Consider the following 72,089-nt stretch of genomic DNA (forward strand, 5'->3'; position numbering starts at 1 on the left):
CAACACTGTTTTCAGCACAAATCCAAACCACAGCCCCATACTATAAAGAAAATTAACTCTATCCCAGACAAATCCAGCACAGCATGCCTGGTTTCTTCTTTTCTCACCAAAGAATATGCTTTATTTTTTTAAAGCATGATGGCATTATTGTTGCCCAGCTGCCATATTCATTCTTGGTCTCTCTCTAACAACCTTCACACCTCATTTTCCCCGACTAGAACACTCTTCACTGCAAAAGGCCAGTGTCACACCTCAGTAGGGACTAACTGGTCTTTGCTTTTATGCTCACTCCATCATATCTCTCCGTTCTGACTCTCATGTTGCAGTGTTACTTATTTCCTGCCATATGGACTCGATAATGCATGTAAGGGGTTGTAAAACGGGCTGGTGAGTGGATTCTAGACACGGGCCTGCAGGCAGATAGGCAGGAAGAGCACTAAGCCAGGTTTTGAATGCAAACAGATCCAGGGAAGCTGGCAGAATGGCAGGTTCATCGCTGGGGCAGAAAGCATGGAGGAACAGTGCACAGAGGGGCAGAAAGCCCAGCTAAGGCTCTGAGTGGCACTTCCAGACCTGCTTTTTCCTGCAATACATGGATCACACTAACATAGATTTCCCTTACTTCATTAAGCAAATTATTTCTAGAGAGGCCTTTTAACAAATTCTCTCTCGTTTCACCTATGCCTCTCCACATCACCACCCTGCCATCACTGGCCCTGAATTCTCAGCGTTACTCCTCATCCTCCGTAGTTTCTTGCTTCTCTTGGATACTTCTTTCCTCAGTCCCAGCTTCCCTGCTTGTATCTCTCAGGAATCATCCTGGTATCTGCACTGCAAACATAGCCTAGTATCCAGTACTTGTGAGGGCCAACTTTCATCCTCACTTCTTTTGTTGTGAGGAAGAGGTGATGAACAACTTTGGCAGGACAATTTTGTCATCACTTCTCTTGCCAGCTGGCATTCTGCTTCCCCCCTTTCAAACACAGCCAAGAGCAGCAGTAAACAACAGCTCGGGTTTTATGGGCATTCAGAACCTACAACAGGACTATATTTTTAAGCTTTAATGTAAATCATATTGGTGTTTGTCTTAAAACGCAGAGTCCTGAATTCATGTGATTGAGTGGGGTTGTCATTGCTTATTTTTAAAAAAGTCCATAGAGGAAGAAAGTCCAGTCTGTAGAGAAAAAGTTAACTCAATGCTCCATACAGGTGATAAAGCAAGCAGAATTCTTTCAAATTGGTCTTTAAAAGAAAATAATCCAACAAAACCAATGTCAGGAGCTGAAGGAGAAGCGCTGAGTGATGACTTTAGAACACCTGCTTTGGCAATAGTGGGTTGGGCAGTCAGGATTCAGCTGAAACTGCACTGGATTTAGCCGAAATCCAAACGATTTTGCCTCTGCCTGGCAGGATGCACACCTATTACTTCTCAAACATCCTTCTTCTTTCAGTAAAAAAATTTTTTTACTGAAAGAGTTGTGAGGGCCTGGAACAGGCTGCCCAGGGATGTGGTTGAGTCACCATCCCTGGATGTGTTCAAAAAAAGGGTAGATGAGGTACTTGGGGATATGGTTTAGCTGAGGATGGGAATGGTTGGACTTGATGATCTTCAACGGTCTTTTCCAGCCTTGTGATTCTCTGATTCTGTGATTCTTGCTCTTCAGAAGCATCACTTGGTGAAACCAACATAACCCTCTCTTTGGGGATGGCAAATGAATCCTTCAGACCCAGGTCAACAGTTTCCTCAGGCCCAGCATCCAGTCGGCACGATGCCCAGCTGGGACTTCTCTCCCTGACCAGGATGCTGTGCAGTTATCTGCATGCCAAGTCCCTGGGAGGGAAGGGGTGAGGCTGGATGGCACACTCAGGCTGTGTCTCCACAAGCAGACAGGCTGCCAGTCCTTGAGGAGAGGCAGTCATTGTGTCAGAGGAACCCCAAAGGAAACCTCGTGTGGGGAAAACAGATGTTTTCTGGGGTCCTGAGCTCCGCTTTTGCTCTGAAAGAGACATGGTGAGACAGGGGCCTGGCTGCTGGGTTTGTCAGGCCGGGTCACTGCCTCTGTCTGGGGCTGTTCTCCCAACCTCTTCCCAGAGACGCACTTTCCCGAGGTCCGAGCGAGTGGCGAGCCCAGGCTGGCCGCAGGGGCCCTGGGGAATCATAGAATATAGAATCATAGAATTGTAGGGGCTGGAAGGGACCTCGAGAGATCATTGGGTCCAACCCCTCTGCCAAAGCAGCTCCCTAGGACATATCACTCAGATAGGCGTCCAGATGGGTCTTGAATATCTCCAGAGAAGGAGACTTGACCACCTCCCTGGGCAGCCTGTCCCAGGGCTCTGTCACCCTCACTGTGAAAAAGTTTTTCCGCATGTTGGTGCGGAACTTCCTGTGCTCCAACTTGCAGCCATTGCCCCTTGTCCTATCCCCACAGACCACCAAAAATGGGCTGGCTGATTCCCCCTGCATCCCCTGCTTCAGATAATTATAGACTTTATTTAGGTCCCCCCTTAGTCTTCTCAAGGCTGACCAGTCCCAATTTACTCAGCCTTTCCTCATAGGGGAGATGCTCCAGGCCCTTAATCATCTTCGTAGCCCTTCTTTGGACTCTCTCCAGGAGATCCCGGTCCTTTTTATACCAGGGAGCCCAGAACTGGACACAATACTCCAGGTGGGGCCTGACCAGGGCAGAGTAGAGGGGGAGGATCACCTCCTTTGACCTGCTGGCCACACTCCTCCGGATGCACCCCAGGATCCCGAGGCACACTGCTGGCTCATGGCCAATCTGTCATCAGGTTGCAGCTTCCCCAGGGCCCGACCCAGGGCACCGGGCCCAGCCGCACCCCGGAGGGGAGGGGAGGGGAGCGGAGCAGCGGCGCCCCCGACGCGCCCCTTCCCGGAGTAGGAAACTTTCAGCTTTCTTTCACGTCTGGGACAATTCAAGGGGGCCGCGCACCCATCGCTGCGCCACCGGCCCGCCCCGCCAGGCCGGGCCCCGCCTCCCGGCCCGCCCCGCCAGGCCGGGCGCCGCCTCCCGGCCCGCCCCGCCAGGCCGGGCCCCGCCTCCCGGCCCGCCCCGCCGGCGGCACCTGGGTCCCTGCGGGCGCGTCAGGGCTCGCCCCGCCCCCGCCCCGCCCTCTCTCCCGCCCCTCGCATGCCGGGGCTCTCGCCGCTACCGCCTCCACTGGGGCTCGCGTAGCCGCTTGGGCCCCGGCCGCCGCCTGGCTTCGCAGCCGGGGCCGGAGGATGCGGCGGTTTGCGCGGGTGGCGCTGCTGTGCCTGGGCTGCGGCGTCTGCTCGCTGCTCTACGGCTTCAGCCAGCTGGCCCTCTCCCTGGAGCAGGAGCCCGGCGGCGGACGGGAGCGGCAGGCCCGAGACCCCGCCGCGCCCGGCGCCTGGCGGCAGTCGGGCGGCGGCCGGGCGGCGGGGAGCGTGGGCCGAGGCGAGGCGGGGGCTGGCAGGTACGGTGGCGCGGGGCCGGAGCCGGGCGGGGGAGCCGGGCGGGCGGCGGTTCGCTCCGCATTCCTGCGGGGAGGGCCGGGGAGGCGCGGGAGCGCGCTGGCCGCCCTCCCGCGGGCGGAGCGGGGCTTGGCGCCCGCCCTCGCCCCCCGATGGGGGGACGCGGGCGCCCCCGGCCGCTCCGCTGGCGCGGCGGGGCGGAGGTGAGGCTGCCGCCGCGGCGAGAGGCCGGGAAAGCACTTTGCGAGGGAACGGGGGGTTCGGGGAGGGGGTGGTGCTGCTGTGCCCTATCTCCCGAGCAGCTCCGCCACTTCACGGGCTGGTTACCGAGGAACGGAGGTTGAAAAAGCCTTAAAAACATCCCGAGGTTAAAGAAGCGGCGCTGCAGGCCGGCCAGTGGCCGAAGCCGGGCCCCCTGCGCGTCCCCGCCGCGGGAGAGGCGGTGCTGCCCCCAGGCCGTGCGCCGGCTGCTCAAGTGTCCGCGGCCGGGCGGGGAGTGCGGGGGCCTGGCCGCGGCCTCGGGAGCTGGGCTGCGACTTCGCCGTCGTCCCTGTGAGACTCGGACCCCCTTCCTCGTTGGGGCGGGGTAGGTGAAGCCGGGAGAGTGTGAGGCGGAGAAGCTCTCTGGGTGTTAGTTCTGAAACTTGATGGCTTTCCGATCGTAACTTTGTTTCAACAAAAATACTTCCTGTAGGATCCTTAGAGCCAGCCTTCTCGCAGGGAGCTGTGCCTTCAGCCCCGCGGTTCAGGAGGTGTACCTCGGAGCAGCTCACGCTCTGCACAGCCGCCGTGTGTTTCTCTTGCCTGCCTCCTGCCAGCACCAGTTTTCATGTGGGCAAGCAGTGCGTGAGGTGGTGGAATGAAAACAATACTAGTTTTCCTCTGGTTTAGTGTGACGAACCAGTTCAGCTGTGGCTGCCGGAATGCTAATGCCAAAAAAAGAAGAGGGACAACAAGCCTGCTACTAAAGGTGGAGGAGCAGTTAGGCCAGGCCTTTTTGGGCCAGCCTACCTCTCTACCTGTTTAGATTCCACAGCAGCATAAAGCAGTGTGAGTTTGATGATTTGGCAGCTGTACCCCCTTCCCAGTGCTGCTCATGCTCAAGCACCCCCCTTCCTTACACTGCTTGCACTCCTCTGATCCCACAAGTGAGTTCATTTGGTATGCCAGCCTGCCTGGAAACTACTTGTGGGGCTTTGGGTGGCTTAGTGTAGTGGCAGGTGTCCCTGCCCGTGGCAAGGGGGTTGGAACTAGATAATCTTTGAGGTCCCTTCCAACCCAAACCATTCTGTGATTTGATCTAAGGTTTGGCCAACTCAGCACCCTGAACTGGCTCATCGTGTAATTACAAAATTGTTGGTGCTGGTGCAAAGGCAGAATGGCAGAAACTGACTTAATTATCTTAAAATATCATGAAACAGCATTCTGAGTTGCTAGGGGTGGAGTCAGCTGAAATGTGAAACCCAGCTTTTGACTGGTGTAACTACTTCAGAGATGTGTTTTCCTGTGCTTTGGCTTTTATTTCATCTTTGTACAGCTTATGGTTTGGAAACAATGTGAGGGTGTTTGTTACTCACTTACAGTTTATGATTAAAAGCTCACCGAGAGGATTTGAAATCAAAAGAACATAAATGGAATAAAAGAGTTAAGTCTGAGTTTTATGTAAGATTTCGTTGGTCTAATAAATCAGTTTTAAATAGAAATGTGAGGAAGAAAATCATATATATGATACTTCTTTTACTACAGAAAATAAGCCATTTACGTGAAGAAAACTTTTGTATTAGTAAGCACTGAAATTACTTTCAGGTGTATCATGCTCCTGGTTAGCAAAAGAGCCTCCACATTTAACTTAATAGCTGTACAGTTTACTTTTTTAGTATATGTACTCAAGTGTAGGTTTAAAGTAAAAGATATTGATGGGGGAGAACCCCAACAATGTGCAAGAAGCTTCTTGTTTGCTGCAGTGAAGGGAACTGAGATATAAATCTACCCAGTGTTGCAATGTGGAAGCGCTTTGCAAACTGAGAAAGTCACTTTCCAAAGGTCTTAAGTGCTGCAAGTAATTCCTGTGTGTGCATTTTCATAGGAGCATACCTCCTTGCAGAATCAATGTCTGTTTGGTGCATCCCTGTAGACCCTGCTGCCCTGCAAGCCTAGTACACCTATAAATTCCTGTCAGACTGAAGGCTCAGGAGGAACATCATCCTGTTGTAGATTATTGAGGTTTATATTGCTGTTTGTGCAAATGGCATGTGCAAAACTCAGGTGTGAGCCAGTCCCTTGGAACAGTCTCTAAAAGGCTTTTGTTCAAGGGAAAATAATCTGTCCTGTGGCAGTTAAGAAATGCCCAGCTGAATGTTCCTTTTGATGTACATTTCAATTAATCTCAGATATGAAATTGCCTAATGTTCTTGTGTGCAACTGATACACACATATTGGTGAAGGTATTGGTGGTTTTCAGTTTGTTATACTACAGCTCTATCCTTAGTAGAGACTGAGCACGGCAGCCATGTGGCTGGCTCTACTCTGCCCTGGTCAGGCCCCACCTAGAGTACTGTGTCCAGCTCCCCGGTACAAAAAAGATGGGGATCTCCTGCAGAGAGTCCAGCAAAGGGCTACAAAGAGGATGAAAGGCCTGGAGCATCTCCCCTATGAGGAAAGGCTGAATGAACTGGGGCTGTTCAGCCTTCAGAAAAAGTGACTGAGAGGGATGTGATTAATGTTTATAAATATCTGAAATGTGGGACACAGGGGGAAATGGCCAGCCACTTTTCAGTGGTCTGTGGAGACAGGACAAGGGGCAATGGTTTCAAATTGGAGCATAGGAAGTTCCACACCAATGTGTGGAAGAACTTTTTCACAGTGAGGGTAACAGAGCTCTGGGACAGGATGTCCAGGGGGTTGTGGAGTCTCCTCCTCTGGAGATATTCAAGACTCATCTGGGCATCTACCTGTGTGACCTGTCCTAGGGAACCTGCTTTGGCAGGGGGGTTGGACTTGATTTCTTGAGGTCCCTTCCAACCTCTATGATTCTGTGATTCTGTGGCTGTTTTACACCCACTTCTTACTCTTTGGTGATTGTGTAATATCCTGAGGGGTTTGTAACCTTAGAGAGTAAGTTGTGTTCAGGTAACCTTCTGATCCTTCTTGAACTTTAGCATTCCATATACATTAATAGTAACTCTCAGTAATTGGTTGCTTTAGCTGTTTTCACAGATAACTTTAAAATACAGTTTAGCAAAGCAAATGAAACTGCCATCTGAAGGTGTTTATGGACTTGACAGTGATTTCCTCTGCTCTTTAGCAGAAGGGCTTTCTTTGTCTCTGGTACATGACATGAGGGCAGAAAGAGCTCAATCATACTCTCTGATGGAGGGTGGGCAGTTGAGATTTCTGGTAGTTTTCAGAAGCTTGTAAACATGAAAAGTGCAAGCTTTGAATAAAGCTTCAGAATACCACACCTGGGAGAATTTTGCAATAGTGATGAAGCTTTTAAGTAGAAAATGTTTAATTAAAAAGGAAGTCCCATATTGAAACTAGAATTACAGGTTGAGGCAAGAGCCTCCAATAAGCATAATAATTCGGAGAGGTTGTTGGGTAATCACTTTGCTACGGAGTTGTTTCAAAGGCTACAGTAGCCTGAGGAACTAGATGACTAAAAGCTGAAGAGTCCTATCTTGAAACTTGATAGAAACAGCTGAAAAACATTTCAAGAATGTATTAGTGAAGTTGTAAGGTTGGGTTTTAGCTGTGAAGAAAGATTACCTTGAAGGGGAGTTATCCTCCTGATTATTCATTCCAACAAGAAAGGTAGTAATGAATGGATGGTACAGTCATATATAAAAGCTAAATTAGCAATAGATCTGAACTTGAAAAAAAGAAAATACTGAGGTGCCTACTTCCAGAGGAAACAAAGTCAGTTGAAAGCCAACATATGTAGTTAGTCTTTTTGCCTTTGCTGGTATGGTTTAGGGCTGAGGAAGAAGGCTGTGGAAAAATGGACCCCCCCCCCTTGCCCCAGCCTTGGTAAATAAATAAATATTTACCACTAGTATGTCATTTGATAATACTATAATCTGCTGTCTGTGGAGTATACTTTTAAGTCTTTCTCCCTTATGAAAGGGAATCTTCAGTTAATTTTATCAATATTTCCACTTCAGTTAAGCAGATAATGTCATCTTTCTATTCAGGTCCAAAGAGAGTGCTATCTTAACGGCAAGTTTGTGAAGTAGAGCAGGAATCAGTCTGTTGTCAGTTCTGTGAATTCAGTGAGGTTGATGAATTTGACCCTATTAAAGTGAAACTTTTTTTCCCCATTTTTCTGTAGTTTAGCATTTTTCTGCAGCCAGGAATATACTTACTGGTTTGTTATATGCAACTCAATGATCCCTTGAGGTCCCTTCCAACCCCTACGATTCTGTGATTCTGTAACTCTCATACCTGACTGCATCTGTCTCTTGCTCTCTTGACTGTGCTGGTAAAGGAAATGCTTCTCAGCACTCTTGTGCCTGAGAAACTTGTCTAAACATTGCAAAATGTGAGTAAAACTTTTAAATGGATGAAGCACTGAAGCATTTCAAGTTGAAACTTCATTGGAAAAAATTGTCTCATCTGAAACTTTTACTCCTGTGATTCTGAGCAGGAAGGAACTAAAGACATGCATCCTTCCTGCCTTGCTGCACGTTGTCCTGCAGGAGAGATACAGGTCAGGCTCCATGACTTGATTCTTGCTGTTGATTAGGCTGGGGTGGTTAGTGCAGTGCTGACAGAACGGCTGTAGCCCTGGCTCATGCTGGTTGACTGCAGCCCTGATGGTTTGGACATAGTGATATATTGGCTGTGAAGTTACAGTGGTATGAAAGGTGCCACGTGGATGGAAAGTACCCCTGAAAGCTGTGAACTCCATTTAACAGTAAGCCTTTTTAATAAAAGGAGGGTTTTTTTCAGTCTGACTGTTTGGAGATTTGTTAAACTTTACTTGCCTGAGCACAGGGCCTCAGTCGTCATGAACTCAACTTGTGTACTGCTATGTGTTTTGCAAACAAATCTAAAATGGTCCTTAAATTCTGAAAATAATTCTTTCCAGGTCATAATGTAGACACCTTTGCTATGTCTGCAAGACTAAAATTTTTACTCTCCAGTGGTATTGAAGCTAAATTACCTGATAAGGGTAGTTATAAAATGTCTGGTTGCCTAAGGAGAGATACCTTAAATTGGCAAACAGATCTTTGAGAATTCTTGTCTATGATAATAATGATTTTGAAAAGTTTGTATTTCTTTGGTTTTGTTTTTTGTTGGTGGTTGGTGTTAGGAGTTGGCTTCTCTGGTGGGTGGCTTGGACCTTCTGGTCCTTCCAGTAGCCATCCTTCAGACCCTAGTCTTGAGAAAACTTCTTTGAGTAGCTCAGCCACTCATATCTCTGTGGAGTTTAGCTCAGTTTTATGGCCTGTCTGATACTTAGCTTCCAAGCCTCTTGTTCTGTTTGTGGCGTAGTCTGGTTTGATACTTGGCTACTGATGGTGTGTGCCAACATGCACACCCACACACTACATGCACTCATGTCTCTTCAGTTTCTGGCACTGGGCCTCTATGAGCTGTGGCCACCTTTTTGTTTACTGGCACTTGGACCACTGTGCATACACATGGAATGGGCACCCCTGCCTCACCCTCCCCCCCTTTACCCAGGAAAATAAAAATGGAGTTTAATAAGGCAGCTGCTGACTAGTCACACAGTATGGCTAGTCCTGTTTACATGTGACTGAACCCTCTTACCTTCTCTCCGTTTTTGCATTCTCATTCATCCCTAGTCCACTGTGATCCCTCAGTGAGCCCCACACCCCTGTGGTAACCTGTGTAAGGTGATCTGGAGAGCCTCTCCTGTTGTCTTGTTTGGTGTATCTTCTGCTGTGCCCATGGGCTGACTGCTGCTCTCCTGCATCAGGACTGGGCCAGGGTGCTCCATGGGCTGAGGTTAGACTGCTGGGCTGCCTTCACCTGATGTTGTGTTCTGCTTTCTATTTGTGGAGACTGGCCTTTAATCACGTAACCTATAATAGATGTGAGCAAAATATCCCTCCCTAATGCTGAAGGTGACTATTCCGGTCTGACTGGTAACCTTGCTTGGGTAACGATGACTGTGCCTGTTTGATGAACACATACATCTCCCTAGTTTTGTAAAGTACTTATGGCACTTACTTGTAGTCTAAGCTTTCCTCTTGTTTTATTTCAAATTAAAAAAAAAAAATAATGAGTAGTATTTTGAATGACCAGAAGAAAATGCTGCCCCGTGATTCTAGTCACTTAATCTGTTGTGTGCGAAAGCTTTATGGAATGTGGTAGGATATGGCCAGTTGAGAGAGACTTCTGTGGGCAGGAAAAAAACTTAGTCTGACATTAGGTAAATTACATACATATGTACCCTCATAGCATTTTTGTTGCAAACATGAAATTTATGAATCAAATTCAAGGCTGACAACCTTACTGTCATGCTGAATGGGATGTTGAAAGGTTTAATGTGTCAGGGAAATGACTTAGGCATTAATTCAAGCTTGCCTCTCTTGCCTTGATAGTCTGGATAGGATAGTAGCTCAAAGCAGTTAAGAAAAGTGCGGCTCTTGACAGCTGAAAAAGGAATCCCCTGTAATAAGAAGATAATAATCTTCTAAACCAGAAAACTGATTTTAAGGTATAGTCTATTAATTTATCTTAGAGGTAATGAGAGACAGTTATTCAAAAAGGTACGCAGTGGAGACCTTAAAGATTGTTCAGATAAGTGCAAAGTCTTCATGTGCCTTGAGGTTTTACAGAAACTTCAAAAGCCACAAAGATTAATGTAAGAGAGAATCTGGCAGAGAGAACTTGTGGTTTTATACCATTTACTTTCCCCAGAGCAGTGCAGATATCCCAGTCATAGTCTACATTATCCCTTTTGTACCTGGATATTTATTTGTGCAGACCATTCTTAAGTCATGAGATAGAATCACTTGAATAATTCTTGCAGACACATGTATTTACAGGATATGAAAGATTTCCTGCCATCTCTACTGAAGAACTTCTCCACACCCCCACCAACACATAATGAGGCTTTGTGAAACAATGTGTTTATGAAGTCATTTATCTCAAGTGTTGAAAAAAGACATTATACAGCTTGTTATTTTTGATGCTACATTAAACTATTAAGTCTGGTATTTGCAATACGTTGGCCTTTACAGATGCCAGATAACCATACCAAGATGAAGCTGATTCATTTAGAACTTGAAAAGGCAGCCTCCACTAGAGTTCTGAGCTGTAGTGCTTAAATATCTTTTAATCATCAAGCTTTTGTGTCGGTTTTCTTCTTGCACGTGTCTTTTATTCACAGATACCAACCTTCAAAGGAGAACAAAACACTACTGGCGTTGTGTCACCAGGGCAGGAAAAGGGAACATAGGAAGTGACTCAAGAGCATAGGCCCTGCTTGGCGATGTTCTACTTGCTTGTTTAAGATTTTAAATCTTGATGTTGATTTCTTCACCACAGCCTTTGAAAATGCACTTATATTGCCCTTCTAAAATGTTTCCTGTATTATTGTTGCATAAAATTTAGTGGTGGACTAGTAAAACCTGCTTTTCTGTTAGTTTGGCACGAGTCAATAAATTATTAGTTTTGCCATTAGTAAGACAAAGGAAGACTTGCCAGGTGTGGTGGTTATTTCTGGGTTACATTAACCTTTTGTTATGAAATAATGGAATTTGTTGCTACTGAAAAGCCCTGTTTTGGTTAAAAATCAGGTTTGTATGGAATAGTCCTGGGTGAGTGGGGATTGTGTTTAAATGGGCGATATAGCTCTGAATATGCAATGTTCTTGCTCTTCGGCTTGAAGTAGTCAAAGGTATTGCAAAGATGTGAGTTCTTTCCTGCTGTGAGTATTGTCATTTACTCTGTTACCTCTGGATTTATGCTAAGCTGAGACCATGGGATGACCCTCAAAAATCCCAACCCCTCTGTTTTTCTTACTCTGAAAATACATGCAGAGGAAAAGCTAAAGGATGGGGACTGTTTTTCCTTATGAAGAATCCTGGTTGGCACCTAATACCTCCTCTTTTGTATTATTCAAGCTCTGTCATGTAGGTCGTCTTCTACCTGCTAATTAACAATTCAAGTTACGTTTGAGCTAGAAATTAATCCATGTAACTGCCATAAAATCAGTAACATTTATATAGGTTATTTTTGTCTTATCCTGTTAGGTGTAAGAGTTTGTCTGTATCTTTCTGGAATTCCTATTGGATGCTGCCCTCTGATGTTTGTGGAATGAACTGCTTTTGGGAAGCTGCTTTTAGGTAGGATTTATTATTAAATAGTACTATATTATTTGATTGCAGACAGGTGTAGCTGGGTATTTTTTGCTCTTTAGCAAGGTGAAAAAGCAAAATATTTTATTTGCTTCTCATGCATTTCACCTGGCTATGTTATGGTTACCTTTAGCTGGGCTTTCTCCTGTTCTGTTTTTAAAATTGTAGACTCAAATGACTAGACTTTTTTCACTTGTGTTACTGCTTTAAAATACTTGCTAAATTGGTAATAAGTCTGTCTGAACATGTTCTGCAAAGTTACTGATGATTTTTTTTTTTGATAAATATAACTTTGTGCACAGTAAAAACTGATAGATACACTTAGTAGTTACATTTGGAGCTTTTTTGTTACATGTTTTATAGAATTAGAGGATAGTACTTCATCCAAAAGTCCTGAAACACTTTAGCATGTGCTTTGATACAGTATGTTACAGCACAGTCCGTGTCCTTAAAGCTTCATCTTTAACAATAAGTCTCAGTATTTTGAGGCGGTTGTTCAGATGTTTCAGATCATCAGATTATAGAAGTAGCTTAAAAAGAAATGGATGAAGGATTAAGCAAATTGGCATATATGGTCTCTAACCTGCACAGTTCTTTTCAGTATACAACTGAAGCTGTAAGTTATTTTTTTCTAATATTTAAAATTTGATTGATCATCCTTTGATATAGTTATATCTTCCTCTTAGTCTGAAACTTGAATATTTCTAGGGAAGCAAAGGGAAAGAAAAGTTTAGCTTCACAAAACCTAATATATTTTTATAATCATCATTTTGGGAAAGACTATAAATCTGTCCCCCATTCCTCTCTCTGTGCTTTTAAAGCTCATCTGTTGCCAGGGGGTTACTTGAAGCATTGGCTTAGATCAATTTTAGTTTTTTGGCAAACTACACCTGTAATTTGGGGCTTTTGCATCTTTCTCCTTGCCCTTGGTAGTCAGTGTGTTCTTTATGCACAAGGGTTCATCTGACTTTCTCTTTGACAGGTTTTTAGCTTTCTGATTAGACTCATTTTTTTAAAAATATATTTTCCCTTAGAGGCTAGCTTTTGGGAGTTTAGGTCTATGAAGTTAAGAACATGAGGGTAAACCAAGTGTCAGTGCTGTTAGGGAGGGCATAAGGGCTTAGCCTGTGCTTAGTGGAGAGACAGGCTATTGATTTAAGCTTCACTCATCCGTGGAGGTCTAGGCCAGTCGACAGGTACATAGTGCTGAAAGAGGAGAGGGTCTTTTTCTGACCCTGTTGCCTGTGATGGTGTCCACGAAGTCTCCACAATGCAATGTGTTGCAGTAAAAATAGCAGAAAAATTCCTTTCTGGACTTTCTGCTGGGCACAAGACAAGTAGAAAGTTGGAACCAGAAGTGGAGAAACCCCAAGAAGATCCTTTGTCCAGACCTTAACATGTAACGTGAATTATTCTGTTAAGAACACAGGCTGTGGCTGTGAAGACAAGTCTGTTGAATTGTGTATTGATTGTGGCATTACTGGGCAAGTGCAGTTTCTTTCTTGGTGAAACAGCATACTCTGCTCTTGTAAAAACCTGGATTACTACGTCCAGCTCTAGGGTCCCCAGTAGAAGAAAGACATGGAGCTGTTGGAGCAAGTCCAGAGGAAGACGATGAAAATGGTGAGAGGGCTGGAGCATCTTGCAGATGAGAGCAGGCTGAGAGAGGTGGGCTTGTTCAGCCTGCAGAAAGGAAAGCACTGGGGAGACCTTATAGTAGCCTCCCAGTACCTAAAGGGGCCTGCAAGAAAGGTGGAGAGGGGCTGTTTATCAGGGAGTGTAGTGAGAGGACCAGGGATAATGGCTTTAAACTGAAAGAGAGTAGATTTAGATTAGCTGTTAAGAAGAGATTCTTTCCAGTGAGGGTCATGAGGCCCTGGCACAGGTTGCCCAAAGAAGCTGTGTCTGACCCCTCCCTGGCAGTGTTCAAGGCCAGGTCAGATGGGGCTTTGGGCAACCTGGTCTAGTGGGGGGTGTCCCTGCCCATGGCAGGGGGTTGGAATTAGATGATCTTTAAAGTCCTTTTTAACCCAAAATATTCTGCGATTCTGTGAAATAATTGCCATGGTGAACTCCTGATATTTGCAAAATTTCACGTTTATACATTTTGAAACTGGAAGAAGAAAAGCTGCTTATGTGTAAAGGGAATGTGGTGGTCATATCAGTAACTTCAGGTTGAGTTTATTTTATCAATATACTACTATTAAATGAATTCTCATTTGTTTTGCTGACTGCGGTGCTTGTTGAATTTCTCAGTGAGCTTCTCTAACGTCAGAGGGGTCCTCTTGCCTTCCCCAAATGTTATCTTTTGCTCTCTTTAGTTCTGTTGGTTTCAGAGAAGAGAGGTGGGGAACACGGCAGAGGAGAAAGGGCACCCTCTTCAGATGGCAGCAAGCAATTACAATGGCTCAGCATCTGAACCTGCTGTGTAAGCCTCACTTCCTTGTCTGAGCTGGAATAACACAGTTGTAGCTTGGTTTCAGCTTTGGCTATGAGTTATTTTGTTTAATTCTCAAATATGTGCCTTGAAGGGTCTTTACCTTTGATGTCATCTTATGTTTCAAACTTGATACTTAGTAGTTCTGAATTTTGCAGTCAGATTTTTGAAGGAAGAAGAATGAACTTAATTCCATGCAAGTTTATTAACCACAGCAAATGAAGTCTGGCATTCTTGTTCTCTGAGATTCTGTGTGTTGGGACAGTTCGATATTCTTCATGAAGATAAGTCCTCTTGAAACCTTTTTCTGTAAAGAGGCAACATTGTGGTTCTAAATTGGGTATCTTTAGAATTAGGAAGGTGTGAGACTTCTACCATAGTGTCTCATTCCAGATGTGATCCTGGGTTGACTAAGACTTTGTCGTCTTGTTCAGTGCAGCTGTTGTAGTGAGGTGGAGAATAAAGCTGGACTCTGAAGAGACTGGAATAGGGAGAGGGATATGAGAAAAACCTAAGTTACATATCTGATTGATTGAAATCTTAGGATAGGTAACCTCACTGCTTGTTGACACGTCACAAAATAGTGGGGATTCCAATGAGCTTGCTTTTAATAAAATGGCAGTGTCTGGTCATAGAACTGCACTGTCATTTACCTTGAATCTTCTATTTGGCCTGGTTTAATCCATAAAAAGAGAAAACACTGTTTATCCAGATGATAGATCAGTTTTGAATGGAGATTCTAGTGTCCTATTCTGATGTTTTCAGTAAGCCTAACCAAATGAGTTTTTTCAGAAGAGCAGATCATGTGGCCAGAATTTCATTGCCATTAGTAGATTCATAAAATTTATCTTAATGACTCCCTTTACCAATGAAGTTTTCCAAACATTGAAAGGTAGACCTTCAGCTTTTGGATTTTGAAATCTTTTCTTAGAAAAAACTTCAGCTTATTTTCTCTCTGGTTTTAACTTAAATTTCCCATTGGTTTTTTTTCCTCCTGAATATCAGAACTGCAGGAATTTGTTTATCCATAAAAGAAAATAATTTGGCATGGATGTTTTTGAAATGCAGCTTGCTATGTCATTTTCTCTGAGTAGCTCTAAGTGTGCAAAGTGTGCAGTGGCAACTGATGTTCTGGGGATTTGTAAGACTCAGAATGATAGAAGTGTTGAAGACCTATAGAGGAATCTTTACTTTATTTAGGAGAGGTGTGTGTATATATAGACTTCAGTATGACTCATGGTTTAGCTAATTCAGCATCATTTGAAATTGATGAACCCTGAGCAATTGCTGATTCTAATAATGGATAATAAGGATGTTGTCTGTTAAGGTTAATCAGCGTAAGATCAATTGCTGATGTTGGAAGGATTTTGGAGCTGTTCTGCCCCCACGTTTCTTATAACTGTTCTGATTATCAGCATTACTGAGACAGAATATCTTTGGTTGTGCTTTTGGTGCAGAATTATTTGTAAGCTTTTGCATTGAGGAGAAGCATGAGATCATTTTTACAAACGGTAAAAACGAGTTTTTACAAACAAATAAGAAATGCTGATAAAAATAATGAGGCTCTGGTTTCACATGCTCCAGATGATATGTGTTTTTTTTTGAGTACACCTTTCAAGATTTTTGGTGTCATCTAGTTGGTGTTGGTTCTTATTTTTTACTGAGAGTGAATGAGAAGAAATTCTTAGGGTTCATTACTTGGCTGTCTGACCTGCCTGATTTCAGTCATTGGATATTCCTTCTAAATGCATTTTAACTCATGTTGCCTCTTAAAAAATAAATGTCACTATTTTTTGTATATATTGAGGTCCTGGTAGTGTTTGGTATATTGAGATGAATTGTGACAGTCCAGAAAAATAGGATTTTTCCAATAAACTATCTGATTGGAAGATTGGGCTTAGGACTTCTATAGCAAATGTTTGAATAACTAGCATATTCTAACTACTAGCTGAGTTTGTAGTTGAATAGATGGCATTTGGACATCTGCACTTGTACCATTAGCATGCTTCTACAAAATAAGCTCTGATTATGACCTATTTTAAATTCAGTGCAGTAGTAAAAAGCAGAGTAAAAACTAGAATTTTCATCACTTTCAAATCCAGATAATTTTCTGTAGCTACCTTGATCTTACTTCCAGTAAGTGTGGGAACGATTTAACGGTTGCATTTTAATCAGTGTAGGCTTTTTTGCCTTCTCAACTCTTCCTGTTTGCTTTCTCTGGTGATTAAAGGCTGCTTGGTTAGGCTCCTTAATGATCGATTGATTTAGATCAAACACAAAGCATTAAAAGAAAAAAAGGATGTGATAAGTAAGCCATCTGTATTGTATTTGCATATCTACCATTCCTGAGGCACATAGTGGGGCTGGGTTTCAAATAATACGTGCTGGTTATATGGAAAATATTCTCCCTCCACATTTTAATGAATGTACCTTTCATTTTCCAAGCTAATTGTCAAAAAACCTTACCTTGTATGAGTAAAATATTTGCACTGATCATGTGGTTAGCTTTTCACACTGAAGAAGAAAACACATTTGCAGCAGGCTTCTGGTTGTTCTTTTTGTAAGTGTAAACAACTTCAACACCGCTGAGCCTGGCAACCTAGTCCATTTGATTATAATATCAAGGAAAGTTGGTTTAATGATGTTATGGAAGGACTGAGAGACTTTATTAAGCAGCCTTGTTGAGGAAGCTGAATATTGAATGCCTTGTGTGTGTTACAGGCCGTATGGAGAAAAGATCAAAGAAGAGCAAGGCTGTAGCTCTACCACAACCAGCGTGGGAAGACTTGTTTTGATATGGAATAATTTTAAAAATGTTTTTTTGTAACCTACAAAATAATTCTTATATCCTGGTATTACCATTATATAATATGGTGGTGGCTGTGCTTAAAAACTACTAGTGTTAGTTAGGAGGGTGGCAGCTTTCTCAGATGATGACAAACATGGTTCAAAATTCACACAGTTGCATTAAAAATGGTAACTTCTCGATGGGCTTTAGTAAAGTTTGAAAGGACAAATGAGATGTATTTATTGCTTTAGTACCTAGATGCTGATCTTTCAAGCATTCCTTGGCTTCCCAGGCATGCTAAAGGAATAAGAGAGGACAACTTGGTTGCTGGGGAAGTTGGGCAGGGAGTGTCCTAATAGTGTAGTAGTATGTCCTGGAGAGAGCCCAAAGAAGGGCTACAAAGATGATTAAGGGCCTGGAGCATCTCCCCTGTGAGGAAAGGCTGAGTAAGTTGGGACTGTTCAGCCTTGAGAAGAGAAGACTAACGGAGGACCTAATTAAAGTCTATAATTATCTGAAGCAGGGGATGCAGGGGGAATCAGCCAGCCCCTTTTCAGTGGTCTGTGGGGACAGGACAAGGGGCAATGGCTGCAAGTTGGAGCACAGGAAGTTCCGCACCAACATGCGGAAGAACTTTTTCACAGTGAGGGTGACAGAGCCCTGGGACAGGCTGCCCAGGGAGGTGGTGGAGTCTCCTTCTCTGGAGAGATTCAAGACCCGTCTGGACGCCTATCTGAGTGATATGTCCTAGGGAGATGCTTTGGCAGGGGGGTTGGACCCGATGATCTCCTGAGGTCCCTTCCAACACCTACAGTTCTATGATTCTCTGTCATTGGGGGGTTTAAAAAGAACTCTGGCGCACACAGATTGTAACACAGAGTAAGGCTGACTGTGGTTCCTTCATGGCTTTCTCTGTGAAGTGCTGCCATACTTGAACGTGGCTTAAAAAAAAAAGAGAAAACTAAAATTTCCTTTTGTCACACTGATAACTCCTTGAGTGGTACACAGGTCATGCTCGATGCTGCAGCATGTCAGCTGCTCTGGAAGGTTTGGGGCTTTGAAGGTTGTTCTTTGTACTGTGTGCTGTTGTGCAGTGACCTCAGAAAAACAGGCTAGAGTTGGGACAGTCTTAATGATCACAAATTAGATGGAGTTCTGTATATAGGATTCCTTATGTCTGTCTGGGTGTTCCCAAGGGTTTGGTATTCTCTCACCTGTGCTCATAATGTGTTGGGTAAGATGAAAAATAGGAGAACCCTACCTTACAGGTGTGCAGGAGTACCTTGTGCCAAGTCCAGGGGGCAGAACTAAGATTTTCATGGAGCCGGTGAATTTTTAGCAATGACACAATTAGGGCTTTGGGATTTTTTTCCCAAGAAGTTCAGCAGGGGCACAGTGAAGATTCTAGAAGAGGACAACCCATCAAAACTTACCTCTGTAGCCTACTAGCAAATTAGTACTTCATATTTTTAATTGACCTAGAAATGCTAATTTAACATATAATGTGTCATGGTGTACATCTTTAAGCACATCTCTAAACATAAGGCAGTGTCTTGACAGACAGGTTTTGGAAAGTCTTCTTGTGGCAGATTCATTGAGCATATCCAACTATGTTCCTCTGTCAGAGGTTATTAACCCCACAGCAGAATTAATCAGACAGAATGAAGGTCTACACCAGCACAGAAATACTTGAGGGCAAGGCTGGTGTCTAGCTTTATGCTGCTGGTGTGCTGCATGTTTTAAATTACATGGGGTTTGGTCTCATAGTGTCAAAGTGGATTGTTATTTAATGTGTTTTCTAAACTCATGGGAGTATGTGTGGTGCTCTCTCAAGTGATTTATTTATTTTTACTGTCCCTACCACTCATAAGTAATTAGTGTCCTCAGACAAATGAAGTTTTCTTATTTGTTCTAAATACTCAAATCCTGTCTTTGTTTCCTGGTCAGTATCATCTGTGGGACTGCAGGTGCATTCTTTACTCTTCCTTTTTAATTACCAGAGGGGTTTTTTTCCCTACAGGAGCTAGGACTTGCACATTATTGGAGATTTTCTTTTTTTCTTTAGAAATAGGGCTCTCAAGTTTTCACAGAATCACAGAATGTTAGGGGTTGGAAGGGACTTTGAAAGATCACCTAGTCCAACCCCCCTGCCAGAGCAGGATCACCTAGATTATGTCACACAAGAACACATTGAGGTGGGTTTTGAATGAGAAAGAGACTCCACAACCTCTGGGCAGTGTGTTCCAGTGCTATGTCACACTGCAGCGCAGCTGGAGAAGCCAGTGCAAACTGTCGCCATTCACAGTAGGTCTCCCTCCAACCCTGGCAGAGTAGCAGTATTAAAACACCAGCCAAGCAAGCTGGTAGCAGTGTCTTGTGGATTTTTTTTTTTCTATAATTGGTTGGAAGCAGCAGTGCTGAGGTACTGACAGACTGACTCCTGTTCTTACCTCTGCCCTCAGAGTGGTTCCAAAGAACGTTTATCAATATGGTGATAGGTGCTTTATATATATATATTTATTGTCTATCCCTGAGAAGAGTTGGGCTCCATCCTTCTGACACTCACTTTTTAGATCTTTATAGACATTAATAAGGTCACCCCTCAGTCTCCTCTTCTCCAGGCTAAGGAAACCCAGCTCCCTCAGCCGGTCCTCATAAGGAAGATCCACTCAGTCATCTTTGTGGCCCTGCGCTGGACTCTTTCAAGTAGTTTCCTGTCTTCCTTGAACTGAAGTGCCCAGAACTGGACACAATGTTCCAGATGCAGTATCACCAGGCAGAGCAGAGGGGGGAGGAGAACCTCTCTTAACCTACTAACTACACCCCTTCTTACACACCCCAGGATGCCATCAGCCTTCTTGGCCACAATGGTACATTGTTGGCTCGTAGCCATCCTGCTGTCCACCAGGATCCCCAGGTCCCTTTCCTCTGTGCTGCTCTCCAACAGATCTGTCCCCAGCCTATACTGGTACCTGGGGTTGTTCTTCCCCAGATGCAAGACTCTACACTTGCCCATGCTGTATTTCATTAAACTTCTCCTTGCCCAACTCTCCAGCCTGTCCAGCCCTCACTGGATGGCGGCACAGCCTTCTGGTGTGTCAGCCACTCCTCCCAGTTTTGTCATTGGTAAAGTTGCTGGCAGTGCACTCTGTTCCCTCATCCAGGGCACTGATGAATGTATTGAATAGTCCCTGTTAGTCTGTCCAAAAGCCTTAGTAAAGTACTCTGTCTTTCACTCTATTACTCCTTTTCCCAGTGTCGTGCACCAAAAGATCAGGCTACTAGTAATTAGACATACACATATACAAATATACATTTATATTCATGTTTTCCATGTTTCATCTGAACATTTATTTCAAAGTGTCTCCTCAGTTTTTTAAAAGCGTCCTCTAACACTTTCAGAACCTGGATTTGAGGTTCAATAAGGGTATATTGCTCTTGTACCAGAGCTGTGATATGCTGATACCAAGCATAATAAGGTTCAGACAAGTTACAGTTCTTGTAAAATACATTTTATTTTGCTCATGGTCATCTCTGTTACAGAACTGTCATTAAGTCGTGCCTAAGCTAGGGCTGTCTAAATAAGCAAGGTTTTCCTTTCCATCTCTTCTAGTGAGGTAGTTGCATGACTAACTCCAGTGGAGAATACGTGTGTGTGTGTGTGTGTGTGTGTGTGTGTGTGTGTGTGTGTAAATGTGTTTACAGAGACTGGAAAATTCGGGAAGGACAACTTGAGAAGGGAACAGTTGAGGGCAGATAATTTTGAAAGGAATTAGGGGAAGGACCAAAGTCATGTAGACATAATATTGAAGAAGGGAGTGAGACAAGTCATGATATGATAACTGGCTGTGTGGGGGACATGTGCTCTGCAGTCTCACCTTCAATATTAACAGCTTCTAATTAATGCTGCTTGTAGTGGGAGGAGGAGGAAAAAGTGATGAAAGATGCTGGCAGCGGAGGATTAGCACAAGTGGTGTAAGTAGTTAGTGTCCCTGGATGAAGGTGGGACAATAATTTCTCTGGGAGTGAGAGATGTAGGGAGAGGAACAGTGCTGAGGTGTGATTATTAAGGAGGAGGCTGTGTTTGCCGGTGTTCTGTATGCAGGGAAGTCAAATACAGCCTATGATCAATAAAGGATGTCTCTTCAGGGAGTCTGGAGTAAGAAGCACAGTTCTGTAGTCTCACAACTTCTACTGCCATAATATGTCTCTGAGACCAAATATGTCTCATCCCCTCCTTAGTGGATAGTCCCCAGGGGGAATGGTGGCCTGTTCTTTCTAGTGGCTTCTTGCTCCATCTGCTTCAGGGATAAAGCTTTGTGCTGTGGATTTACGGATCTCAGTCCAGCTGTTCCCCATATTGTGCAAGCTGAAATTCAGTTGTGTGTCGCTTTTTCTAAATATTTTCTCTGCCTTTTAAACCCCCCTATTTTTAAGCACAGATTAAAAAAAAATGAACCTATGAAATCAGAAACTCAGAGAACAGAGCTTGTGTGAACAAAGTGACTGTAAAAGCATCGTAATGTGATCCCTGGTGTTTGCTGTGTGGCTTGAAATGTTTTTATTCACGGATGTCACTAGATGTAGCAATAATAAAACAGCCTTTGAATCTCCGGGTGTTTTGGAGTTGCTTTGGCATAATTTTGGTCATACCTTATTAATGGAAATCTGTTTGTTATGTGTGGTTCAGGAACTTGGCTTTCAGCTATGCAGTTTGTGTAGGCAGTGCCCTTATTTATCACATGACCTTGCAATATCACTGTAGGCTCTCATGACTTCAGGGTTTAATTATTGTAATTCCCTTTTCAGTGGATTAGTGATGAGGCTAATCTGCTGCTTGCAGCTTGTTCAGGCTGCAGCGGGGTACTTATTTCTGAGTTTCAGCTATCCCTCATCGCATTCAGCTTGCTTTGTGTTTTTTACATTAGCTACATACTACATGGTGTAATGTTTTAGCTTAGCTTTATGTATAAAGGTCTGAATGGGCATGCCTTGGTTGCCTTGAAAGATTATGGTTTATATTTTTTTCCTGTTAACCTGAACTAATTTTTTAGCCTTTGCTGCAAGATTCACAGAAGGTTTCAGTCTGTGAATACAGACATCTGCATATAGGTGTCTGTCACGCAGGTTTTAAGCAGTCGTTAAAATTGAAAGAGCATAGCATGTGATCCAGGTGACTAGCCATGAAGTTGCTGAGAAGTAAAATGGTTGGTGTTAATTGAGAAGTGCTTGGGTGTCCTAGATGTCTGTCTGTCTTTGGACTTTGAGAAATCCAGTCATTTTGGACTGGTATCTGGAGGTTCAGGTGGGATCCCCCCACATGGTGTGGGTTACTGGTGACCGGTCACAAGTGGTTTCCCCCAGAGTTTAGTATTGGGGCCCTTCTTTTTTAATATCTTTATTGATGATTTGGATGAGGGAATTGAGTGCACCCTCAGTAAGATTGCAGACAACACCAAGTTGGGGACAAATGTCGATCTACTGGAGAGTAGGAAGACGGGCCAGAGGGACCTGGACAGGTTGGATCGATGGGCAGAGGCCCGTGGGATGAAGTTCAACATGGCGAAGTGACAGGTCCTGCACTTTGGTCATAGCTACAGGCTTGGAGCAGAGTGGCTGGAAATCTGTACAGAGGAAAAGGATCTGGGGGTGTTGGTTGACACTCACCTGAACATGAGCCAGTAGCGTGCCCAGGTAGTGAAGGTGGCCAACAGCATCCCTGCTTGCATCAGGAATAGTGTAGCCTGTAGGACCAGGGGAATGATTATTCCCCTGTGCTCAGCTCTGGTGAGGCTGCACCTTGAGTACTGTGTTCAGTTTTGGGCCCCTCTCTACAAGAAAGACATTGAGGATTTCCTAGAACCACTGGGAGAACCAGGACATCCCACACAACTGTTTGACCTGTTAGTTTCCCCCCCTCTTACAAAGCAAGTTGTACTCCTGTGGGATGAGAGGAGAGGAGAAAGCTTTTTGTGTTTTGCCAGTGTGTAGGAAGAAGCCTCTGAAGCCTGGGTTTGACAAAAGGATTTACTGGAGCAGGTAATAGACAAAAACCCTAGATCACTCAAAAAGGTCCTTAACAGAATTTCTTAAAAGTAGGGTTTTCTCACTTTTGTTGATGAGTTTAACTCTGCTGTATTTATCATGTTTGCCCGTCTCTGTACTGAGTCCAGGGAAAAAGGAGAAAATGAACCCATGCTTAGACTTCCTGTGCTGCCAGCCTTTCTCATTGCAGTGTAACTTCATGTGATTTGAGCATACAAACAGGAGGGGAATCAACTTTTTAAAAGGGTAGACGATGGCAGGACCAATGGATTAAAGGTAAAGGAGGGAAGGTTTAAATTGGATATTAGAGGGAAGTTTTTTACAGAGAGAGTGGTGAGGGGTTGGAACAGGCTGCCCAGAGAAGTAGTAAATGCCCCATCCCTGGAGGTGTTCAAGGCCAGGTTGGATGGAGCCCTGGGCAACCTTGTGTAGATCCAGGCCTGGAGGGTGGTGGCCCTGCCTGTGACAGGGGGGTTGGAACTCTGTGATCCTTGGGGTCCCTTCCAACCCAGACCATTCTATGATCTGGGTTCTATGATTCGATGATCTTTCTTTTAATGTAGGAATTTTGATGGGATTCCTTGCTAGTAATGGATAGTGAGATTAGTAAGAAAAGAAATGTTTGGCTTCTGTGTATCTCTTCTATACCTTGTTTCTCCCTCATAAACTGGGATGGTGGGAGTGAATATGACAGTAGTTAAGGTTTAAATGGAAGCCTACATATGTAATGCTGTAGTTTGTATCTTCTGTTTGAGTTATCCTTCGCTGGTTTAAATATGATAAAGGCTATTTTGTTAAATTGCCTGGTGTGGTAAGCAGTAGAGCTTTTCTTTAAGCCTGTGCTAGAAATAATGCCACATGAAAATATTTTTTTTTCCACATCAGATATGGTTATATGAAAACACATCCTTCTGAGAAAATGCATCTAGCGGTGGTTGCCTGTGGAGAAAGACTGGAGGAGACTGTTACTATGTTGAGGTCAGCCATAATTTTCAGCATCAAACCTCTCCAGTTTCATATTTTTGCTGAGGACCAATTACATGAGAGTTTCAAAGACATAGTAAGTACTCAAATAATTTATTTTATCAATTTGCAGTACCATTTTAGTAATATAGAGCAATTTCTCTGCCTCTTGGATGGTAGTTGTTTGTTAGAGTGGCAGAAAGGCAGGGATCTAAAAATAAGGTAATATGCAAGTGTTTTGTAATGTTGGATGGGGATTTTTGAACTCCCCCATGCAGAAAAGTGCCAGTTGCTGATATCAAAGCTTTTCATGGAGACAGACCAAAACTTCCTGGTTTGTCACTTGGAATCTGTGAAATGCAAACTTGATGTTCCAAACACAAACCAGTTATCTTGTGTGATCTTATTTGAAGTTGCTTTTACAAGAGAAAATAGACATCTTTCCTTTTTTGCTCCTGTGCTTACAACAAGAGTCAGCCTCACCTTGTCTAAGCAAAGTAAAACATCAGTCTTTGAAAATGGGATACATGGTTATGCCTAATTTTAGTAAATTCTAGTTAATGAATATAACATTATGAGTGGAGGGGCATTATTAGAAGCTGACTAGTATATAGCTGCAGAGGGGTTTACTATTTTTATATTTAAAATGTCATACTTCTATGACACTAGTAGAATGTGTGCTAATATATATACACCCCAATGTCACGTGAACAGTAACTAGCGAAAATTGGGTAAAGTTATTTTGAATTGAGAGAGACTTCATTGGTAGCTCTCCTGTGGAAACGAGTTAAGGAGGGGGAAAGTTTTATTTGATGGATTTATTGTACTTGCTTTCCTTCTGTATATGATCTGATAGGATGTGTTTTCTTCATAGTGGCCTGCAGGTGCCACTTTCTGTTCAAGCATTTTGAGTAGCAGACAGATCCTTGTAGTTAAGAAAGCATTTCTGTTATGGAAGAGAGGTGTTGCAGTTGAGTTTATTTTAAATGGGGGTTTGATTTCTTTTTTTCTTAATAGGATTGAACTGAAGTAACTTTTGTGGTCTTTTCTTTTCACATAGCTTGATAACTTCCCCTATGAAGGAAAAGTTAATTACACATTATATCCAATAACATTTCCCAACGAGAGCGCAGCAGAATGGAAGAAATTGTTTAAACCATGTGCTTCACAAAGGCTATTCTTGCCAGTAAGTTATTCTGTAATGCAGAAATCTCTCTCTATGAAGCATCAAGCTGCCCTTGCTAATCTGATTTCTTCTTAATATTAAATGAAAAACTACTCCTCTTCCTAAAAGTTACTTTCACGGCATCCTAAAAAAACCTGTGAATTTAACCCTCTCCTGTGGCACTGTTACACAATGGAATAAAAGTCCTTTTCTCACTTGCTGCATTGTGTGACCTTAGTGAGAGGTGCAGGTCATGTCATCAAACATCAGAGGTAAGATGGATGTATCACTCCTCATCTCCTTATTTTGCTAGAAAGTTTCCTGCACGTGTGGGTCTGAGGCGTGTTAAAGAAAATGAAACATGAAATGGGCACTTGTTGCCAGACTGTCTTGTGCAGCCTTTTCTTTGCTGACATAAAATGCTTCAGAAATCATACTTTGGGCTAGGTGAATTATTGCAGTGTCAACTATTTCCCAACTACTGCCTCCTCTGGGGCTGCCTTACACCTCTCCCTTGTTTCATTAGATGCATATGAAAGCAAGGGGATGGGAGGATGTCCTATTAATGTTTCACCTGTCCTGCCACCTACTCCTGAGGAGCCCATGGTTTCACATGCAAACTGAGTACCTTTGCATTACTATTCTCTATAAAATTTCTGCAAAAATTCTCCAAAATGAGAGGAGAGGGGATGATGATAAATATATTGACAATAAACTGTCTGAAGTACATTTGTTTTCAGATTACAAAAACGTATTAAACATTATTGTGTAATGACAACATGTTTTATGAACAGAAGCTCAATTAAACTTAAAATTTTCATTTTAAACTTCTTTCCCTCACAGTTAATCCTCAAAAATGTGGATTCGCTCCTGTATGTTGATACTGACATCCTGTTTTTGAGACCTGTTGATGATATTTGGTCTTTTCTTGGAAAGTTCAACTCCACACAAGTTGCTGCAATGGCACCGGAGCACGAAGAGCCTCGTATCGGGTGGTATAACCGCTTCGCCAGGCACCCCTACTATGGAGTAACTGGAGTAAATTCCGGAGTCATGCTGATGAATATGACACGTATCAGGAGAAAGTATTTCAAGGTATGCCTGTTGCCTTTATAGCATCTTCTGTAGTTTTACCTCTTTTAATTATAATTCTGCTTCAGATTTATGTGGGGCAGTGTTCTTCAAAATACTTTTTTGTAATTGGAATAATGCTCAGAAAAATGGATTGTTTAAAATGGTATCTAACTTGTGTCTTTTAAATGGCATTCGCTGTAAGGCTTGGAATTCCCAAATTTCAAGTCTACTTGATTATTTTAATTGGTTCTGAGGGATCCTATGACTTGATAGTCTGCTGTAAATTACATTTGTCAGCAAATATTCTGGTATTTTTTCTTGACTGTAGAGATCCCAGAAAACAGTCTATACTCAAAGCGAACTTTAAAAATGTGGGTAGTAGTATGACCAGGAGGTGGTGCCAAAACATTTTCTAAGTTATTTTAACTGTATGGCTTCCAAATTTTGATCTTTTACATTGTAACCAGGTAATTCTCACCATAAGTGTCTTTTGATTTTCTTTGAAGTCATAGTTTTTGATAAGTTCATAAAGGAAGGACTTTGTAAAGCAGTGTGTGCAGCATCAGAAATTATTATTGTTTCACAGATGAGAAGTTTTGTCAGACATACTTGAAACAAAAGTACAAAAGGAGTGTTCTCTGGTTATGCTGGGGGAAAAAGTGCTTCTATGCTTGAGAGGTTTGAGTAGGGAAAAATAACTATACAGTAAAAACTGTTGGAAGTGCACCCATAAGAGGGGCAATGTAAACTTGCAGTCAACATTACTTTTGATGCCTGCTTCCAATTTAAGAAAGATTTCATTTTGACCTTCACATTCTTGCTATGTGTGAGGTTTTTTTTTTTCCACTATAGAAATAGAGATAACTTAAGAAAAAGGAACATACATTATATTGGTGGTAGTTAAAATATAAAGTTACAGTAAATACAGCATATACCTATAGTTTTCCCAAGAAGAAAGCTTGTTTGTATATATCATTGGTGAATCTTCTGTTGTCTACTTTGTTTGTTTTCTTAATTATAGCATCTGGAGAAATTTAAATATTGAAAAGTATCACACTAAAAATACAGGACTGAAAACTGTGTCTATCTCAACTTCTGACAATGCATTTCTGTACAGTGAGGTATTTCTGATGTGGTAAACTCTGAGAGCAAGGTTGGTCTTCTATTCATGAGCTTCCAGGATTCTGGTTGTGCTTATCAGTACAACTTAGCTTATCAATTTATTTGAAACTTGATCCATTCTTACTAAAATCAGAGTTAATTCTTTTCAAAAGTGTAAGATTATGTAGGAAATGCAAATTGTCTTTCAAATTAACTGTGGTTTTCCAGGGGACAATTTAAAGTGCCTTTCTCTTCATCACCTAAAATTAATGGTTTCTTAAAATTTATGTCTAGATGTACAGATTTAAGCAGGTGAAATCATTCATGAATATTTTGAAGTTCAAAATAGAATATTGCCCTGTTCCCTTGGTACTGAAGGGCTGGAGTATTTTCCAGGCCCTGACAATACCAGTTTACATATTCCTGTTGTTCTATATTGTATTATGCAGTGATCCATGTCAGACTGCTAAACCAAAACCAGCCTTGGAGGAAGTGCTTTTTTATAATTGCTCTTTATTTTGGGTGTGAATATCTGTGATTTATAAGATGTCAGCTGTAAGGCAAGGCACACATCCATACCCTTTTCTCATGACCCTTCAGTATACCCAGTATGATGTATGGTTTCTGGCTAACTGGGCCACTGAATTTTTTTCTGTAGTAAAGATGAGTGTGTGTCATCAACTTGTGTAGGGAACCAAAACAACAACAACAAAGTCTTTGAGTTGTCCTGAAAACGTTGTTCTTACTGCTCTTTCTGAAATCACTCAGTATGGACTGTACTAACCAAGTCTGCTTGTGGAGTTGCAGGCTTAACATTCATACAGTTCAGGGAAAGGAACTGAGATTGGAGCAGTGCTGTGCAAGTGTACTAAACAGTCGGGATTCTGAAAGGGCTTCTCTTGAGAAAGAGAAATAGAGCAAAGCTTCCAAACAGCAAGGTACATGATTCAAACCCATTTTTGATGACTTCAACAAAAATAAATGGGATGAACCCATTCCCCGGCTCCACTTCAGTTGTTTAAAATGTCAGAATCACAGCATTTTCTGCCCTTAATTATTACTCATCATTCTTTGGCGTCCTTCCCAGGGCTTTACTGTCATTTCAAACTTAAACTTCATCTTCCATGTCTGATGCATGTGTGCTTCTGGACCTTGCTTTTTCATGTCTTCTAAACTACATACTTGTCCAGGAATGCTTGTATGCTCACTGTGGCTATTCCTCGAACATTTGAGACTAATGGTAAGCATAAAAAAGTCTTTCACTCTTGCTTGCTAGTAAGAAGTAAAAAAGAAATAAAAAAGACTATGTATTCACAGAAGCACAGAATGTTGTGAGCTGAAAGGGACCAGGGCAGGATCACCTAGACTAGATCTCACAGGAATGCATCCAGGCAGGTTCTGAATGTCTCCAGAGAAGGAGACTCCACAACCTCTCTGGGCATTCTGTAAAACTAGAAAACTTTGTCTTATGGGAAGGTCTGAATTTGTTTATTTTCATTCAGTTGACTGAACAATTTCCTCAGGGTCTATGTAAGTTCTGGGAATTTTTCTCTCTCTTTAAAGTTGTCTGTAGACCTTTTTGTATGGCTGTCTAGGGGCTAGAACACTTGTCTAAACAGTGGAAGTTTTAGATCAGGATATTCGTCCAATATGATGAATTTAAAACTGTAGGTTCTTTTTCTATTGTAGTTTCTTCATGTTGAAGAATTAAAGCTGCTTGAGGCTGTTAAGCATCTTTCTTCTGTTGTCACATTGATTTGGAAGAGTCAGAAGGAACCGGAAGATGAATAAATAAAAAGGAGAACCAGAGACTTTAGCCAGTGGTTGTAGTGCCCACCTGGGCAGCAGAAAACATGTAGTTCTGTGTATTGATCCAGGATTGTCTTTTATCCACTTACTTTTTAATTTAAGTCTCAGTCTTCCTAGGACTGTCAAACCTGTTCGTTTCAGATGAGTATCTTAGCTACTTGTCTATCTGTGGTGCCTAATGGAAATTGTCCCTTCTGGTTCTATCGTGTGTGTTTTGAAACTCTGTGTATGAATTACAAATATATGCACTGTATGTGTACATGTATATACGCACATATATGTTTGGTCATTAAGCAGTGCATAACTGGATGTAAGACTAGGATTGGTAGTGAAGCATCTGATGGCTAGTGCCTGCCTAATGGGTACATGAAATGTGCAAAATTATTGAGGAGATGGAACAGTTAATTAGGTGACTTTGGAATATTTGTTTACCTATAGATGTAGATACCTTTAAGCTGGAAGAGATGTATCATATACTGCAGATAGTGTTTTAACAAACAGTTGTAGACCAGCAAAGCTTTGTGAATAGAGAAGAATGGTGGGGTCGGTACCAGGACCAGTGAACATCTTTGTCAGAGACATGGACATTGGAATTGAGTGCACTCTCCACTAGTTTGCTGATGATACCAAGTAGAGTCATGTGGTGCAGTAGATACACTGGAGGGAAGAGATGCCATCCAGAGGCATCTTGACAGGGTTGAGTGGTGGGCATGTACAAACAACATGAAGTTCAAGGAGGCTAAATTCAAGGTCCTACACATGGGTTGGTGCAGTCCCAAGCACAAACCCAGGCTGGGCAGAGAATGGATTGGGAGCAGCCCTGAGGAGGACTCAGGGTGTTGATTGATGTGAAGCTCAACATGAGACAGCAGTGTGCCCTTGCAGCCCAGAAAATCAAACACATTCAGGACATTAAAAGCACCATGGCCAGAAGATTGAGTGAAGTGTTTCCACCCCTCTAACTCTGGTGAGACCCCACCTGGAGTACTGCAATCAGCTCTGGGGTCCCCAGCCCAAGAAAGACATGGAACTGTTGGAACAAGTCCAGAGGAGGACCATGGAAATGGTGAGGGGGCTAGAGCACCTTGCCTATGAAGACAGACTGAGAGATCAGCCCGGAGAAGAGAAGGCTCCAGCGAGACCTTATAGTAGCCTTCCAGTACCTAAAGGGGCCTGCAGGAAAGCTGGAGAGGGAGTGTAGTGAAGGTACCAGGGATAATAGCTTTAAGCTGAAAGAGGGTAGATTTAGATTAGCTATTGAGAAGAGATTCTTCACTGGTGGAGAGGCCCTGGCACAGGCTGCCCAGAGAAGCTGTGGTTGCTCCCCCTCTGGCTGTGTTCAAGCCCAGGTCAGATGGGACTTTGGACAACCTGGTCTAGTGGACGGTGTCCCCGCCGTGTTCAGGGGTTGGAATTAGAAAGTCTTTAAAGTCCCTTTTAACACAAATGGTTCTGTGATTCTGTGACTGTTGCCATTGTTGTACCCGAGGCGTGGGCACTCAGGGAACAGAATGAGCGCTTAGCAAATCAAACAAGCCCCGAATAAAATAACTCCAGATACTGTGTGTAAAGGAGGCATTCAAGGGTATGCTTTAGACAAAAAAAAGATGAAAGTTCACAGAGTTTCTATGACCTAAGCCATTATGTGCTTTTTTCTTTTATTTAATGCTGCTCAAGGCTAAAATTCTGTAATGGGTTGACCCTGGCTGGAGGCTGGGTGTCCCCCCCTGCCTCCCAAGCCACTCTGTCACTCCCTTTCTCAGCTGGGCAGGGGAAGGAAAATACAACAAAAGGCTGTGGGTCAAGATAAGGATGGAGAGAACGCTCACCATATACTGTCATGGGCAGAATAGATTCAGCTTGGGAAAAGTAATTAAATTTTTTATCAATCAATTCAGAGTCAAATTGAGAAAAAAAAAAACCCAAATCTTAAAACATCTCCTCCTACTCCTCCCTTCCTTCTTTCAGGGTTCAACTACTCTCTTGATTTCTCTCCCTCCTCCCCACAGCAGCGCAGGGGGATGGGGAGTGGGGGTTGTGGTCAGCTCATCATCACACATTGTCTCTGCTACTCCTTCCTCCTTGGAGAGAGGACTCCTCACAGTCTGCTCCACCATGAGGTCCCTCTCATGTGAGACAGTCCTCCACAGAGTTCCCCAACATAAGTCCTTCCCATGGGCTGCAGCTCTTCACCACCTGTTCCCATGTGGGTCCCTTCCATGGGGTGCAGTCCTTCAGGACCAGACTGCTCCAGCATGGGTCCTTCACAAGATCACAAGTCCTGCCAGCAAACCTGCTCTGGCTTGGGCTCTTCTCTCCATCGGGCCACAGGTCCCACCAGGAGCTTGCTCCAGTACAGGCTTCTCATGGTGTCACAGCCTCTTTTGAGTGCACCCCCCTGTTGTACCATGGGTCCCACATAGGCTGCTGGTGGATATCCTTGCAACTCTGAACCTCCCTGGGCTGCAGGGGGACAGCCTGCTTCACCATGGTCTTCTCCACGAGCTGCAGGGGAATTTCTGCTCTGGTGCCTGGAGCACCTCCTCCCTCCCCTTCACTGATCTGTGTGTCTGCAGTGTTGCTCTCGCATCATCTCACTCCTTTCTCTATCTGCAGTTGCTCCTGTTGTTTTGGGATTTTTTTCCTCCCTCCTTAAATACATTTTCCCAGAGGCGCTGCCACCGTTGCTGATGGGCTGAGCCTTGGCCAGTGATGGGTCTGTCTTGGAGCTGGCTGGCTTTGGTTCTGTGGGACATGGCAGAAGCTTCTAGCAGTTTCTCACAGCAGCTACCCCTGTAGTCCACTCCTTCCCCCTCCCCACCCCCCCCAACCAAATGCAATACAAGTTCCAAGAAATAAGATGTGTTTGCGCTAATTGCTGCTAAAAGGAAGATTCACAACTCTTACCAGCTATTCTTTCCTGCTTTTCTGTCATACTTTGTCCTAGCCTCTGGTGTTTTGTCCCTTCAACAATTCAATTAAATCTGCTAGGAGTAGAAAAAAGAAACTTTGCTGCTGGGTTAGTGAAGTCAGCTCACAGAAACATCTAGTTAGCACTATGCCAGAACAGAGTCATGTAACCAGAAGGCAGAAAGCTTGCTCTCATTGGCCTTAAGAAAATGTAATTGGTCAATCATGGGACAGACCTGCAGTTTCTTTAGGTATTGCTCTATGATTTGAATATTTTTCCTTAATTTTACATTTTTCTACTAGACTGGAGATGTAATACTAGGTTGCTACAGGCTAAATGTGACAGCTCTCTTAAGCCTGTCTTGGCCAGGCAGAAGTATTCTGGGCCTGCAGTCAGACTAATTAAATCACAGCATTTAAACAAAACAAACAATAAACCTCATCAAACAATAAACCAAACATTTAGGAGAATTAATGTTCTATGTCTATTTTGTTCTTGTACCCTTCCCCTCAAAAAAACCCCAGAGTTTTGAAGGGTTCATAAGAACTTATCTGAATCAGCTTGATGGCATCACAGAAATCATAGAATAATAGAACGGTTTGGGTTGGAAGGGACATCACAGATCATCTAGTTCCAACCCCCCTGCCATAGGCAGGGACACCTTCACTAGATCAGGCTGCCCAAAGCCCCATCCAACCTGACCTTAAACACCATCTCCAGGGATGGGGCTTCCAGAATGCCTACTATCATTGTGTTTTTTTTCTTAATCCTATTTAATCTTCTTTGCAACTTTTTGAATATTGGAGGTGATGTTTATACTCCAGAAATCCTTAAGTTATCATAGTTATTTTTCTCATGTTTACTTGAGTTACTATTGAAAAGCAATTTATCATTAATGCTGATCGAACTTGAGCATTCTGCTCACAGTTTGACCTCACTACAAGTTACAGGAGAGTTTTAAAGAAGGACAGTGTATAAGTATTCAGATAGTTTCTCTTACTCTGTGATTCCTACACTTGTTTCATTATACATCAGTGTTACAAGTTAGATATTAACTTCTCTATTTATGCAAAGGTTATTGAACTTTTACAATTTCCAGTTCTTAAACCTAATGGCACTATTTGTCATATAGTATTGCTTCTAGACACCAGGCAGTGTGATCTATGCTGTTACCTGCTTTCCATCTCCTTGGGATATACTATGGATTTTGCTGCTACTAAGACTGTACAAGTTAACTGATAATTGTATGAAATAATGTCTTAAAAAACTTAAAGTAATATTTCTATGGGTTGCTCTTAAGATATTATACTGTAATAAATACAGTTTATCATGATTGTCCTGGTATTGGTGAGCTAATTTAATTCTGGTTTTAATTCTTAGCACTGAGACTGACTTTAAACCACAGGTCAATATTCTGTGGATGCAAACGTTCAGGTGAGGGAGTGATCTTTACCCACTGTGATTCAGTCCAAATTATTTGCTTTTTGGGAGGTTTTAGCTTGGTGTTAAGCGTGTGGTTTCTTTTGTTTAATCGTATTGCACTGAGCCTAATGATAATTCTTGCTAGAGAAGAATTCTCTTGTGCATTTCTTATGCCTGCCCTTATCAAATACTTGCAAGCAATCATAGTCATAAATTTTTTAGGACAGAAGGGACTGTAATATTCTGTTTGGCTTATTACATAATACAGGCTATAGATCTTTTTTGTATTAATTCTCATCTGAAATGTGATTGTGTTTCTTTTTAGTCCTCGGTTCTGAAAACCCTTCATTTTTGATGGCTGAAATTATTTAAGGAAAGACTAAAACTGGACCACTATTTTTTTGCACTTTCTAGTGTGCCAGTGGAAAGCTTGGAAAAAGTATTTGTTACTATAATTATGAAATTTAATATTGTGCTTCTGATAATATTTTCTGTTTCTTAACATGGTGTTTCTGTGTACACATCCTAAATCATACTGGAGTTCTCGTTCAATGTTCTTTTTGACAACTTGGCTAAACAGATTTGAGGGCACAATCCTGTACTTGTTCAGCAATTTTGTCTCTGTGGGACTTCTGTTATTCCATAATCACTCTCCCAACTGAAGTAGGAGGTACAGAGTGAGCAGCCTTGTGCCTTTTCTGTTCTAGTTGATCTTAAACATGGTGTAAAGAAAAAAAATTAGCTTTAGAATATGTAACCTGTTAAAATGCAGATGAGTAACCCTTTTGGTAACGTGGAGTTCATTTAGGCCAGCTTACTCCAAGTAGTGCCTCTTCAGCCAGGCCCTTAGAAGAACTCCTGCTTTCCCTTTGAAGTCATTTTGCTAAATCAAGAAATTGGGAATTAAGTAACAGCTGTTAGAGACTGGCTGCCTCTTGCTAGGGAAAAGTTGTGCCTTTGCTGTGAAAGTTCAAGTTCAATAACTTGAATTAACTTTTTTTACTGCAATGAAAATTCTTTTGAAAAGCTTTGAAGGTTTTCCATGTTTTTCTATGCTGCTTTGTACCCAATATTTTTTTTATCTGTACATGTTTGGAACTATTGAATAATTAATTTTATATTGATCTTTTGAATTTTTTTGAAGTTAACTTAAAAATGTGTTTTATATTATCACTCTCTGATAAAGACAGAGAAACTGTGTGAAGTATGGGTATTTAAATATTGCCCAGGTCCTTACATCCATCACTTAAATATGGTTTGTGTTAGATCCTACTGGTGTACAAAAACCCCCTGCTTGCTGTTTCTTAGAACTCTTGGTTTAATATGTTTGAGGGAAATCATGAAGACAAAAATTTAATGTGGCAGTTAAATAGAAGTAGGAGATGCATAACAATTTTCCTTGTCATAAAATAATATTTGAGAAATAAAGTATGCTTGAAAGGTCTGTAACTACTTTCCTTATATTTGCTCACTTGTTTAAAATGTTGGAGATTTGTAAATTTGAAAAGCAAATTACTGTGGTTCTGTAGGGGACTTCCTTCTTTATAGGTATAATTACCCTGAATGTGCATTGTTTGGCTTTGTTCCCTTCAATAGAATGATATGACACCGGTCCGGTTACAGTGGGGAGAAATTCTAATGCCACTGCTGAAGAAGTACAAGTTGAACATAACATGGGGCGATCAGGATCTATTGAACATCATGTTTTTTCACAATCCAGGTAAATCCACATTGATTCCAAGTCCAACATGACAAAGTTGATCTTTTCTATGATGATCAAAACTTCAGGAAAATACTCTTTTTAGCAGACTTTTCAGTGAAAGCATTAAAGGGACTTTTCTTTCAGGAAATTGAAGTTGTTTACTTTGAGAGACAGTGTTGGAGCTTGCTAGGGTGTCATCAGCTGCTAGGTTTTAGAAGTAACTGTACAGAAATATGAAGCAGCCTTGGGGGGGAGGGAGAATTAATGTATTTCCTGACACAATTTTGATACTGAATCCAGAGTTCTCATTTTTCTGCACAGAAAGTCTTTATGTCTTTCCTTGCCAATGGAATTATCGGCCTGACCACTGCATCTATGGAAGCAATTGTAAGGAAGCTGAAGAAGAAGGTATATTTATTCTTCATGGAAACAGAGGTGTTTACCATGATGATAAACAACCAACTTTTAGGGCTGTCTATGAAGCAATAAAAAACGTAAGTGTTTACAGCATTGTACTTGTGCAGTTTTTTTAGTGTTCTTTTATCTGCAGAGCTGCATGTGTTTTTGTGGGTTTTGTTGATACATATCAATCAACTTGATTGTAACAAAATGGATTTTTTTGGTATGGTTTGGTTTTCTTTTGAAGTAATGTTAAGTGTTTCACCAGTTTGCCCTTTACTGCTTGGCTAGAATTGCAGGGTATTCCTTTTGTGACAAGTGTCTTTTGAAACATCCTGTATGCTCTTTCTAGGTTAGGATTCTAAAACATTGTTGTCTATCTTTCTTTAAGAGGCTTTATTCTCATTCCTTTCATAAATTCATCTAGTAAACCGTGAGTTTGAAGATCACCAAAAGCTTAATTTTTTTTCTGGAGATTTAAAAATGGGCCCCCCCCCCCACCTTCTTGTTCATGAAGTTTGTGTATATTTACTGCAGCAGTTTAACATCTAATTGTAACTAGATTCGGATTGTAGAAAATATTTTTATGCTGTGTTTTGACAGTGTGTACTAATACGTTGCTGTTCCTTTAAATACTAAGCACAGTGACTTCTTTTCATTCTGCAAATAAGTCATCTAATAAACTATTTATCACTACATCAGTATACTCGCTGAAGAGCTGTAAAATTTAGCACTGATGCACATTTTAATGTAGCAGGCTATTGTGTGTGTATAACCTTCAAAAATCAATAGTATATTTTAATGGTGCTTTATTACATGTTGTCATATGAATATAAAAATGAAGAAAAGTACTTTTGGGGGTCTGAGAATACATTGCAGAGAAAGCGAATGTGTTTCCATAAAAATACGATTTCTTTGTTTCCTTTGAGCATTGTCAAAAACAGAAGAAAAAAAATTATTTCTTTTTATTTATGATCTCATTTGCTTTATGAATGTGTCAGAGAAAGTATGTAAAACTCCACTGATTCAGTGGTAATAAGATGAACAAAATTATGTTACTTTGAGGTGCTGTTTTAGCTTATCATTTGTTTAGAAAAAATACTGCACCATTGAATTAATGACTTCTTTATTTCATGTCCATGTTAAACATTTGACCATCATTCAGCTTAATGAAACTTCAGTAGCACTGCTTTTCATACTGGTTTCATTATAATTTGATAAGAATTGTATTCCTTAAAAGTTATACGTCATTCAAGAAAGTTACAATTATTTCTGGTTGGTTGTTGAATAGTATGTCTTTAATAAGGTAATCTAAAATTTCCTCTTTGCCTGTCTGGGTATGTTCATTTGTTTGGGGTTGGGCTTTTTTGTTTGTTACTGTTTGGGTTTTTTTTTATCTTGCTTGTTAGGCTTATTGAAAGCTTATTGAATCCCGTTTCTCTTATTCAGAGGTGCTTTTCAAATACTCTATTCAGAAGTTTGAGGTCTTGAAAGCATTTAATAAACCTACAGAAAGCAAATAAGATGTTCAGAGGCGGTTTTATAGAACTCTTTTATCATGCTGAACAATTAGGCTTTTCCATACTGACCTTAAATCTTCTTTTCTTAACCTCTTTACAGTATTCATTTGGAGATGACTTGTTTCATTCCTTGTTGGAGCCCCTAGAACTGGAATTACAGAAGACCATGCATACATACTGTGGAAAAGTATACAAAGTGTTCATAAAGCAGCTAACAAAAAGTGTAAGAGACTTGTCTGTCAGAAGAGCAAAAGGAAGGTGATTTTTACTGTAAGCTGTTTAATCAGGAGACTGAATCAGTACTGCTCAAAAGGTGCAAAAATTCTAATATGGCTTGAATCTGCTCTTAATGTGCCCAAATAAAAGTTTACTAGCGTCCATAAAGATGAAGAAAACACTCATGTAATGAAGAACAGGAACTTTTTTTCTGCAAAGGTGACTTTTTACTCTTTTGAAGTTTAATTACTGCTAATGTTTATCTTGGATCCAGTGATTTGGGTGTTACTGGCTTCTGTGATCCGTGGTTTAATCTACAAAATTCAGTTGCCTAATGATCAAATCAACAAGGAAAAAAATGGAGGAGGCTCCATTTGGGATTGTACCTCATATGTTGTCTAAAATTCTCTTAAACTGTGAATGTTGCAATAACTGAGTTGGCAGCACTAACTTCACTTTAAAGGTGTAAGCCTTTATGTAAACAAAGTTGTTTACAAGTGCAGAAAATGCTCTGTTTTCAAAGAAATGTGATATAGTCATGGACAATCTGTATGTGCCTTTATATGTTCATCTCTTACATGTTGAAGTACTGTTTTGACAATCTGTTTCGTTATATTAGATTTAAACTGCACACTATAAGTATGATATTCTGAGAAAATAACTAGCATGTGATACAGGTTTTTCTCTGTAAATAGCAGAGCTTTTAATTACAGCATTTGTTTCAACATTGTTGAGCCATCGTGGCCAAAATATAGATTAGAATTGAAGGGGTTTTAGCAAAGAATCAACTTGAAGTTGTCTGTTTTTTAAAAACTACATGGGTTTGCAGCTTTATAGGGCATTTTTGAAGAAAAAAATGTGGAAGACTCTTGCTGTTGTATTTCCTTACCAAGAATTATTACCTGCTTATTATTATAGAGTATTTAGTACCTACAAGTGAAGAATTGTAATAAGAGTTTTGATGCTTCATCAGACTTTGTATTAGATGGGTTTCTTAGAGCATGTATCCTGTTACCATATTTTTTTTTTTAATACCATGGCTTTAAAATAGTTTTGGGGCAGACTCTCAACAGAAATTCATTACCCTCAGTACAATAATAGTGATTTACAACAGGTAAGGATTAGGCTTTCTTTAGTGATTTTAGTGGGGGAAAAAAAGTCCTGTTTATGTAATACAGACTTTTTGCCATTAAAAATGAAGAAAAAGGCTAAGTTCTAGTGTTATGGTAAAATGTTATTAAAACCTGCATGGTATGAGATGTATTTGTAAAGTAAATTTGACATTGGCTAACCTGACTGAGATGAAGTTTTCTTAAAGTGAGTTTTTTGGATGCTAGAAAAGTTCCTGTTTGTTAAACATGGAGGAGCCACTTGCTGACTTGCACCTTCATCCCAACCCTGTTTTAGAAGCTTCATTTTTGTGGCTGTTTCTGAAAGGCAGGCTGGCTCTGACTCCCAGATCCATGTGAGCTGGATAAATGCTTTAGCACTCCGTTGTAAGCAGAGTTTATATCTGCTCCTAATCTCCCTGCTGGCTCAGGGTATAAATTTCTGGGATGGGAAGGAGGAAGCAGTCTGCCTCACAGGTAGTTACAGTCTCTTTGTCTAGTTGTGTAACACTTTGAAGTCTGAAAATCTGTGTGAAGGTGAAAACTGTTATTGACTGATTTGACAATATGTAATGCATTATTTTTTTACATAAATACTGATTTTTGTATCAATTTGTCTTCAGCTTTTTCTTTTACGTGTTGTGATGAGCTGTCCCTGGCTGGAGGCCAGGTGCCCCTCAAAGCTGCTCTGTCATTCTACTCCTCAGCTGGGTGGGGGAAGGAAGATACAATGAAAAACTCGGGGTAAGGACAGGGAGAGATGGCTCACCAGGTACCTTCATAGGCAAAACAGATTCAGCCTGGGAAAAATAATGTAATTTATTACCAATCTAATCAGAGTTGAATAATGCAAAGTAAAGCCAAATATTAATACATGTCCCTCCATCCCTTCTTTGAGGGGTCAGTTTCACCCCTGACTTCTCCCTCCTCCTGTCCCCAGAGGCACAGGGGGGATGGGGAATGGGTGTTGTGGTCAGTTCATTGCATATTGACTCTGCTGCTCCTTCCTCCTCAGGGAGGAGAACTCACGTTCTTCCCTTGCTCCAGCGTGGGGTCCCTCCCACAGGAGACAATCCTCCACCAACTTCTCCAATGTAAGTCCTTCCCATAGGCTGCAAGGCTTCATGAACTGCTCCAGCATGAGTTCCCCACAGATTCACAAGTCCTGCCAGGAAGCCTGCTCTGGTGTGTGTCCCTCTTTCCATGGGTCCACAGGTCCTACCGGGAGCCTGCTCCAGTGTAGGTTTCCCCATGGGATCAAAGCCTTCCTGCTCTGGTGTGGCATCCTCAGGGCTGCAAGGAAAATCTCTGCTCCCCATCATCCTCAACTGTCAAGCAGGTTTAACAATATTTGTTTACTTGCCTGTACAGGGCTGTTTTGACCTGGTTATGTGGAATATTCCTGTATAATTTAAATGAATGTGTAGGCTGTCTCCTTTGGGTTTTGTTTTTTTTTTAAAATAAATTATCCATTTTGAATAGTTATTATTTTTGCATTCTCTCCTGTGGTATCTAATATGATTACCATCATTATCATAGCTTCCCTGCCCACTTTATGAATGGATGACATTTGGAATAGTTCCAGTAATTTTGTGTATTAAAATAAGTTGCAGAGAAGTATAATGTCGAGGGTATGGTGCTTTTCTTCATTAGCAGGAAGCGGATGCTTTTCCAGCAGAGACAGTAGAAGTAATATGAAGACCTGATCACCATGGACCTTGGAACAGATCTTAGAGGTGTCTTATGTTGTTGTTGCTGTCAGTCTGACCACTTCTGTGCACAGAAATGCTCAGAAGTGATGTCGTAACTTGTATTTTTCAAAAGGAACCTAGAGTTTTCTCCTGTCATGTTTCTAATCTTTTTAGTTTTCTTCTGTTCTGTTTCTTTTTTTGACACTTCGCTTCTGTCCAGCTGCATTTATCTGTAGATGTTTGATAAGAACAACTTAAATTCCTACAAAGTTTTGCACAAATAACAGCCAAGTTATTTCCTCAAGTTGCCCAAGTGAGCAAAGCATGAACCCAGTGAAACATTGGAGTATGTACTTCAGTTTCTCTCTTGGATGCTCATCCAAGTTTAGCTCTGCAGAGAAACACTCATAACTTGCTCTTTGTATTTAACTGCCAAATCTTAAATAATGCAGGATAATTTTCTATAGAAATGCAGGTTGCTTCACAGTTGCTATGTAGTCCTAGTAGACTAGTAGAAACTATTAGTCAGGCTTAAAAACAGAAGGTGTTTGCAGAGATAATAGCGAATTTTCCACTTCAGGAAGTGAGGAGAAAATCTCATTTTAAAGTAGTTCTCAAAATCTCTCTCTTGTAACCACTTAGTGGATTTATGTAAGAACAGTTTGTCCTCCAAGGCTGTCATAAAATTTAAGATTTGTTGTTCTCAAATGCATTTTTTTAAGCCTTTGTGGGCCTGTTAAACTTTTATGTTTCTTGGAGGAATATTAAGTAATCGGAAATTCTTGTGATGAGGAAGTTCAGTTGCATCTCTTCAGTTGCGCCGTTGCTTTATGCAGCTGTGTTTGATTCTCTGGAGAGTGCTCATTTAAACTTAGATGTGCACCTTCTGGTGTGTTTGGTAGCAAATCCCTACAACCCCTCTTTCTCCTCCCCCTCCCCTCTTTTCCCTGCACTGCTTTTAAAAGATAATCACTAAGCTCTTCTTTCATTTGACTGCTTATAAAAATTACTGGAGATGTTATTGCAGGTCTCTTTGCAGAGAGATCTGTAATTAAAGGAGGACCTGTAGTCCTACTGTGGTTGGGTTTTTTTTTCTTTCAGATTGCTTTTGAGGGATGTTGGTAGGAGGAATTTTTGAACATTTAGTAAAGTTGTTTTGTTCCTTGAGTGACGACTGGGTACTTTCTTCCCCGAACGAATTAATATTATCCCTGTCCTCTCTTCTGATAGATGCTTGGCTTGCCTGTCTACCTGCTTGATCTATATGATTGCAAGTTCCTTTAATCAGAGTAGTGACTGTCACTTCTAGATCTGGATTTTAAACACTCACCCTGTATCTGAGTGCCACCTTAGTTGCACAAACCAGGGATCTACTTTGCTTCTGTTTTTAATGTCCATATTTGATTCCATTTCCCTGTTTTAGGTTCCAACTGGATGTGTAGGGGTTAAATACTGAGATTACAAGGAACACAGAATTTTTCACAATAGCCTAGATGGCTACAGATTATGGAAAAATAATTAACAATTCTGAAAGAATATATTATCCTTAAGTCTAGTTTCTGGTTTGGTAGGTCTAAGTGTTACCATCCTTGGTTCAGTCAAATAATTTGGCTTTTCCTGTTCAGTCAAATAATTTGGTGTTTCCTGTGTCGGACCCTTATGTGGAGGGACAGGCAGGTATCTCCTAAAAGGCTGGTTCCTTTTGTGCTGTGAACTCCAAGGAAAGGGACCATAAATCTTCACTGAAGATACTCGGTATCACCCTATCTTAATTCTGAAACCAGTAACAACTCTCCTGTTTGCTTCTATTTAGTGATACTGATTTTAGTGGTTTTCTAATGGTCATGTTGAAAGGGGAGGTGGGAAAGCTGTGGTTTGTTAGGTCTTGCTAGTTCCTGACCAGCTCTCTTTAAAATTCCACATGACACTTATAAACCACCCCCACTCCCCTACACCCCCCACCCCCCAAAACAAATCAAACCCCAACTTTCTGCATTTTTGTCAAAGGAGCGGGTAATAAACCGGGCTGCTTCTCCTGATGCTTTAAGACCTTCATTTAGGAATATGCCTTCACTGGTCATGGGCCTTAACAAAGTCAAGACATTTCTCTTGCACTGCTTATCAAAAGCAGGACTTGGCAGGTTTGATATAGTTTATTGCTGGTTTAAGAGTGCCAAACTTGTAAGATAGAGGTATACCATGTTCCCAAAGTAAGTCTGTTAGAAACCTGTAAGGATATAATCATTCTTAAGTCCTCAATCTTTAAGACTTGTGACTGCATTTCAAGGTACCCGTGGAACTGAAGTTCTTGCTCTGAATTCCCCTTCCTTCTGCTATTTTCCACAGGTAGTCTATCAATTTGCTTTTCATCTCCAAGCAAAGCAAAAATTTAGGAGTTTAATTTAATAAATGGCCCCTTGAAGGGGAAAGGGACCATGAGGTTCAGCTGCTGGGGATCATTTCTGCCCTTCAGATGTCTGTGAGGTGATGGAGTGCAGACAGAACTTACCTGTGGCTTCCTCACTGCTTGGAGAAGTGCTGCTAGTTTGCATCACCTTTAATTTCCTCACTTATTTCTAACATCAAACACTGATTTCTAAAAATGCTTTTTGTGTATTCCTAAAGGGCCTTTCTATTTTATCTAGTTCATATTAAATTATTAAGCCAATTGAGATGAACAATTTATTAGAATAGCCTAATGCTTTTTTCTACTGCCTTCATATTCTGAGAGGTGACTTGCTCTCCTATTCTCCCCTTGGGTCATTTAATATCATGTTTTCATTCTCAGAATTATAATCTGTGTACAACAGGTTCATTTTTTCTTTTTTGTCTGTCTGACAAATATTAATGTTCTGCCAGTCATTTGTGTATGCGTTTTACTAGAGCGATTCACATCAAATCAGCTGTAATATTCATAGGAATTGCTGTGAAATACAAAAGTAGATGTAGAAGTTACCCTAAACTGCAAATCTTTGTGGTTGAATTAATGAGTATTTAGGGCACGGGGGGTTTTTAGGCTTCCAAGAAAATGAAAGCAATATAATCAGTTTTAACTCCTGATTCAAGACTAGGAAATTAAATTTAATTAAAGCTGATGTTTTAGTCCAACCTACTCTGTCTCGCTGAGCAGCTGGTGCCTCGGAGACGCTCTGCTTGCCTGTTGGATATTATGAAACTTCAGAAGGATGATGCCATGCAGTTTCTGACTAGTCACTGGTACTCCCATTTTTGTTTTTTAAGTGTTCCATGTTTTATTGCTTTGTTTTACACTTTTACCACACCTGGTTAGCGCTATCTGAGGTGAATTGGGATTGCAGATCTAAACCCAAGAAGTAAACGCCACATTTGCTATCCAGGGTATGTGTTACACGCTGCATTTGTCGTTTGATTTGACATTTTTCATTAGCTTAGTAACTAAAGGTGATGTATAGGGGGTTCACTGCCTGATGTGGGCACTCACCTTTCCTGCTTGTTGTGCCTGGCCTGTCTCCTTTCTCTACAACCCCTCCAGAATCCTTGCTGGCTGGCTGTCCCAGGGATTAGTGTCAGTCCATCTGTTTCTCTTATGATGCTCTTTCTGGATCTTGGTGGCCTGTGTGCCCACTAGCCAGCATTTCTTCTGCCACCAGGTCCATGCTTTCAGGACGGGGCTATTGGCTGTGATGAGACAACTGTGCCATCTCAAGCCAAAAGGGTACAGGGTGTGGGCATGCTGCGCTCTCCAGGGTGCTCATGGATGAGTATGTATCTGGCACATAAGCATGTTCTTGACCCAAAGTAGGTCCTAAGCAGTACCCTGTGTTTCCTGGCTGTAGCTCAGGGCATAAACCTGTTTTTTCCTTTCAGCTTTGTGTTAGACCATTACAAAATTTTAATCTCTATTTTTCTCTGGAGATAAAGGCTTTTTTTTACTTGAGGCATGCTTTTAGGAAGAAAGCTTGGCAGATGAAGCCGTTGCAGTTAAACAGAGGTGATCTGAGCCCTTCTGCTTGCCTCAGGCAGGCAGGCTCAGCGGGGCTTTGGAGAACAGCATGAACAAAAGGTAAGAGCCAGGGTACCTGGTGTGCAGTGTGAGGGGCTCCGTGTCTGCCCTGTTCCCCCAGGTGCTGGACAACCTCTGAGGGAAAGGCAGTCTGCAGTTGTCTCTTCTTTCCATGCATGTACAAAGAGAGGAAATTGACTTAGGACTTCAAAAAGCCCAAACAAAATTTTGGAGGGATTACAGAAAGCAACTGAGAATGCACAGTAAGTAATTGTTCTAGCTGAAAAATTAACAGCTGCAAATAGCCCATTGAAACACACAGGTTTTTGAGAAGTACCTTCTTCAACTGGTCCATAAAAACTATGAATAAAACAACAAAAATTAGTAATGGTAGGATATTGCTTAAAAAATAGGTCAGTGTCTTATTTTTCCAGCAATCTGTTTGCCTACCTTGATCTTTGGCCAGAAGGATAGGGTATAATTAATGAAAACTGATTTCGCTACAAGAATAAAGTCTTATCAGTTTGTGATTGTAAGAAAAATGAAACATCTGGAGAATTTGCTCTGTTTTTGCTGTTTTAGACCTCAAGCAGTGTCTAAATTATTTAGAAGCTGCCTTACTACTGTGCACTTTTCAGATAGTACATTGGGAAGAGCTTCTATACAAAAAGGACAGAATTAAGGTGATATTTTGAGGACACTTTAGCCTATAGCATATGTCTATAGTAGACATTAAATATAAAAATCTAACTGCTTTCCAGTGTGAATTGCTCTAGAGAGGACACGTCAGCCTCTTACAGTGATGTCTTGTGCCTGACAATGAATGGTGTGTTGGGCCTACAGCTACTCTTAATCTGAATTAGGACTCTCTGAGGATGCAAACATGTTTCTTTTCTTGGTATCAGCAAAGCAAGTGTGATTAATGTGACCAGCAGCGCAAAGTGGAACTCAGACAGTTCTGTCATGATACCTGTGGGCACCTCTGCAAGCATCAGGGGAGACAAAAGTACCTGTGTTTCTTAACCCTCCTGCAGTACTGCACCTAGCTCATTGCTTGCAAATGCTACATAAGCACAAGGGAAATATAGTAACATGCAGCCTACAACAAGAAGGCTAAATACAGACATTCTGACCTCTAGAAAAAAGTTAAAAAGATCCCTCCCTAATTAATTTTACACCCAGAAGTTCCAGTAGCTCCTTGAAGTCCACCAGGGATTGCAGTGTTGCTGTTGATTTAATATGGAAGTGCTCAGATACCGTAGCAATGGATGGCAGCATAAAGCACCAATAAATCGATTAATGGAGTTTAGCCTTGGGGTGTGTATTAGTTCATCTAGTCTCATCCCTCATATATCACAAGCCATTAATTTTCTCCCTGTTACTCCCATACTGAACTCAATAATTTGTTTGACTAAAGCACAACTCATGTCCAGCTAAATCATACCTCTCAGAAGAATGCCCATTCCTGGTTTGGAGGCATGAAGATGGAAAATACTTCCCTTTCCCAGTCCACTGCCGTCGTTCAGTGCTTTCATGGTGTGAAGTGTATGCCTCGTGTCTCTTTCTAATTTTTCCAGCATTAGCTTCTAGCCACTGATTCTTTTTATGCCTCCCTCCAATAGGACAAAAAGCTCCTTAACATCCTGCAGCTTCTCCTGGTGAAGGTGCTTAGGTGTTGTAGTCAAATCATTTCTCAGTTTCCTTTTGAATAAGCCAAACATCAACCTTATGAGCTCTCTCTCACTAAACCAAATACCATTCGAGTTTTGTGGCTCTTTTTTTTTTTTTTTTTTTCCTACCTTCAACAGTTTTCCAGAGTCCCCCTTAAAATTTTGGGGCCAGGATGGGATGTATACATGATTCAGTAGAGCTAAGGACTTAGTAATTTTAATACATAGGTAAATTTTTCCTAGTCCTTTCTGAATGCATACATTGGATGCTTGTGTTAGCTTACTTTCCATTGTAGATAAGAACTATGTTTCTCTATGTGGGGTATTTGTCTTTGTTAAACTGAGCTCAGCCTGGTGCCGTTTCACCACAGTGATGCAGGTTCCTCTGTGCACCTGAAGGCATTATCACTGTTTATTGTCTTGCCAGGTATTGTTGCCTGCAAGCTTCATCAGCTGTGATTTTATATTTATTTCCCAATTACTGATGAAGGCTTTTATTAATGGTATGTCCTTTGTGACCATAAACAGCTCTTTGATGACACTTTTCTATCAAAGCTTATTTGTAGATCCTGTCCAGTTAATCTTGCAAGATTTTGATATTTCTCTGTTTTTCTCTGCATAGCAGCATAATTTCAACTTCATGGAACAATATAGATATATTCAGGAGTGAATATCAGATTTGACAAGCTTTATTTTTCTGGAAAACACATTCATTTCTTCTGACTGTAGTATTTTCTTTTAATTCTCTTCCAGTTAATTGTGTTGGAACTTTTGTAATTTTTTTTAATGTGGTAATAGTCTTGCAGCAGTCTGACTACATGTAGCTTAGTGTTTTGAATAATTATTTTTGAAAAATTATTTAGGTTATCTTCTGGAATTTACTGGGAATGCTAAGATTTACTGGATCTATTAACAGCAGCATTCTTCAGGAAACTCTTTCATGGTTTCCTACCGTAAATTGTCTACATCTGCTGATTTTGAAGTATTTATACCCACTCCTTGTTTGTTTAACTTTCTTTTGGTTTGCTAATGCACATGAAAGTATTTCAACATCCTCATGTGACGCAAACCTATTTTATTTCTGAATGCAGAAGGCTTAATTGAATGCCTTTGCATTATCAACAACATTATAGTTAGTAATGAAGCTAGTTTTATCTCTTTTGTCCTTTATTTATTCCAGAAAATCACAGCATTGTTTTCTTAGTCCTTCATTCTGACAGCTGCAGGGATTTTTTTCTCCCCAGATGTAACACTTCTCAATTTTGCAGTATGGTTTGCAATATGAGCATTCTGGTAATTCTTACATACTTTAGTAATTTCTAATTTTTACCTTTTGTTATTTTTATCTTGCTCAAACTTCACTTGGCATCATTGTCTTTGTGTCCCTCCGTCAGACGCTTGTCTGCCAGATGGAGCACTGGACACAGCTGGTGTATCTGCAGGTACCCTCTGCATCTTTTCACCTCCAGGTTGGGTGAAACTTTCACAAACTGTTCCAGAAGATAATGCCTTTGCTTCCAGTCCTTGACCTCATTTGTCCACACACAGACTATGAAGCAACTCAGTATAGGAGAATTAATGGGTTTCAATTCTGCTGCAGTCAACGCACCAGAGGAAGGGAGATGTGAAGGGGAAGGTGGGAGGGGAAAGAAAATTTGCCTTTAAGGTCAGCTCATGTTGGTAAGCATAAATGACATAATACCATCTTAGAGCTAATGCCTTGGAGGTGTGTTGGAGGCTGACAACTTGTCAAAAAGAGGAGGTACGCCAGTCCTTTATTCCCTTTGGGGACAGGCTACAAGGTTCAGAGACGGTATAATATGGTAGTAAATCAAAAAAGAAATGTTCCCTACTCCTGTTGTTGTCCCAAAAGTGGGGTTGTTGCTTGGTATGCAGTACACCAATATACACACGGAGCAGAGGCACTTGGTTTATTCCATGTCTGCACAGAGATGGGCGCTAGGTGGTAATTCCACACAGCATCTACAGCATACTGATCTTGGTACAGGATTAGAACAACCCACCTACATTTACACTAATTGGATAGTAATTACCACATTATCTACTATTGGTCAAGCATGTTCAACTTAGCATGCTCCTTGAAGGTGCAAGGCAGTAATTTGCACAGACCTTTGATTGGATGGGTGGTCACGAATTCCCCCTGCCACCTTTACCTTTCCACTAGTTACTGTGGATTTTCTTGACTTCAGGCCTCTCTGGCTGTCCCCAGGCCTCTCTGGCTGTCCCCCAGCTCTCGCTCCTCCTGGGGTGGGATGTTTCCTCTTTATCAGCCTTTTAGCTCTTCTCCAAAGATAGTTTTTAGCAAAACGTGCTCTTAATCAGTCCTTCGGCTCTTCTTCACAGGTAGAGTTGTTAGCAAGCAAGGTAGAACATTCAGCCCTAAACTAAACAGTGGCTGAGCACTAGCCCAAACACATTCCTGTCCCTGTGAAGTGGGAAATTCAGATACCACCATCATCTTTGTTTTTTACAGTTATCTGTACATATGTAGGATGATCAATAAAAAGACAGAAGGAAGAAGAACATTCCCTCCCCCAGCTCCTAACTGAACATGGGCATGGCAGAGAAAAATAGCTTGAGACCTGAATGACTGATGTTCACAAATGCTGCACTCACTTTTCATGGGTGTAAAATAGATGTTCAACTATATAAAATGACACCGTAGAAGCTAAGTAACAAGCAAAGTAGCTGCTAGAACTTCTAAAAAAATCCAAGGATCACAGAAAGGTTGAAGTTGGAATGAACCTCTGGAGGTCATCTGGTCCAACTGCCCTACTCGGGCAGGGCTACCTAGAGCTGGTTGCCCAGGACCATGTCCAGGTGGCTTTTCAGTATCTCCAAGGATGGAGACTCCACAACCTCCCTGGGCAAACTGTGCCAGTGCTTGGTATCCCTTACAGTAAAAAAAAAAAAGTCTTTCCTGATGTTTAGAGGGAACCCCTTGTGTTTCAGTTTGTGTCTGTTGTCTCTGGTTGAAACTGTTGAAAACCAGACCCTTCAGACAGTGTGCCCATTGCCTTCAGACTGCAAGAAGGAGAAACCTTGCTGGCCAGGTTAGTAACCGCTTCAGCAGACTTTGTGCCTTGCAGCTTATTTTCTCCTTATAGTTAACAGTCTAATTATGATATCTCAGCAAACTGCTGGGCAATAAACAGGTGCTGAATACTGGAGGAATGGAGGCGTTCTTTCCATGCAAACATTTCTGCTGCAGTAGTGAAGACAAAAATCCTAACAATGGTGTAGTCACCTTCCATCAGAGTTCTCTAGCTTTTGTCTGAGTTGTCCTTGAACTGGTCTGTAGGAGATTACTTTTTACTTAGCAATCCTTTCAGTTGCAACCTTGTATTTGTACAGAAATATGAAATTATTCCTAATGATCTGATGTATATTTATATTGGATAATGTATCTTAAAAATCCACTGTGTGTTAGTTACTAATCATAGCATGGCGTGTGTTGGAAGGGACCCCAAGGATCATAGAGTTCCAATCCCCCTGCCACAGACAGGGCCCAGATCTACACAAGATTGCCCAGGGCCCCATCCAACCTGACCTTAAACACCTCCAGGGACAGGGCATCCACCACCTCTCTGAGCAGCCTGTTCCTGCACCTCACCACCCTCTCTGTCTAAGGTGATCTAACAGTGTCAATTGGACTTTAGGAGAAGGTTCTTCACTGAGAGCATGGTCAGTCACTGTTAGAGGCTCTCCAGGGAAGTGGTCACAGCCCTAAGCCTGTCAGAGTTCAAGGAGTGTCAGGATGACACTTAGTCATGTGGTTTAGCTTTAGGTGTTCCTGCAAGGAGCAGGGAGTTGGACTCACTGATCTTTATGGGTCCTTTCCAAGTTGAGCTATTCTATGATTCTAAAGCAAATTAACCTCATGTTACAGCATCAGCACGTTGCATGTGTAGGGTATGTCCATCTGAAAGTTTTAGCTGATACATGAACTATGGTTACCTCTGCTTCTGCTCCTCAGTCAGCATTTCTAATTCTGTCTGCCAATTTCAGTTTGCCAATACTGAATCAGAAAAGAAGGTCTTTATGTAGGTATTACATGATTAAAATGAAAAGTTTGAACTTCAGACTGGTATAAGGCCCTTCTGTCTTTCATTTCTGGGAAGGAATCCATCTAACCCAACAAAATAAATTAGAAAGATTCCAAAATGACTTTATTTTCATTTGTGCTGTTTGTGTGACTTGTGCTCTCTGTGTGCTTGGAAGTGCTGGCAGACAGCAGCTTGAACAGCCCTCTGCCAAATTGTCACATTCAAGATCTGCATTCATTTTCATCATTGTGGTAACAGTATTCACTACTTCCCACCTACTGCCTTGTGTTCCAGGGCTGTATAGAAGCTTGTATCAAACAAGCTGTGGAATAAATGTTGTCTCTTTCAGCTTGTTGAAAGAGAGTAAATGTCAGGGCCATATAAGGGATTTATTGAGTAATTAGTTGAACGAACTTTAAATGGAAAACAAGAGGACAACAATGGAGTTAATGACTAGAAGTCATCCTAACCCTGAAAAATCCTTGATGATGCAGAAATCAGTAAAAATACTGCAATATGACATATTAGTCATGTGTTTCTGGTCAATCAAGCTGTTTACCCGGCTGTGTGTGATTGCTGATACATCAGTGGTTGCTTATAAATATCCTCAAAATACAAGCAGGGCGGAAGGGTCTACCTTACACTTATGGCAAATCCATGTCAGTATCAACTCTGGGCAGTAAACCTCTGGATCCGTGGCTGGATCCTCCTGCCTGTCATCACCTAGTAGACAGCCCTACATTTTACACCATCATATTGTCAATATTCTAAATATTGAATATTGACAATATTCTAAAGATGATGTTTCCATATGAGGATAGCCTCATATCAATATATCTTCAAGCTAGGAGGTTGGGGTTCTTCTTGCCAGCACTTGGCTTTGAGACCTCTTAGGTGCTTTACTGACTTCAGGGTGAGGATATCTGGCAGGAGCCCCCACCCTGTCGCTCTCAGCCTAAGAGTAGTACAGAAGGTGCTGAATTAAGCACCCTAATTACCCCGTGTACCCGTGACATTTCTTTACCTCCTTCATTCCTGTATGCAGTCACCACAATTTCTACCTTTTGACAGCAATCTCTAAGATCTCATCCCTGAAACTTCAGCATCTTCATATTGTGGAAATGTAACAGATGGTCCAGGTAATTAAGAGTGGATTTGTTCGCTTGCTGTGAAAAATGTTTATGTCAATCACAAGAAAGACCTTGTTTGGTACACACATATTAAAAAAAAGGGTGTAATGTTTGAGGGTAGTGTGTGGGCAGGGATCTGTTGTGCCCAGAGAAACCTTCACTGCGTCAATTTAGTACATATGGAAAGTCTAAAAAAATAAAGTATTTTCATTTATTTAGTAAAACTTATTTTGGCAGTTGTTTTTGTCTTTGTGCCTGCTTGTAGATCAGGTTTGGTTTGCTTCTGTGCTTCTGTAGTGCATTTACTAAAAGACATCTGCTTTTGCAGTTAAAAAGTCTATACCACCACGAAATCTGAATTTGGGTTTGAGTTTAAAAGTGTAGAGAGATGATTATGGGCCAGATTTTTCTAAGTTTTCAGTCCCTATCCATGGTGGAGACTACTACTACTCATACAAGTAGTATGAGTACTACTTGTTCTGAAGGATGGTCCTTCTGTGCTTCCTCCCAAGCCCATTTTATCCCCAGCAAAAGATGTTATATGCACTAAATATTAAAAGTCCCTTGGACTCCTCCCTTGTATAAAGTAAGTTGTCATTGCTTCTGCCACAGAAGTGTAGTTTTGAGTTTAGCAGGTTGTGTCTAAAGGCCCTTCTCCTGCATCACTCGTGGCACAAAGGCTTGCAATGATGCAGCAAAGTTGGGACCTGTTTATGAAGCCAATGTTTTTAACCTGGCACAGGCTCTGTACATAAAATTACTTCCAGATTTGTAAAGCTGCTAGTTGGAGTCATTCAGCTGAAAGTTTTTAGACAGGGGTTTGGTCCATTCTTGCTTTCCCATTTTCTGGGAGAGGGCTCTGATGACTGCAGGACCACTGTTCTCAGTGTGAACGTGCATGTGGACAGTCCCCACAGGACAGGGAGAGGTTTTCTTAGAAGTAACTCTATAATCTTAACGGTGCACTTTGCATAATTAACTTCAACATCTGCTCACTCCCCTCTCTGACCTTGCTTTCGGCATTGTTTATGTTTGGGCCAGTGTTGGCAGGTTCTCCCACCCATTTATACCATGTGGGAGAGAATTATACCATGTGCAGGGAGAATGAGATGTGTGAAGGTCTAAGGGTTTAAGCACGGCTGTACTCATGACACAGTGTGAATGTGAACACAAACAGCAAACAGACTGTGAAGAACATCCCTTTAGGAATAAACTATCTTCCTCTTCCATCGTTTAAGGGACTTTGCTGAAACAGATGGAAACGATTGTGAGGTCACTGCACTTGAATGAAAGGTGCTTGTAGATGAGAGACTGCTGCTCTACCACAGCCTGCTTTTTGGGCCATTTCCCTTCTCCTCACAAACTCCTTTCACTGGCAACTGAAATCTGGAGCTTCTTTCTGACATCTGAACGTGCCTACAAAAGGAAAATGTTGACAAAAGCAAGGCTCACTAAAGCTGAGCAGGCAGATGCCTGTCTTAAAGGATAACACAAGGTCTGGTTACAGTAAGCATCCCCCTCCAGTCCTATACTGCACAGAATCACAGAACGATAGCGGTTGGAAGGGACCTCTGGACATTATATTTTAAAAGAAGATTGTGGAAGTAGTTTATGGGTGGATTAAACATTGTCTTCCCTTTGGAACTGTTTATTTTTCCTGTGGCCGCATGTCCTCATGCAACTCTACATGCCCAACACACCTTTGGCACTCATTCCTCTCCCCAGTACACACAGTACAACCTCGCAGCACCACCCAGCCAGCCCGGCTCCATCAGCAGCACCTGGTGTGGGCTGCATGGCCATGCTGGTGTGAGGCAGAGTACCAGCACCAGCACCAGCCCTGGATTTAGAGGGGTTGATGTGGAACCCTGGCAAGTCATGGCTGTGGGTACTGAGGGTTCCTGGATCCTAGTGACTTTAGGAGGAGGCAGCAGTACACACCAGACTGCAGCCTTAGGATCCTATTTATCTGATGGTCCATCACAGGCTTGAAGACATCCTTGTGGGATCTCACATTGCAGCAAAATTTATATGAAATTATTATGTGCTGTCCCTTTTTTGTCTGGAGACTACAATGAAGCACTGTTAGGGTTCTTTTACATTGGGAGATGTAGTGTTTATATTGCATCACTAAAATAATTGCCAGTGATGCCTGTTTGGGTCTCTTTCTGTTGGTCTTTGTGTGTGTCAAGCCAGTGTGCTTTGTAACAGCTTCTGCACTGGTACCTTGCTGCTTTGAATAGGGGGGTTTATTTGCTTTGCGTTTTTCAATAACGAAGCAGCCGAAAGTCACCTTTAGTACTTCCCTTAAAAGTAACTAATCTTTTGATACCCTAGGGCTTTGAATCAATGGCTTTAAATCAATATTTTCTATATAAAGTTATTGTTTATCTTCACCCTGCACTCTGCAGACCGAAAATCAATGCGGTGCATTCCTGGATTGTACAGAACGCGGGCCAGGCAAAGGATTAGATGCTAACGGCCTTTTGGGAAAGGCATGAAATTAAGGAAATTAAGCAGCGCTCTTCTCAATAAAACCTGTAGTTAAGTGTTGCTGTTTTCACGGGGTTTTGTTCTTAAATATCTTTCGGGTGCTAATTGAAAACGAAACAGAATTTAATTTTTCCTGGCACGGTGGAGCCTTGGACAGCAATTAAAACACAGAGTGTTATGGCAGTCGTTAATAACCTAATTGGTCCCACGGACAAGGGAGAGTTCACGAACTGCTTTGCATTTTGTTTCACATTTGGTCTTAATTTCAAGAGATCCTTGCTGCTTGCAGTCATCCAGGAGGCCTAGATGCAGCGGGCTCTCGGGGGGGAAAGCAAGTGCAACAGTGGAACTTTAATAGCATCAGACGTGTTTATCTCAGGCTTCTTGTTTTGCTTTCTGGAGTTGTTGTATTAAAAGCACTGCTACCAGCTGCGTTCTTTGTGCTCCTTTTTAACCTACATTTTTCTAAGAGCTTCCTTGGTCTGAAACAGAGTTTCCTAAGAAAACACATATTAATTTTACATGACATTAGTTTGTGTTATTTCATGAAATTAATACATTCCTAGGGTCTGGAGTGAAACAGAGATCTCCTGGAGAGTCCAGCGGAAGGCTATGAAGATGATTAAAGGACTGGAGCATCTGATGATGATCTTAAAGGTCTTTTCCAACCTTGTGATTCTGTGATCTCCCCTATTTGGAAAGGCTGAATGAACTGGGGCTGTTCAGCCTTGAGAAGAGACGACTGAGAGGGATGTGATTAATGTTTGTAAATATCTGAAATGTGGGACACCAGTGGAAATGGCCAGCCTCTTTTCAGTGGTCTGTGGAGACAGGACAAGGGGCAATGGCTGCAACTTGGAGCACAGGAAGTTCTACACCAACATGCGGAAGAACTTTTCCACAGCGAGGGCGACAGAGCCCTGGGACAGGCTGCCCAGAGAGGTGGAGGAGTCTCCTTCTCTGGAGATATTCAACACCTGTCTGGATGCCTATCTGTGTGACCTGTCCTAGGGAACCTGCTTTGGCAAGGGGGATGGACCTGATGATCTCTCGAGGTCCCTTCCAACCCCTATGATTCTGTGATTTTGTGAAACAGGAGTATGAGCATGGGGTTTTTTTAAAGCTCAAAGCCTTCATTTTGTTAGAGAAGGTTTCACGGTGGGTTTTTGTTTCTCTGAAAGCCTCCAGTAAAACCATGTGCAGCCTCAACTGGTCAGTCGGTCCGGTGAGGTGATACAAACTAAGCAAAATGAAGCTCACAGTTCAACAGCTATGAGAAATAAGAAGTTTCTAGCCCTTTCTACCCTCTGTAGCTGCAGAATGAACTAAACGATAGTGTTTAGATTCAGCTACCAGAACAACAATAAAAAGGAATTTAACCCAGATGTTTTCATCCTGGACTGGTGTGAAGCATCATGATGCTGCATTTCTCTGGGGAAGGAGACTGGTTTGTCCTCTATTCTTCCTTGGGTTTAATGAATCCCATGAAGGTGCCCTGTGAAGCACAAAAAGACAAGGGTGGTGAAATGTCCAGCTTCCTTCATGTGTTGAGGGGGTCTCAGTTTTAGGGTGAAATCTGCCTGCTTTTGGTGTTTGTTTGGGGGTTTTTTCCCTTCTTTTTTTTTCATTACTGCAGCCAATAACAGTATAACTGTTAAATTTAAACCCTGATGTTAGATTGTATCTTAGGCCACCTTTCTTTTTAATCTCCTCTTTGGCTTTAACTGTGTGTTCTTCTGTCCCTGCTAACTGACCTGGGATGCTGCTGACCAAGCCACTTCCTTTGGACTTTTGCAGGTGTTCCCTCCCCTGCCAGTGTCTGTATTGCTCTACACCTGTCTGACCCTTTACCCTACACCCGTAGCTTCCCCAGCATGGTCTGTGTGTGGCTGCAGCCCCAGCATGATCCTCAGACCCTCTATCCTGTCCCTCAGGTCACCCCGATGGGAACATTTCCGTGCCACTCGACCTGCTGGATCAGAGGGTGGGAGTCTGCAAACTTGTCTGTCTGCTGTCATCCCCTCTGCTCCTCATTTGTTTCAGCCTCTCCTCATGTGTTGCCACCAGCCTAGCTTGCCAGTTCTTCATGGCAAAAGACAGTTCTTTACTGCTTTATGCAGTTTCAGCTGCTGGGCATCAGTTCTGAGCAAAACAAGCATCATGTATATAGTAACTTGACACAGTAGCTGCTCACACAGTCCAAATTAAATGGTAATGACACAAAAGCAGCTCTAAGCAAATTAGGCTGTTTTTTGCAGCTCCATCCTGTGAAGGGTTCCCTCCAGACCAGATTGTGACTACCTTTTCATTCTGGGGTCTTATTCAGACCCCAAACTGTGGGTCATTGATCTTATTGGACAATTATTAGAGCTGCCTGACTTGGTAATGATTGATATGATATAAGTTATGCGAGGAACTCTGATTTCTTATTTGCAGAGGTCTGTAGAAGATGAGAGAGAGTGACAAAGCACAGCTTTTCCCTCAGAGTAGGAGTCAGAAAAGCCTTGTGTTTCTTCTGGCTGGTCAACGCAGTAAACTACCCTTACCCATCAAGGCTGTGATTTAGTCCTCAGTGAAAACAATCAAAACATTTCTACTGCTCCTAAGAGCAGGGAAAGGTTGAATCAGCCCTTCTCATAGGATCACTGAAAACACATTAAGTGAACTGTAGGGCTGAAATGAGCAGAGCATCGCCTGCCTTTTGCACCAGGTCATGGGGATGTGAAAGAAGAGGAACAGTGTTGCAATGAAGCTTGTATAGGAGCTTGAATAGTGGTTTATACAGAAAGGCTCTCATGTTCACCGACTCTGCAACACGGGTGACTTGGGAGGTGAAAATGGGCATGTTTGTTGCAGCTAAGAGAAGCAGAGGGCTGGAAATTCCCATCCCACCTTGCCCACACAATTAAGAACCAGGCAATGAATGATTGCAATGGATTTATTCAGCTGTTCACAGGCAATTTCATTTTCTTAATCCTAACAGCAAAATAGTAATAGTTAGGCAAATTGGCTCGGTGTAGGCTGTGTTTTCAGGGAGGTTCTGCATCTGCTCTTGGAGTCACACTTTTTGCCCTGCCAGGAGATGAAGTCAGGCAGGTGTAGAGCTGGATGATGCCAGAAGTGCTGGACATCAGTCCAAGTGAGTAGTATACTGGGGTTTTTATGCAGGATGGGTAGACAAATGGCTTTCCATGATCAGGTCTGCAACGCTGTTTCTGGAGCTTTCCTCACTTAAACTTAGGGACTACTGATTGCTCTGAGCTAATATCCCAGACACATATCTGAATAGCCCATGCATTTATAGTTTATCTCTGGATTCATCTGCTAATAAGGGACCAATAGCTTTTGGTCTTATTGTTTCTTAACCTCTCTAAAAGGATAACAGTCTTCTGTCTTATTTTTTGGAAAGTGTGACCTGCCTGGACTAGCTACAAGCTGTAAGTACCCCTACTGCAGTGCTGCTTTTCTAGCCTGAAGGTCCTGAACTGCTGTCAGCAAGAGTCATCTGAAGTTCCCTGGTGAAACCAAAGAAGTTCCTGCCTGTGTGCTAATAATGACTCCTTCCCCTGCTTCAGTGAGAACTGAACCACCACTGACTGCTCTAACAGTTTATAAGTTCCCTCTCATGATCCCCAAGGGAATTTCAGCTCAGTGTTTTCGGAGCTCTGACAGTGTGCTCTGATAATTTTGCATGCATCTGTGCTAATGTCAGCCCTAGCCAGTATCACTGGTACTGTTGTGTGCTCTTTCTTTCTCTCTTGATTAATTAATTGACTGTATTGGTTCCCCAGGGAACTGGAACTTAAACCCTGATCTCGAGCTGTAAAAGTCTCAGACTGGAGTCTACGCCCCTCTGGGTGCAGCTGTACTGGCCGAACATCTACACAAATTAAGGAGGATTTGATTAGCAATCTTGTGAACACCCACACAGCCTCTCTGTCAGCATCCCCCAGCTCGGTCTGAGCCTGTTTCCACAGCGCTTCCCTGGGTGGCACAACAAGGAGATGGGCTTGGCCTGTGCTGTTTTGACTGCACCCAGGAACAAAGGAAGAGTCTGCTCCCTTTTTACTGACTTGCTGGCATTAAGGTTTCCCTTAAGGCCGGGATCCCAAAGGTTCAGTCAAATAACAAGCAAAATGGTAAAATGATGAATCATTAAGAAAACACAGAGCATTTCGTGCCATGTTCTAGTATGGGTTGTTTGCACTTTTATGTCCTACTCTACAAATAGAGTCGTTCTTGGCTTATGCTGGGAGGAAACAAAAGTCTGGTCTCTTCTAGCTGTTAAGAGCACCAGAAGAGTCAGTTCACTAACCTAGCCTGAGGGACTGCCATACAGACCCCTGTTACCATGCTGTGCACATCACCAATACCCCTTGCCATGCCAAGAGAGAGAAAAGGGCTATATTAGTTTTGTCTAAAGCAGAAAGGTCATCCTCAGCAGTCCTAACACAGCTCTGAGCCTTAGCTCTTGGCTGTGAGTTGGGCACCTGAATCTGACCAGCAAGCTCTTGGTGCTGGTGTTAGTTTGTCACCTTGGTGAACTTTTAAGTGGAAACTGAAACCAAAAGAAGGGTTAGATATCTAATCTTTTTGAGCACCACTCAGTAGCCTCTCTTCTTCCCTTCTCACTGTATTTCTACAGACAGCTTCCTTCTTTGTATTTTATGGCTGTATCCTTTTCTCATTTTGTTGTTACACTTTTCTGGTGGTTTTCTTTTACATTGTTATACATAATAATTTCAGCTGATTTCTATTGTTTATACACTTACTTGTGTCTGAGATCATTGAGGAAGACATGATTTGACCAAACTGACTCTTACTTTGTTTCATGTCTTTATGTTAGGATATCTTGTACTGGTGTGTAATATCCCAACCTTCTTCTACAATTTATTTCCCAAGGGATCTTCCTGATGAGTGACTGAGTTTTTTCCGTGCCTTCACAAAATTCACTCATGTTATTGTGGGCTGCCTGGCACAGAACTGTGGAGAAAAAGTTCATTACTCTTTTGCTGTCTGGAGAGAGGGTCCAGGGCAGAAGGGAGAGCATGTGTAGGGAAATCAGAACACTCTGCTTATGATACTTATTTAATCCACTAGTATCTCTCCACCTTAGAGGCTCCTCATATTCTCCTTTTCATTCTTGCCTCACTTGTGATGTCACAATAAGTAATTAATCCCTCTTTATTTGTATCACACTAACAGGTTTTTTTGTTTGCTTGCTTGGGTTTTTTGTTGGGTTTTTTTGGGGGGTGGTGGTGTTGGGGGAGTGGACAGGTCTTTGCAATAGCCCCTGGTAATCCCAATCTTGCTCTCCAAGAAAGCCTTTGTTCATAGATGCCTCATCTATGTAATAGTCTTCTCCTCCCACAACAAAGAACCAAAGCCTCTTTGGTAATACTGGGTGCACAATTGGGTGCTAATCCCAGGATGCTCTGGCTGCCATTACCGTCTTCTCTTACCAATGTGAGGGCTGCAACACCTGCTAAGCTCCTGACTCAGTTCCACCATCAATTTACGTGCTTGGAGCTGTTGTGGATAGCATTGTTAGTACTCATTTGGACTGCTTGATATTTAGTGGACATACCTCAGTGGTTCTTCTGAGCAACAGATAAAGGCAGGTGGTGCATGTTTTGGGATGTCAGGCTTATGGACAGACCCTCATCCTCTTCAGGACTGAAAAGAGGCAACTCCACTCTTTATTTGCTGTTTGGGTTGGGGGCTTTGAACACTGTAGTCCACAGAAGTAGCTTTCTCTCACCTACTGGGGACATGGTCTTGATTTTGATTTGGGCAACTGGTAGACTGAAAAGTTAATTTTCTTTTCTACTTACAGGACAGAAATTGATCACTTCCCATCACACTTGTACTCATCGATGGCTTGTGGTGGATATGTTGGATGGCAGGTTACCCTCAGGATTGCTGGCTGTTCCTGGCATCACTGGCATCCCTTTTCCTAACTTGCACCCACTGCAGCGTGTGATGGGCATGGCCAAGCCTGATGTGCTTTTGGAGATCCCTGCAGAGAAACTTTCCAATAAAGGGGGCTGCCAGCACCTTCTAAACAATGAGGAACTGCACACAGATGCCGACAGTGGCCCCTGAGCATCATTATTTTCCTTATTCCTGAGGTGTAGGCACACAATGCAACCTTCAGGCATGTTTTCATAACAGTTCTTTAGCCCGACCAAGTGAGCCTACCACATGGGATGTCAATATAGTAGCACATATATAGATACAGGCAGTCAAATTCTGTACTTTTAAAAATCACAGCCATGCCTATCCCTCAAAAAACCCCAACACTCCTTGTTTTGCCTCTACTCTGCAGCTATTGACGATTAACTCTGAACCCTGGCTCGCATATGTCTCTCTCTAATTTTAGTCTGTGTCCATCTGAAGCTCACGGTCACAGCGATGCTGGATGAGGATGGTCTTCTGTATGTCCTAACCATTCGGAAAGCTTTAAGGTAAGGTTGGTGTTTGTGCAGCTTTTTGTTCTGAAACGTTTGCCTGGCTGTACAGCAGATGGTGCTCTGCTTCCCTTTCTGCTCACACAGACTACCGTCATTAACTAAACTTTTCAAAACAAGACTGGGGATATTAATAATCTTCTCTGCACTGGCTGAGAAATTGGAGCTACATATTTTCAGTGATGGTTTACTTAGCTGCGCGCTGATTTTGTTTTAAGGAGCAAGAAAGCATAAAGCCTGTTTGTGGGTTAATTTACAACACTAATCTATCTTCCCTGTGCAGTTGGAGCAGAACACTTGCTTACATTTATTAAAGGATTCTTTTCATCTGTGCAAAACCAGTATTTGTTTCAAGCAGGCAATTCTTTACTAAAATGAATGAATCGTGACAAGAAATACAGGATGAGTTTAAGCCATGAACTCAGTGAAACTATCAGAACCTCTAAATCAAGGAAACAGTTTCACAGCTTAATTAACTGAAATGTTTATCCAGCTACCTGAAGTTGGATGAAATAGAAAAATATTCTGTGGTCTTTTTAATGCTGAATAGTTGAATTCCTCCTTCAGCTCTTTCACCAGACTAAATGCTATTTTCTGACACTTAGCACAGTCAGCCTGGGCTTTCGGGGGCTTGTTTCACAAGTGATAGCTCTTAGACAACTAGAAGTGGTGTTGAAAAAGTCAAATCCATTTCAAGGATTTGGTGAGAAACAGTGCTGTAAGCTTTGAAATATTGCAGACTGCAGTAATACCGTAGTAATCTTCAACGGTATTAACAGCTTAAACAGACAAGCCTGTATAAATTGGCTTAAAACCAATCAGGTAGGAGAACTTCACTAATTCAAACTAATAACTCTGTGGGCTGTATTGTGGATTATCGGCTGTTGCAAATTAGGAAGTAAAAGCATGATGCAAAGCTCATGGAAATCAAAGTAAAGACTTCCATTGGCGTTACCGTGCTGGCATTATCCCCTTACATGGATTTCCATAACAAAGATATGAAGGATACTGAAGCACAATAGGCAACTTATTTATTTTGACAATTTTGCCCCATTTGCTGTCATTTCCGATACTACCTATTCCGTTCTGTGGTGTTGTGCTTGATAAGAATATATGGCTGTTTATGTGACAGTAAATCTAAGAACACCAACCGTTGATCTGAGCTGATGTACAACCACAAACTGAAAGGACAGTCCCTGAACTTAGTGCTCAGCATTTTGCTAGTTACTATCCCTTGATAGCAAATTTTTCTCTGAAATTCTGTGAGTCTTTGTATAGTAGTTCAGATAGGTATCTTCATATTTGTAATTCAAACTGAAAAAACCCCCCTCCTACTAAATTAATGTTTTTATTAATCCAGAATCATGGAATCAATTTACCTATGAAAAGGTAAATCAGAATTCTATTTCTGAAATTGATACCTGCTCTTTAGCAGAGTATATATGTCTTTTGAATAATCCAAAGTGACTATTTCCCACAGAACATTTTATTTTCTAAAAACAATTGGATGCTTTTTCCTTTTATGGTGATGGAAGGTGGTGTGAAGATCACCAATGAGAAAACCATCAAAATCTATTTTTGTCTTTTCAATACCATGAAAGAAAAATATTGTTTTTCTGGCTTGGAAATAATTTCTCCCAAGGTATTATCTAAGAAATATTTCTTCATGTTGGTGGAAAGTGAACAATTAAATATATAGGCATTGCACCATGTGTTTTATCACTGTATTAGAGCTACAAGGAGCAAATCAAATCAAAGCGGGAGATAAATTTCTTCCCTATTTTCACGTGGTTCCATGTGTAGACTTAAAATGATGAGGTGACATGTTACACCAGTGTCTAATTTCCATGCTCTGGGGAGCCTGGACAGCTGACTTAGGCAACTCAGCTTAAGGTAAAATCAATCTGGATTAGTAAAAGCAGGAACATGGGGAAAAATTGAGGCAGTTGGCAGAAATGGATTTGGCATTGTATTCACTGCATGGGGTTTGAAACTGGGACTAAAGGGGTCTGGGCTGTCCCTGCTGCTTGGCTTTCAGTGAAACCAGTTGAAATACAGTAAATATTATGTCACATATACAAGCCATACCATTGCCCTCAAAGAAAATGCTAAACAGATCAATTGCCTCTGTCACCCACTAAAGGAATTTTGTGGACACAGAGAAGAGAAATGTGACTCCCTTTGAGGCCCCACTGGATTCAGTGCCAGAGTGTTTTAATCCAATGCGAAGGGCTGATAACTCTATTCCTCCTTCCTCAGTTGATTTGATGAAAATTAACTTTCAACATTCACATCTGATCAAATCACAAGCTAGAATTATGTGCAAGCATGAAAAAGATGACACCTTATTCTATAAATACACACTTGGTAGTAACTTTCAAATTATGTTAACAGAGTTCACACCGTATTAGTCAAATCCCTGTCATTAAGAAATGGTATTTCATAAGAAAGCTGATAATAGGATACAAAGATCCTAATATGATTAGATGATGACTTGTTAATGGGAATTCTTTTTTGTCATAACCAGTGATTTTCAGTTTACTCTAACAAAGATGATCTCTCTGATGGGAGATGGTATTATAATAAAAAAATGGGAATGGTGTAAAAAAATGAAACTGAAGATTCAACAATACAGTCAATAATTTTGTAGATCCAGGATGATTAAATTTTAAAGACATCGTTGGGGAAAAAGAGGCAGTTCTAAGGCAGAGCCAATACTGCTGCACACTGCCTATCCATCAAAGCCCAGTCCTACACCTCGATCCCATGGGTGTATGATGGCTCTCTTTCAAAACACTGCCAAAATCAAAACTGGGCAGCAGAGAGAAAGCTTTCTGTCCCCCAGAGCAAGAGTTGCAGTTGTGGTCTGATCACACTTCAGGCAAAGTTTTCAGAGTGTTAACAAGAGGGGGTTTTACAATTGATGAGAAAAAATAGTGGACTCTTAGAATTTAATTTTTTCTGCTGCTTAGAAGACCATTTTTAACCAAGTTCAATTAATTGACCTGAGCAATATTGCAGCATACCCACTCCCTCCATCAATATTTTCACAGTAGCTTTGTATGGACAGCTCAAAATCTCTGGCTCTTGCCTACCTTTGTTTTGGGTATATTGAATTAAGGAAATATTAAAGGGATGGTTTTGTTACCAGTTGTCATGTACATTTTCACACTGGTAGCACAACATGAAGTTTGTGAGAGTGAAAGAAATGTACTTTCAAACTGCCACAGGAAGGCTTGCCAGCCTCTCTCATGCCCCATTGCAGCACCAACTAAGGCTCAAGCTATGGGTTAAAAATGGATTTTTTTTTTCCTTTACAGACTGCACACACAAATAGTCTTGGTCCATCAGTTTTCATCAATGGAAGTTAGCTGCATGAAGGATAGTCTTTTCATTAATTGGTTTTAATGTAGGAAAAGGAATGTCACATAAATAATTTGGGCTCCTGAGTGAAGACATGTATGATTTTTAAAAGAAGAAAACCACACCGTAGTCACAGAATGTCAAAGCTGTGATTAAAAAGCAAAAAGCTGACATGGATACCACTGTAATAGGGTATGTCTCAGTGGGAACCCACTGCCACCATCAGCTTTTTACGATTTTTGTATTGCTAATATGATACGAAATGCACCGCTAGGAATACTGTTGCATATCAGACTCTCTTATTTCATAAATTATTACTATATTACCCTCTAAATGTCCCAATGAGTATAACAGCATCAAAATATGATGTAGAAACAATAAACCCATGCAAGCAGCAATTATTGAACTGTTAGAAGTGTACAACATTTTTTTTCTTCCTTTTTCCTTATTTCCATCCTGAATAAATAAACAGTTTGCCACTTGATAGGGTCATTTAACCACCTCTGAGATGCTGTTGCTTCTGAATTGGAACAGGGTAGCTAATTAGTGCTGGGAATGTGATGTGACAGGTTTTAAGAGTGGGTAAACCAGAGAATGACTTTTGATATTCAAATTCGCTCTCATCTTGTTTCCGTATTCTGCTGCTGGCACTAATGAAGGAAGATGTGAAAAGTGTCTCATCGTACACTTGGAAGGGCTAAGAACTCACATCTCCTTCCTTCTCAGTGCTCCGTCTACGAGCCAGTTGGAGCAAACAGAAGTTTGCCCAAGAAAGATGAAAAAAAAAAATATATATATAGGACAGGATACATTCTGTCATGTTTTCAGGAAATTGTGGAGGGCAGTACTGTGGAAGGCATCACCTGCGCAGCAGGGAGAAGGTTCATCAGTCGGTGCGTGTGTCCTTGGCCTGACTGAGCTCATCATCTCATAAAATCTGCCTATTCTATTTCATGGGAAACTCTGCAATTTAAAAAGATTTTTTTTTTTATTCTGAGCAAATATATCAAGGAAGTGTTTTCAGGTGTCATTAATGTGAAATGGAATTAAGGTAAAATTTCTGGATAATGTATTTTGGAATTGTTTCTGCCATAATTTTCCTTCATGCTGTGATAGTAACTCACTTTCAGTATTTTGAAAGAGCTTATTTTCAAAAGCACTCGGGATGTTCTATGATTCTGTGAAAAGGAAAAAATGAAATATTGCCCTTTGAAAGGTCTAAAATGTTCTGTTGTTCCTTATCAGAAAATATTTTTAAGGGAAATTAGAGTGAGTGATTGTTGAAGTGAGCAATCACACCATTGGCCAACCAGCATTTTCCAATGGAGAAATACTTTATCATAAGATTTATGACCATTATCATTCATTCAGAATAATTTTAATAAAAACAGAAAGGTTAAGATTTATATGATTTGTCTAAAGGTGAGAAGTTCTATTTAAAACTGTGTCAAAGTTCATTTAGGAGATACTGACTCATCTTTACAGATAGGCCAGAATATAAATAATGTCCTGGAAAACAGTATTAATAATGTCTTTCACAGAGATATCATTAATAATTATAGTTTATATCACTACAACTCCAAAAATAAGGTTCTCATGGTGCAATAAACCGGAGAAGTAAGCTCAACTAGTTTATGACTTCATTAAAATGGTGAGCTATAATTGCAACCTTGCAATCAGCAAATGCAAATGCTCTATTTGTAGTACTGCCAGTTTTATTCCACGTGTAATTTTCTCTTTGGAGAAGGGGAGCTTATCCTATTTTTCTTGGATTTCAGTGCACTGAAAGTTTATTCTTTGGAAATACACTATTAGCACAGAAATGGAATTGGGATTATGAAGTATCTGATGCCCTTTTCACACATTTATGATGTGCCTTAAGCAATAGCACCGGTTGTAAAATACAAAAGGGCTAAACAGAATGCAGTTGTCATGAGAGTATAGGTGTCCAGATTGCAAGCCAGAAAACTGTCACTGATAGTTGGGGTATAATTGACCACACTGTATGATAAGCACATTATTGATTGATTAATGTGACCTAGTTGTATTTGAAATGTCAAAGAGGAAAATTGAGTTGTCATTTTATATCATGTTCTTTTTTGGAGTAAGAGATAAATTTTATAATTAACGACTTTTCACTAAGGTTATCTAAAAAATTTAAAGAATATTAAACATCACATTACTCACAGTCATCATAGGTCAATATATTATTGATGAATATTGATAAATCTTTGCATATGTGAAACAGGCCCCAAAAGAAGTTCATATAATTAGATAATGCTTTTTAATAAGATATCTTCTCTGGCTACATTTTTTATCATGTAACTTAGTGAATTGACTAAATGAACTAAATTTCTTTTACAATTTATTGAGGTTTTATTTGTACTTATTCCATGGCAAAGTGGGATGTTGCTTTAGAAGGTCTAAGTCTGCTTCTCTTGAAGTCAGTTATGAAACTCTTGTTGACTAGAAAAAGACTGAGAATTGACACATGCAATGTCTTACTTCTATTTACACAAAATAACCTTGAATTTTCTCAGGTAGTTGAAAAAAGTGTACTTTGTCAAATGAATTTAAAATAATGTTTTCAGTTTTCAGATCAGACGCTATTTGGACTTCTTAGAAACACAATGAATGAAGTTAATGGCAGTATCTTACCATGTTCTGTGAAGTCCCCAAGTGTCCGAAGTTATTTCAACGTTTTGACTTTTTGAGATCAATTCAGCTGCATAAATGCAGGATTGTCTTGCTATTTGAGGTGTGCCACACATGGATATGGGGCTACAGTTGTGGTGCTTGATCCCTGGAAGGCACGCACGCTCCAGTTTTAACATCCAGGGCTGCTCAGATAGCACCGAGCGCCTACATTCAGGTACAGGGCCAAGCCCTGGAGTGTCTATTAGAGCTGGCCCAATCACTCCTTATGCAATCCTTGTCATCAATACAGCCTGGGAGATGATGTGATAGAGAGCAGCCCAGCAGAGAAGGACTTTGGGGAGCTGGTAGATGAGAAGCTCAACGTGAACTGACAATGAGTGCCTGCAGCCTAGAAGGCCATTCGTATCCTGGGTTGCATCAAAAGGAGCACAGCGGGCAGATCAAGGGAGGTGGTTCTGCCGTCTACTCTGCTCTGATGAGACCCCCACCTCGAGTACTGTGTCCAGCTCTGGAGTCCCCAACATAAGAAGGACATGGAACTGTTGGAACAGGTCCAGAGGAGGGCCACAACGATGATTAGAGGACTGGAGCATCTTTCCTATGAAGACAGGCTGAGAGAGTTGGACTTGTTCAACCTGGGGAAGAGAAGGCTCTGGGCAGATCTTACAGCTGCCTTCCAGTACATGAAGGGGCCTACAGGAAAGCTGGGGGGTGGAATTTTTAGAAGAGCATGTAGTGATAGGATGAGGGGGGATGGTTTTAAATTGCAAGGGGGTAGATTTAGATTGGATTTTACTATATTCTTCACTATGAGGGTGGTGAAGCACCGGAACAGGTTGCCCAGAGAAACTGTAGCTGCCCTAGAAGTGTTCAAGGCCAGGTCGGATGGGGTCTTGAGCAGCCAGATCTAGTGAGAGATGTCCCTGCCCATGGCAGCGGGGTTGGAACTTGATGATCTTTAAGGTCCCTTCCAACCCAACCCATTCTATGATTTCAATTGTAGAATGTCTTTCTTGAAGAGAGATGTGCCCTATATGAATGCTGTGGAGGTCCTGAATGTCTGGGAAAAAAAACCCCCAAAAAAACCAACAAAGAAAATGCTGGTATTCAGATCCACCTTCTCTCTCAGGTACTGAGTTATAGTGGAAGGCATAACCTGCCCTTGACACATACCCATTTTGCATGGAAAGGGATTTCAATAACAAAGTGGAATGTTGTTGGGAGCAACCGTCATCCTGAAAGCCAAGAAAGGATGCTTTAAATGATGAGATCAGGAAGTCTCAAAACTTCACCTTTAGTTTAGTCCAGGAAAAATATTACAATTTCAGGCAACCACATTTATCTCACAGCTAACCAGCTCCCACTTTACAGGCCGAACAGGTAATAACAAGCCCAACTTTCACCGCTGGGACTCATTTCCCCTGGACTAGCCTTTGGACAGGTGTAGGCTTCTTCAGAAGGGTGAGTGATCCAGAGAAAGAGGTAAATTCACCACAGTACATTTTAACTTTTGTTAGATTATCTATTTTCCAGCAAGAAATACCAAGTAGAGAATTTCTAACTTGTTCACCAAAAAGCAAATCCCAAGCAGTCTACTTTCTCAAATCCTTCCTGGTCACCCTCCATCCTCAAGTCCAATATTACACAATTTCCATAGTCTTGAGTCTTGTGTCTGGGAGAGATGTCTTCCTAAATGAGGAAAGGTTGAGTAAAATTTCAGCCTTTCTCAACCAGTTAGTGCAGCAAACACATCATGGACAGGCCAGTTAGTAGGCTGGAATCAATGGTCTATTGATTAATTAGCATTCTTATTCCCTATCCCCCATTGATTAATTAGCATTCTTATTCCCTATCGCCCATTGTGCCAGGAGATAAGTCCAGAAGTTTTGTCTGGTTGGGTAAGGCAACACAGCTTTCCTTAATCAAAGTGACGCCTAAAATATAGCCTAGCTACAAGGTACAGTGAAGATTGTAAGGATCACAAGTACCTCTGCACCGGGGTAGCAGTGCCACTGACAGACAACAGGGAAAAGCACAAAGGCTGGATCTGCTACTCCTAACCCTGAATCATCTCATCATCAGCCCTGAAGCATCTGTCACAGGAGCTCCCCTAGAATATTCTCTGAAATACTTCACTGCAGTTTTACTGTAGTTGGATGTTTGCACACAAACACAAATGTGCAGGGGTGGTTGGCAAAAAGGAGCATAGGGTCTATCAGGTTGGAGGGGGCATCAGGGGGACATCTCAAGCAGCTTCCTTCCACCTGGGCTGGTGAAATGACTGGTGGGAGCAAACAGATGCTGACCCTGCTTCTGAACTCGGCTGTCAGGAGCCCACCTTCCATAAAGCTTCTTGATTTTCCAAAGAGCTGTAAAACAAAACCCTATATTTCTAAATAAAGGGCAACCAGTTGTCTGACACAGTTGTGCACACTGGGTAATGTTTTGAGCAAATGTTTAATTACAAAAGGATGGTGCCTAAATTGTCATAATTAATCTGAACCTGCACTAGAGTTCACAGCAGCCAGGACTTTCTACATTGGTGAATCACTCTCATTGAAATACTCTGTGCTTAAATAGCAGGAAAAGCTGCTATTAGAAATCTCTGTAATAGCTTTTATGAAAGCTCTGGCTAATTTAGAGCCCAATTAAACCCAGAAATCCAATTATTTCTGAATAACATAATTGCAAGAAAGTAACTAGCATTGTAAGTATGCACTAGCTATTATGGAAGATGCTTTAATAAAAGAAAATCAGTTCTGATCGGCTGAAAAGATGTGTTCTTACTTATCATAAGGATGGCCTGAAAAATTCAGAATTCTCCTTTTTCCACTGCTCTGCATCAGGGGCAAATAAACCCTCTCCTTGATGCTCTCTAACTTTTACTATGTGAATTTCATGGGTCCAACTGGAGAACAAACTAGAGAGTTGAATGGTACCCCAATTAGTCAGTAAAATCAAAACCCCATCAATCTCTCCTTCCTTCCCTACCACAAAAAACCCAAACCAAACCAAACCAAGAAACCCCAAACATGACTTTAGCATTAAACATACCCCCCCCCCCCCCAACACACACACCTGATGATAGAAAACTGACCTGACCATTTTGGATGGAAACTATCAATAAAGGCAGTGCTGGAAATGGAAACCCTCAATGTAAATAACAAGTGGATCGATACTAGGGGCTTGAACAGACAGGCTTGGGGAAGCACATTCAGCTGGTGGCAACAAAGACTGATATTCAGTAATTATTAATTACCTGTGGGTGTAATTGTGAGCTTGGCTACCTACCTGAACGAGAAGTTTAGGGAAAATAAGGCAGACTGACACTTTTACTGCTGGTTGGGAGGGGAATTGCTTCCAGGCTGCCCATGGTTTTGCTGCTGTCCTGGCAGACAGTGGTGGAAAACCACCACTGATCTGCTGCCCCTGTCAAAGCAGTCAGTGAACTCAGGGGACCACTGACCTTGTTGCAGGTTTGCCCAGGCTCTACAGTGCTCTAGTAATGGGAGCACTACAACGACCTGCTGCTGGAAAGCTGCTCTCAAAAACGCTGATAGTACAGCAGAACAGGGAAATTTCTGCTCATCTTTCTCAGCATTGCAGGAGACACTATCTACAATTCTATGCATATGCATGACTTTGTATGGCTATAGGTAAGGCTGAGCAAGGAGGAATTACAATGGTGATGTAAAATACTTCATAAACCCAGGGGCAGACCCTGGCTTCAACATCTCCACAGAAGGAAGTAAGCTAGAAACATCACCTAACCCAGGTATTTGAAGTAACTACATTTTTTTTTTATCCCAAAAGCTACAGTTCAGCTTTCGATTCCTATTTAGGAGGAAACTCCCTCTTGAATCAACTTGAGTTTTGCCTGAGTGAATATTTGCCATGTTAAAATTTAACTTAATGATTTAATTGTGGTCTGTGTCTTGCAAGACAGCATGAGGAAAGCACTGACTCAGAAGTCAGTGACTTCTGCATTGGCTGAGGTGGGAGGAGGAGATAATGACCTACTGAAGGGGTGAGGATTTTCAGTTCACTATGTATGTTAATGACCTCATCTTCTCACCTGTATCCAGAACCACCCCCCACCAACCAACCGAAAAAGAAAACCAATAAAAAAACCCCATAGTATAGTTGTGTTTCATTTCAGAAATAATTGCTAAACAAACAAAAATCCCTTCAAATGTGTAGAGGGCTGGTGCAACAAGGTTATCAGCTCTACACATCTCTACTGTATATAAAGCTTTGCACACAGCATCTCCCAATTCGATGAAGGCCAAGGTCATTCTAGCTACAAGACTTTGTAGGTTTTTTTTAAAGTGATCTGAATTATGAGCACTTAAAAAGCTGCACAGACTTGACAGAAGGAATTTATGATTTCAATTCTGGAAACTTGATAAAAGAAATGAGATAAAGTCTAACTCCAAAGTGTAAATGAAGACAAGAACACTCATCTCCCAGTACTGTATAAACTCCTGCCTATTCAGCATGCTTAGACACAGGAACTTCATTAAATATGTGTTGGGAAATAATTTCCCTGAAGGGAATCAGATGTGTAAAATGTTTTATTTTTTGATTTTAGAAGGTTAGTAGGCCTTTAAGACTTACAAGACTAATTTACTCTGTGCTGTTTAGGGACAGATTTCATGATCCCGGTTTGAGACCTTTTTATGACAGAAAAATATTTCTTTGTTGATGATGTTTTTGGATGAAGGGATCTCTGAAAATTGCATCTGCAGATATCAAGGCTAGATGGAGGAGTTCTCCAAGGATGATCAAATCAATGGTCAGGAAAAGGCTGCACAAATAGAGTGCATTAGCATTGTCTCCTTGGTAAAACAAATTAAAGAAATAATCTCACAGAAATTCAATGATTTTACTAGTGCAAAGCATAATGTTCTGTGTGGTTGGAGGAACTGAGCCAGAATTCAGTTTCAGTAAATTTTTAGTCTCTGTAACCAAGTACTTTGTTGATTTTTTTAAGTTGGCATTGGCATCATGTCAAATTTACATGTTTGAGGTATAATTAGCCAGGCTGATTACAAAAAAAATCGACTATAATTTAAAAATATAAATTAACATAAAATGACAAGCATTAAAAGTTAATATCAACTCAATGTTCATTCTCTTGCATTCAAATGAGTCTTATTAAGTTATTAAGTCCATCTAAATATCGGTATAATTTTCAACTAATACACAATGAATTCCATAATCTGCCTCTCTCCCTAACCCTCCATTAGATCCATTGTTTCTCTACAGTTTGTTACTCCAATAAACCATTTTAGCATTACATTATTGCCTTTTTTCATGTAAAGCACATAACTTGAGTTCAGAAACACAATTTTGTTGCAAGCTAGACCTTTGGTGACCATGTGCTGTGTTGATTCTAAATACACTGTTACAGCTCACGGCCTTTCGTTGAAATGCACAGAAAGAAGCAATTTCTGAATTTAAACAAGCAAATCAAGCCAATTGGCTTAGAATTATGATGCTTGGTTTTCTAATGCATATTCAGAATGGTAGAAAAGAAAGTATGAAATTTAATTGTACCATAAAACTGTCAGGAGAAAATATATACTGAATATCAAGCAGGATTACATTTCTTCAGTAGTGATAATCTGCAGAAAACTTTTTATTTAAAGAGCTGCTACATTTTTAAATGCTGTGTTTCTGGTCAGAAAATGAGGTTCTAAGAACCTTGTCACTGAAAAACGGTGACAAAACGTGATGAATTTTGTTCATGCTGTGCGGTACCGCACCTCGAGTGCTGTGTCCAGTTCTGGGCTCCTCACCACAAGAAGGACATTGAGGTCCTCGAGTGAGTCCAGAGAAGGGCAACCAGGCTGGAGAAGGGGCAGGAGGGAAAATCCTATGAGGAACAGCTGAGGGAGCTGGGGATGTTTAGCTTGGAGGAGGCTGAGGGGAGACCTTGTCACCACCTACAACTGCCTGAAGGGAGGTTGTAGAGAGGTGGGCGATGGTCTCTTCAGCCAGGTGACAGAAGATAGAATGAGGGGAAATGGCATGAAGCTGCACCAGGGCAGGGTCTGATTAGATGTTAGAAAAAAAAATCTTACTGATAGAGTTATCAGGGCCTGGAACAGGCTG

The 72,089-nt window shown here is 41.5% G+C and overlaps 1 protein-coding gene across 2 annotated transcripts; it reads left to right on the forward strand.

The window, feature by feature from the left end:
• Positions 1–3,244: 3,244 nt before the first annotated feature.
• Positions 3,245–37,493, forward strand: GXYLT1 (glucoside xylosyltransferase 1; the record flags this gene model as incomplete). 2 transcript variants are annotated; one of them, XM_084264929.1, is made up of 8 exons in its annotated part: positions 3,245–3,459; positions 11,659–11,775; positions 23,943–24,117; positions 25,081–25,206; positions 26,029–26,280; positions 35,099–35,222; positions 35,526–35,698; positions 37,224–37,493. In XM_084264929.1, 8 exons carry the CDS (start codon positions 3,245–3,247, stop codon positions 37,383–37,385), a joined length of 1,344 nt encoding a protein of 447 aa, XP_084121055.1. In that variant the 3' UTR covers positions 37,386–37,493. The 2 variants fall into 2 exon arrangements, with proteins under 2 accessions (XP_084121055.1, XP_084121056.1); XM_084264930.1 differs by having other exon boundaries at positions 11,683–11,775.
• Positions 37,494–72,089: the final 34,596 nt, after the last annotated feature.

This window comes from Gallinula chloropus, assembly GCF_964237585.1.
Source record: "Gallinula chloropus genome assembly, chromosome: 1".
Taxonomy (NCBI): Eukaryota; Metazoa; Chordata; class Aves; order Gruiformes; family Rallidae; genus Gallinula; species Gallinula chloropus.